Raw genomic sequence first — 71,742 nt, 5'->3', positions numbered from 1 at the left:
TCGCCTCCAAAAAAGTCGCCTCAAAAGACGCGCCTGCCGTTATTAGCCGTAGGGAGAGAAATAACCCCCCCGATTCCTTTCAGGCAAAGGAACTGGGCACCGAGCCCGCTACGGTCCAGGGGTTCGAAGGCTGGGCCCTTAGGGGTTTCGACAGCCGCCCCAGGGCAAAAGAGTCAGGGGCGACTACGGGCGAGCCTATACGAGGCCGAGGCCCAAGCAAGCGAAACGCTTGGGACGCCCTGTGTCGTGTCCGAGACCGGTAGGGAGGTCTCCGAATGGGATCCCACCGTAGGGAGGCACCGAGCCACTGAGGCCCAGCGAACGGCCTCGGCACCCACTAGAGAAACCCTCTGGTACTCTTGGAGCACGTCTCCGGACCGCTAGCCGACCCCCAGTGAACGGGGTACGGGCCTCCACTCGGACTTACCCAATAACAGCTCACCGGAAATGCCATCGCTCGCGCCCACCGAGGGTAGCGTGGCACATTCCACCCCTCCTTCCGAGCGAAAAGGAAGCGCGAGGGTCGAGTAAAAAGTCAGGAGAATCCCTGATGGCCCTCTTGCTCCGCGCTGAGGCTAAGGGACTCTTCCTGCAAAAACATTACCGAGGCCCAGCGACTTAGGCTCGCACACGAGGGGGCTCGGCAAAATAAACCCTCCTTCCGAGCGAAAAGGAAGCGCGAGGGTCGTTCAAAAAGCCAGAAGAGCTCCTGACGGCCCTCTTGCTCCGTGCAGAGGCTAGGGAGCTCCTTCTGCAAAAGACGCCGAGACTCCGTGACCTAGGCTCGCACCCAAGGGGGGCTCGACAGACAGACCCTCACACGTGAGGGGCGAACCAAAAAGCCAGGGGGACCTCTGATCGCTCTCTCGCTCCACGCGAGAGACTCGGGGGCTCCTCCTGCAACTTTGCTGAGACCCAGCGGCTCAAGCTCGCACACGAGTGGGCTCGGCAAACAGCCCCCCCGTCCGAGCGAAAAGGACGTGCGGGGGACGGACAAAAAAGTCGGGAGGACCCCTGACCGCCCTCTCGCTCCGTGCAGAGGCTCAGGGGCTCTTCCTGCACCCAAGATAAAGACAAAGCGACCCAAGCCCGTTACGGTCCAGGGGTTTGAAGGCTGGGCCCCTAGGGGTTTCGACAGCTGCCCCAGGGCAAAAGAGTCAGGGACGACTATGGGCGAGCCTGTACGGGCGCGCCCTGTGTTGTGTCCGAGACCGGCAGGGAGGTCTCCGAATGGGATCCCACCGTAGGGAGGCACCGAGCCACCGAGGCCCAGCGAATGGCCTCGGCACCCACTAGAGAAACCCGCCGGTACTCTTGGAGCGCGTCTCCGGACCGCAAGCCGACCCCCAGCGAACGAGGTACGGGCCTCCACTCGGACTTACCCGATAACAGCTCACCAGAAATGCCGATGCTCGCGCCCACCGAGGGTAGCATGGCATCTTCCACCCCTCCTTCCGAGCGAAAAGGAAGCACGGGGGTCGTACAAAAAGCCAGGGGAACCCCTGACGGCCCTCTCGCTCCAGGCGGAGGCTGAGGGGCTTTTTCCGCAGCATCGTCAAGGCCCTGCGATCCGAACTCGCACCCATGGGCCCGGCAAACACCCCTCACTCGAAAGAGAAAAAAGCCCCTGAAGAAGCGAAATCACTCCTCCAGGGCCTCGGGGGCTACACCCGGCGGGTGCGCTCGCGCGCACCCACCGAAACCTCGAGTACAAAACACCATCCCAACGGGAACTGTCGAGAGCCAATCCTCGTCAGAACCTCAGGGGGAGTGCCTCCACTCCCCCCAAGGCTCGGGGGCTACTGTCGGATACCGTGAGAAGGGGTACCCTAAACAAAACCCAAAAAACGACTGCTTAGACTTCGTAAAGATCGAAACTAGCTAAACATCGCTGGCCTCGGCCGATTCTCTGACTCGCCCGAGGCCCCCTCACCGCTGGCCTCGGCCGATTCTCCGACTCGCCCGAGGCCCCCTCACCACTGACCTCGAGCGACTCCCCGCCAAAGGCCTCGGCCGGGCCACCGACCCTCCGTCTCGCGCGAGGTGGGCTCGGCAGCACTCCGCTGCCTCTTCCTTCTCCCGTCCCTCTGACAAAACATCGTGTCGCATTAACTCAGCCAACTGCTGCCCCTGACATCGGCCGCATGCTCGGCACAGTACAGCGGAATGGCCGACGGGACAAGAGGCAGGACGGGGCAGGGGTTACCCGCCACTGTGCTAACCACTATGCACATGGTTGACGCCCATGCCTCACTGAGCTGCCAACTCCTGCTCCAAGGACAACGCAGCATGGGGAGCCACGTCTGGGCTACTGTGGCCTCAGAATCAGTACCCAGGACCAATAATTCCCTCCAAGGCCTCGGCAGTTTGCTTCAGGGGCTCGGCAGCCTGACGACCCATGTCCGCCGGGGCCCCCCGCAATGGCTTGGCCTCGGCACCTGCAGAGCCACAGCTCCCCACGACGTCATCACACGATGACCTGCACGTCGCCCGGACTGGGCAGGGGTTACCCGCCACTGTACTAACCACCATGCACATGGTGGACGCCCATGCCTCACTGTGCTGCCGACTCCTGCTCCGAGGACAACACAGCGTGGGGAGCCACGTCTGGGCTACTGTGGCCTTGGAATCAGTACCCAGGTCCAATAACTCCCCCTAAGGCCTCGGCAGTTTGCTTCAGGGGCTCGGCAGCCTGAGGATCCATGTCCGCCGAGCCCCCCACGATGGCTCGGCCTCGGCATCTGCAGGGCTGCTGCTCCCTACGACGTCATTACACGGTGACCAGCATGTCGCCCACCATGTCCTGCATCAAGCTGTACTGGAGCCCCACGACGCACAAATCGAGTATGACCGGCGCGTCACTTCTGCACGACAAGGACGGGGCCACTCCATCGACCATACCATAACAGTGGCTGGCTACAGGGCTCGGACACGCCACCCCATTTACAGAAGCGCTATGTAGCAACCTATGTACGGTCCCAGTTCTCCCTTAGAGTATAAAAGGGAGAGACCGGGGCCATTTCTAGGGGGAGGCAGAAAGACGAACACACCGCTAGAACTACGCACTCCTACGCTGCTTGGGAACAACGCCTCAAGTAGCCCGCACCACCCACGCCGAGACCTGGGGCTAGATCCCTCTCTCACCTAGCTTGTAACCCCCTACTACGAGCACTCCGGTGCAAGGAATACAAGATCGATCTCTCGGACTGGACGTAGGGCCTCGATTGCCTGAACCAGTATAAACCTTGTGTCTCTTTGCATCACCATCCGGGATTAGGGGCATGCAGCACAAATTCACTCGTTGGTTGAGGGACCCCTGGTTCCAAAGCACCGACATAAGGGTTCTAAGAGCAACTCTAACCAAGCCCTTGAGGCCTTATCTCATTTTGAGAGCTCAAACACATGAAACCCTTTCCAACTGAGCCCCTATTCAGCCCCCCATAAATGAGGGACTCTCATTTCTCTCTCCTAAACCCTCGGACATAGAAGCCACTCATCCTTCCCCCTATTCCTCTTTTCTCTCTTCCCATAAAGCTGACAAGTAGGACCAATGAACAGGGCCAATGACAATACAATGTAAAGTGGAAAAATTTAGAAGATCGGTTGGAGTGCGTTGAGAAGTAATATAAGGGATGAAATATGAACGAGGGACTCTAACTTGAAGGAATAGGGAGCAAAATTTAAGGGCTTGGTCGGAGTTGCTCTAATAGGAGCCATGCTGGATGTCGTTTTCTACCTTGAGCCTTCATGGCTTAAGTAGAGGTTTCGCTGGAGTTGCTTTTATTCACTAGGTGGTGCATCGTGGGTTGCTAACATCAGCACCAAAAAGAGGCATGGGTAGCCTTTGCATGAGTGGATTTAGATAGGTTTAAACAGAGTTTTGATCCACCCAATGGATCTTGGTGCGATCGATATGTATGAGAGAGATGACCCATAGATGTAACGGATGTAACCCAATTCAGTTCAGCCTATTAATTAATCTTTCTTGTTGATTAGATTGAGTTTGAAATGGGCGGGGGGGGGCCTAGGATGGGTCAATCGTGATCGTGATTTTTAATTTTTAGACCCTGTTTATTTGGACTTCCTAGAAGCTTTTGGACCTCAACTTTTGAACCTTTTAGAAGCCAAAAAGCTCCGAAAGCTAAAAGCCACATGCCCACTATAATGAAGCACATTGATGTCCGCCACCATTTCATAAGAGATCACCAACAAAAAGGGAACATTTGTATTGAGAGTGTAGGCACCGAAGATCAACTTGCCGATATATTCACCAAGCCATTGGATGAGAAAAGGTTTTGCAAGCTAAGGAATGAGTTGAACATATTGGATTTCTCAAATATGTGTTGAAGCACCCCCCACTCATATGACATGCCTCTCCTTCGAGCAATCCAAGGTAAAAGTTGATTGGCATGACATACATCTTTGCTAAGGACATGATTAGTGCATCTAGTCACATTTTCAATTTTATTAGGACCTTTTCAAGTGGTTCTATTTGATTAGGCTCATTCATGAAAATCAAATGAATTTGATATTTATATGATATCACTATTGCTTCTATGCTTGATTTGATCTAGTGATAGCATATAAAATGTTTGTGGGCTTGTAAACCTAGTGTTTAATCTAGAAAACTCAACATGGTACAAGATAACCCTTATTTGGAGGTGTGAAGAAGCTTGTCCTTGGATCAAACCGAGTTAAATATCTTTGGCAAATGATCTAGATTAGACCAAATTTTGAAAAATGATCCTCACCCCATTGATTGACATTGATAATCTCGACCCTACAAGTAATACTATCTACATTTAGAACCTTTGTGGTCATTGATGACAAAGGGGGAGAGAAACAAAGATAGTAGTAAAAATAGTGAAAAAGGGGGAGAAATATCATAAAGGGAGTGAAACATAAAGATATCTTGATATATGACATAAGGGGAGAGATATGACAAAGGAAAGGGATCAACTAAAATTTTTTAGCACACAAGTAGGGGGAGCAAGCTCATGAACTTGTATGGTGCATTTGAATGTGCATTTCATATGTTTGCTTGCATGGCACAAGTATTAAATTTAAACATCCATGCTTGTGTGATGAAGGTTAGTTGTAAGATTGAATGATGAAATAAAATCACTAGATAACTTTCATTCCCAAGTAAGTCTTTATAAGTGGTATCTTTCCAAAGTATATTTTCAAGTGATATTAAGCTAACCATGGTGCTAAGGAAGGTATAATGGTGCACTCCGATTGGTATCACGCTTCAAAGGTCCATCTTTTATACCTTAGCATCTTGTGGTAGACATTGACTCCTATATTTCCTATCTAAGCATATGTGCAAGCTACAATCTAAACTCTTAGCACATATGTAGGCGGAGCAATTGCTACCATTTGGGGTTCATAAAACTTGTCCATATTCTTTTACACATGGTAAATATGCTTGGGCAAGCAATATGGATTCAATTGAATTTTATTTCATATCTTTGTATAAGGGTTGTCATCAATTACCAAAAAGGGGAAGATTGAAAGCTTTAGTTTAGTTTTGGTGAATTGATGAAACCCTACGTGCTAACCTAGTTTATCAAGTGATCATGAGATAGGTAGCACACTTCAAGTGGAGAAGCTAATGAAGATCATAGCATGGCAATGGTGATGGCATGGTGATGATCAAGGGCTTAAACTTGAATGGAAGAATGAGAAAAACAAAAAGCTCAAGGCAAAGGTATAAACCATATGAGCTATTTTGTTTTGGTGATCAAGACACTTAGAGAGTGTGATCACATTTAGGTTTGATAGCCATACTATTAAGAGGGGTGAAACTCATATTGGAATGTGGTTATCAAAGTGCCACTAGATGCTCTAACTCATTGCATATGCATTTAGGATCTAGTGAAATGCTAACACCCTTGAAAATGTTTGTGAAAATATGCTAACACATGTGCACAAGGTGATACGCTTGGTGGTTAGCACATTTGAGCAAGGGTGGAGAAGTTAGAAGTGAAAAGGAGTTCGTCGCGAAGACGCTGGCGTCGGTCAACTGACCAGACGCTGGGTCTAAAAGCACCGGACGCTGGCTGCTTGCATCCGGTCAAACTGGTAAGATGTCACAGTGCCTAGGGTTAACCATCGGACGCTGGACTGTGTTTGGTCGAGGTGGACCAGACATGTCCGGTCGAAGAAATATGCCTCGGGGAGCTTACTAGAAATGACCAGACGCTGGGGCTTCAGCGTCCAGTCAGTTTTACCGGAGCGTCCGGTCAGTTTTACCGGAGCGTCCGGTCAGCTTCGTAGCTGTTAAAATCTAACGAACAACGTTTGAAGCTGGTGACGCGTGGCGTCCATCGGGCGACCGGACGCTGAGGGCTAGCGTCCGGTCAGTCTGACCGGAGCGTCCGGTCACCCCGTGTTGTGCCCAGTGAAGGGGTACAACGGCTCTATTTCGTGGGGGCTTCTATTTAAGCCCCATGACCGGCTATGGCTCATATCTTTGGCCATTTTTATTGACATAGCAACCTTGTGAGCCTAGCCAAAGTCCTCCCACTCATCTTCATCATTGATTCATCATCATAGTGAGATTGGGAGTGATCCAAGTGCATTGCTTGAGTGATTGCATCTAGAGGCACTTGGTATTCGTGTTTCGCTGCGGATTTCGCTTGTTACTCTTGGTGGTTGCCGCCACCTAGACGGCTTGGAGCGGCGAGGATCATTGAGCGGAGGTGGTGATTGTCTCCGGCTCCGATCATGGTGATTGTGAGGGGTTCTTGACTTTTCCCCGACGGAGCGCCAAAAGGTACTCTAGTGGATTGCTCGTGGCTTGTGTGATCCTCATCTTGTGTTGGTTGTGCGGCACCCTATTGAGGGTTTGGCGTGTGATGCCAATTAGCGCGTGAACCTCTAAGTGAGTGAATCGCCACAACGAGGACTAGCTTGCCGGCAAGCAAGTGAACCTCGGTAAAAATCATTGTGTTCATCATTGATTCTGAGGTGATTGGTCTTCATTGTTATTCATCTTTGTGATTGATTGGTTTTTCATCTACACGGCGGTATAACTTTCTTAATCACTCTTTTTACTTTACCGCAAACTAGTTGACAAGCTCTTTATAGTAGCTAATTGTGAGAGCTTGCTTGCTTAGTTGGTGTGGCTCTTTAGTTAGCTTTTGAGAGCACACTAACATAGGGTAGTGTCATAGCTATTGTGTGAATAGACACTATCTAAACTAGAATTATGGTAGGTGGCTTGCATTTTGAGTAGGCTAGTGCAACACTTGCTTCGCCTTATAATTGTCTAACCATTTTGTTAAGTGTTGTTGTAGAAATTTTATTAGGCTATTCACCCCCCCCCTCTAGCCATTAGGACCTTTCACAAGTGAACGGTCGACACAACAGGGACTAGCTTGGTGGCAACCAAGTGAACCTTAGGAGAAAAATCACCGTGTCAACCTTGTCATCATCTTCTCGGTGGTTTGCTCTTTACATACATGAGCTCTTTACTTAGTTCATATACTTTGTGCTTGTGTAGTTGCTCTAGTAACTAGTTTAGTTTTAGTAACTTGCTAGTTATCTTCTTTGCTTGTGTAGCTTAGAAGTAGATCCCTTGCGTAACTAGTTGGCTTGTGTAGCCTTGCTAGTTACATTGCTTAGTTTGTGTAGCTAAGTAATTTGAGCTCTCTAGTTTGGCTTGTGTAGCCTCGCTATTGAGCATTGCTACTGAGCTTAGGCTTTGTGCGCTTTGCTTTATTAGTTTGTGTAGGAGCTCCCCGGTGTGCTTAAAGTACTAGTTGCTTAGGTTTATATGACCTTGCAACCTAGACTTGTTTAGGTGAGCTTCCTAGCCCGGCACCTTAGTAGCATAATTAGTTCATTGTTTAGGTGCTTGAAGTAATAGGTAGAGAGGTGTAGTCTTGGCTAGACCGATAAGTTTAATTCCGCATTTGTTTCGGTTAGTCGGCACGATTAATTTTAGAAAGGACTATTCACCCCCCCCCCCTCTAGTCCGCTATCTCAACCCTACAAGTGGTATCAGAGCTAGGTCTCTTATTTGTGGTCTTCACCGACCTGAGAGGATGGCGAGGTATGGGCTAGATGTTGAGTGTCCATACACTTTTGATGGCACACACTTTACACGGTGGAAAAATTGGATGATTTGCAATTTTAAGTTCATTTGCCCTCAAATGTGGTGGATCGTAGATGTGGGCTTTTCTCATGCGATTGATAGAAATAATGCAACTCAAGCGCAAAAGAAATGCCTACATCTCGATTACCAAGCTACTAACATTTTCTATCAATCTATGAAAGATAACATATTTGGTGAGATCATGGACATGACGAGCGCTCATGAGATATGGGTTTATCTCAATGAGAAATATGGGGTGATCTCTGATGATGTTGATGAAGAGCCCAAGGAGGAGACACATGAGGATGTTGAGCATATCCACAGCACCGTGATTGTGGAGGATTGCTCCACCTAGTCAAGTGATGGTGATGATGATGGTCACTCTACCACAAGATCACTTGACAAGATTGTTGATGAAGGCCCAAGCTCAAGTGATGCAATTGATGTTTCTACTTCAAGCACACTTGATGATGATGATGATGATTCATGCTCGGGCTATGAGAGTGATGTCTCTACAAGCTCTCCTACTACACCACATTGCTTCACGTCACACAGTGACGCTAAGGTATCAATTGATAATGTGGTTGTTGATTGTGATGATCCAAATTTTGAGCTTGTTTGTAGACTCACCAAGGCTTTAGAAAAAGAGATGGACAAAACAAAGAAATTGAAAAGTGAAATCTTGTTTCTAAAGGATACATGTGAACAACAAAAACATCTACTTCATGTTACTACTTGTTCACATGAGGAGCTAAAATTGGCTCATGAGGAACTTAGTGTTGCTAATGATACTTGGTAAAAGACCATGCTTTTCTCACTAACAAGCTTTCTAATGGAGAGATTAAACTAGTGAGAGCTCATCATTTGGGTCAAATGATCAATCATATAATGTTGCTAACCCTTGTGATGTAGGCAAGAAGCATGTATCCACCTCTTGTGATGATTTATTAGATATGCCATGTTCTTCACAAATAGACTTGTTCTACTTCTATGTCTTGTGAGACTAACATTTTGAAGGAGAACAATGAGCTCAAAAATGAAGTGAAGAATTTGAGCAACAAATTAGAGAGGTGCTACAACACCAAAGTCACATTTGAGCATATGATGAAGAATCAAAGAAGCTATGGTGACAAGAGTGGCATTGGTTTCAACAAGAGCAAAATCAAAGGCAAGAGATGGGGAAAGAGAAGATATGAAAAAGAGATGAAGAAGCAAGAAAAAGAAAAGTTATCTCATTTCATGTGCTACCGGTGCCATGAAATGTGACATCTTGCAAATGCTTGCCCCAACATAGAAAAGCTCAAGTTGAAGAAAGAAGAAGAGATGCTCAAGCATGTCAAGTGCTACAAATGCCGCACTAAAGGTCACCTTACCTCTATGTGCCCAACCAAGCAATTGGTGAAGCAATAAGATGAGCCTCAACCAAAGCCACAAGTTGAGCAAGAAATAAAGCCCCAAGATCAAATTCAAGTCAACCATGAAAATGGTGGTGACATGGGGAATAAGTTGAAGAAGACAAGAAGAGGAAGAAAAGCAAGGCATCCAATGCTTATTCAAGATGCCAAGATGATGAGCAAGAACAAAGAAGAGAGGATGAAAAAGTTTGCTCACATCAAGTGCCATGCATGTGAAGATATGGGACACTTTGCCTCGGAGTGCCCCAAAAAGCTTGAGAAGAAGATTCAAGCAAAAGAGAAGAGGCAAGGCAATGAGAAGCACAACATGAGCAAGGAAGAGAAGGCTCAATCAAAGAGAGTGTGCTACTTATGCCGGAAAAGGGGACACATGGCAAATTCATATCCCCTAGCTAACACTTCTAAGCCTATTTCAATTGTTGATAATCATGTGCTTAGAAAGGATGGTAATGGTACCTCTATGATTGCTATTGCAAAACATCCCATTACTCATACTAAGACAATGCCTAAGTATATTGCTCCTAACTTGAGAGGACCCAAACTAGTTTGGGTACCATCAAAAAGTGGATGAATGTGTATAGGTACCATGGCATTAGAGGCTTGATTCAAATGATATTCATATTTTTCATTATATGATTGAGTCAAGTATTGATGTGATAATCTTACCCCAATGCCAAGTCAAATAAGTGAAGTCCAAATGCTACAACATACAAGTGTCATATTCAAGTTGTGGTGATTAATTGGATATGTTAGATGGCTTGCAAAATATTGAGTTGAAGCTTGCTAATGGATGGTCATAAGCTACAAAGGTATATATCAAGTTGATCAAAAGTTTATTTGGGTGCATATGAATTGATTGAATTGGATATATATAACTACTATCCTGTAGCTGGCTATAGAATAACTTATTCTGTAGCCACTTTGAGTTACGATAATTACTATGTTATTTTACGAGATTATAGTAACTCCTTACTAAGTGGTTTAATATAACATTATGGTAAATATCCCCATGTGTTATAGTAACCCAACTATCGTAAATATGTATTTATATTATGGTAAATTAGTATATAAAATTATAGTAAATGGAGGTGGCTACAGAATAACTTATTTTGTAGCCGGCTACTGAATAGCCTCTCCCTATATATATATATATATATATATATATATATATATATATATATGTTGCTTGCTATAAGATGATTGAATGGATATAATGCTTAGCAATCAAGTTTGAGTTGGTTTGAATGGATATGTTCATGAGACTACCTTTAGTAAGTGGATTGAATGGATTTATGTCTTGTGAAAGTATTCAAACAAATTAAGTTCAAGTTTGGTTCAATTTGAAGTAGTATAGCTCAAGTGTTGAAATCTGTCCAATATTTAAAATCTGAGCTAGCAGTGATCATAGCCACATTTGAATGATCAAATCTTATTGGATTGGCTTGAAATTTGGTATACATGCTCTACACTTATGGTATTAGATTCAATAAAAATTTTATGATCATTGGATAAGTGATACTTCGGTTTTGGAGTGGATTTTGTCAACACAAGTGCAGCAGTTTTCAGCATGTACCTATATGAGAAGATGTGAAATCTGGTAGCTATCTAGAATTCAAATGAAGCTCAAGTTTTTACAGCTTCTAGAAGACTTAGTGAAGCACATCTTCACCAAATTTAGTGGTTATTGGATATGTACTTTGGAAGATATGATTTATTCTTTGAAGAGCACAGAATCTGTCAGAAAAGTGACAATTATTGATTGAAAGGTCCTCAAGTTGAAATTTAGTGATCAAGAGTCACTTTGATTGAAAGGTCCTCAAGTTGAAATCTTATTTATAAGTGGTTGAGGCACCTATGTTTGGTTTTGGAATGAGCTACAAGCATGACAAGTGATGAGTACAAGGCCATTTGATTGTGGAGTATATTTGGTACTCAAATTGAAGATTAAGACCAAGCTCAAGATGAAGATCAAGTTTAAGTTCTAGTGACAATTAAATATCATTTGATAGAAAGAAAAGGACTTAAACAAGTAGAAAGAAAATGACTTAAAGAAGGATTCAAGGTTACTCACTAAGTTAAGTCCAACATATAGATCAATCAAACAAAGTCATTTCAAGTGAGCATCAACATTTGGAGAAGATTGAATGTAATGCGCAAGGCAAAGGTATAACCTAGGGCATTTCATTTCACCGGTCATAGGTGTGTAGAGAAGCTTATGACCAGGTTTAGGATAGATGGCCGTACTATCAAGATGGGCAAACTTGTTTGCATATCGGTCATCTAGTGCCACTTGAGCGATCTAACATTGCGATATGCTAGGATCGAGTGGCGTGGTGAGAACAAGTGAAAACCCTTTGAAAAATGTTTGTGAAAATGCTAACTCACTTACACATATGGTGGTACACTTGTGGAGTTGGCACATTTGCAAAGGGGTTAAAGAAATGGTGAAGAGGTGCTCACTGTGGAGCACCGAACGTAGTGACCAGACACTGGCCCTGTGGGACCAGACGCGTCCGGTGGCAAACCATAGGAGAAGGGCTTCACTACCGTTGCGACCGGACGCTGCCCTTGGGTGCGACCGGATGTGACTCTGCTCAGCTGGGTGAGTAGCTCAGAGGCGACCGGACGCTAGGTGAGTCCGGTCGATGAAAATCATCTTTGGAACCTCTTTGAGTTGGACCGGACGCTGAGGCGTTGCGAGTATGATCAAGTGACCGGACACGTCTAGTGTGAGTACTGTGCGCCCACACGCAAAGACGCCATTGCACGTCAACGGTAACTTTCAAATGGTCGGGACACGTGTCAACGGGCGATACACCGGACGCTGGTGACCGGACACGTTCGGTGCACCTGCAACGCGTCCGGTGCAACATTAACAGCGCGTGAGCTGAGGTAGTCGTTGGAGATGAACGGCTATGGTTGAACATGAGAGACACGTGGCAACATCTGGTGGACCGGACGCTGCGCGACCGGACGCGGCGCGTCCGGTTGTTGCACAGAAAGCCCAGTAAAGGGGTATAACGGCTCTATTCTTTTGTGGGCTATAAATCCAAGCATAAGCCGGCCTTGGGCTGGTTGCTGAGCACCCTTGAGCCTTGGTGGCTTGTGTAGGTGTGCTTGAGAGCTCTCTAACTCACTTGTGCTTGCAAAAGTGTGAATCGATTGTAAGTGAGTGCGATTCTAGTGCGTTGCTTTGTGAGATAGCATCGAATGGCACTAGGTGTTCGTGTTGCAAGCCGGTGGTGCTTGTTACTCTTAGAGGTTGCCACCTCCTAGATGGCTTGGTGGCTTGTGGCTCCGTCGAAGCACGCAAGAAGATTGTGCGTGGCTCCGGAAAAGGCTTGTGAGGGGCATTGTGCTCGCCCCGCGGGGATCGCGAAGAGCAACTCTAGTAGAACGTGTCATTGAGCTACCTTCACTTATGGCACCCTATTGTGGGCTAGGTTCTTGCGGCGCCCAGTGTGGGCTAGGTTTGTGGGAACACCTATTAGCCGTCAAACCCCAAAGTGAACGGTCGACACAACGGAGACTAACTTGGTGGCCACCAAGTGAACCTCGGGAGAAAAATCACCATGTCAAGCTTGTCATCATCTTCTCGGTGGTTTGCTCTTTACATACATGAGCTCTTTACTTAATTCATATACTTTGTGCTTGTGTAGTTGCTCTAGTAACTAGTTTAGTTTTAGTAACTTGCTAGTTATCTTCTTTGCTTGTGTAGCTTAGAAGTAGACCCCTTGCGTAACTAGTTGGCTTGTGTAGCCTTGCTAGTTACATTGCTTAGTTTGTATAGCTAAGTAATTTGAGCACTCTAGTTTGGCTTGTGTAGCCTTGCTATTGAGCATTGCTAGTGAGCTTAGGCTTTGTGCGCTTTGCTTTATTAATTTGTGTAGGAGCTCCCCGGTGTGCTTAAAGTACTAGTTGCTTAGGTTTATGTGACCTTGCAACCTAGACTTGTTTAGGTGAGCTTCCTAGCCCGACACCTTAGTAGCATAATTAGTTCATTGTTTAGGTGCTTGAAGTAATAGGTAGAGGGGTGTAGTCTTGGCTAGACCGATAAGTTTAATTCCGTATTTGTTTTGGTTAGCCAGTGCGATTAATTTTAGAAAGGACTATTCACCCCCTCTAGTCCGCTATCTCGACCCTACAACTAGCCTATCAGTATTCTCTCTCCGACTTGTACCTTGGCGGATCTAGGCTCTACTTGATGCCTGCATTCAAGACAACTCTGGTAATTGACTTCTGATTCAAAGTAAGTATTGTTTTCTGGTGTTCATTAGGATCATGACTCGTTTGAGTGCTTTAATCCTTGTAGCTCTTGGATTAAAGTATTAATCGTTAGTGTGAGCGTGGTGCTTAGACTTTCAGTTACTCGTGGATGCACCCTGCATTCCGGAATAGTGGTAGATCGTGGGAGTGACAGTCTCGTTGATCCTCTGTAGTCCACTTCCCGTCTATAGGGCTAGTAGGACGTGTGTTGAGAAGGAGGAAGTATATTTTTGCTACACTCTTCCTTAGTAATGTCCCCAAGTGAACACTAGAATACAAACACTTTCTTATAAGTTAGAAGTTAAGACCCTTAGAAGTTCTTTCTACACTCTTGTTGTCCTTAACCTTGTTGCCCTCCCAGGTTAAGTTAGTTCATAGTTAATCTCACACGTTTCCCTGTCGATACGATACTCTTGAATACTCTTGGGTGAAAAGCTACAATCGATATCCGTGCGCTTGTGGATTATTCTACGTGCCCTTATAGATACCAACAATTCCAAGGTTAGAGAGATGAATTTGGCCATTCATGGCATTGCTTGCAAAATTCCATAGAAACTCATTAGAGAAAATTGGGAGAATCTCATGGAGAGATTGAGCAAGGGTTGGTCTTGAGCTTACCCTTGAGATGGTGGAGAGATCACCAAGCCTCATGCTCTAACATGCATGAAGAGATTGAGAGTTAGGGTTTGAGAGAGAATTTCAAGGGAAATCATCATGAGAGCTCTTGAGCTAACCATGGGTGAACATGGAGAGGGAGGTGCTCTTGGGGTTGATGAATTGCTGATCTTGCTGCACTTGAATCCTTCCCTTCCTCTCCTTCTTGCTCCAATCCACTTCCTCTCTCTAGTTCTTCCCTTGTTCTTCTTCCTTGAGAGAGAGTGGGAGGGTGAGGAATGGAAGAGTGAGTGAGGAATGGAGCTGCATCTAGTGAGACTTAGCTACATTTTGTGCATATGATAGGTGGGTCCCACCAGAGAGTGGAAAACAACTCACTTTCCACTCACTGCTGCTGGTCCAGTGATCTGGCCGACAGTCCGTCAGGCGAAACATTCCGTCAATCCACTGCCTTTGAGAATTGATTTAGAAATTGGGATTTCTTAGCATTGGGGCCAAATCTTGGTGTCCAAGAGATAACCAACCATCTATGGAGAGATTAATAGTATTGATTAGCATCTTCCGGAGAACATTCTTCTAATGTTGATTTCTAATTGACCATGGTCAACTCCAATTTGACTTCAGTTGACTGCAGAGAAATAGAGAGATTGATTTATGAATTTAGAGTCCTTGTCCTAGTGAAGAACACAAGGGATCCATTTGAGAGAGGGATAGGGGGGTCTCCAGGGGTTTGAAGGGCTCAACATGGTGATCAAGGAGACTATTATCAAAGTTTTAATTTAGAACGACTTTGGGTCGTTGCATCCTCCACCTTGCAGCTGTCAGTGACTCTAGCCGCCGCCACCGCTTCAGGAGAGCCGTGCCATGCCACCGTCTCTAGTCTTTCGCTGCCTTCGAGGTTCCGGGGACTAGGCACAGCAGAAGCAGCAGCCGCCGCCACCCCTTTTCTATGGAGAGAAGAGTGGGATAGAGACGAGTGGGTAAGAAGTGTCTAGGGTTACACAGTTCGGAAGATGAGACTATTTGGGTGGTCAGCCGGCCATTATCTAAGGCCGTTGATGCTTTAGCTGTCGTTAAATGAAGACCCATTTTAGCGGTTATCTCTAGTTAAACATAGCTATTATTAGCGCTTATGATTGTTTAGCGCCGAAAGTTAATTCTCCTAGTTGTACTCTTTAAGTTAGGGGGTGTTTGATCCCCAGGGCTAAAGTTTAACCCTGTCACATCGGATGTTTGGACACTAATTTGGTGTATTAAACATAGATTAATTACAAAACTAATTACACAGATTGAGACTAATTTGTGAGACGAATCTATTAAGTCTAATTAGTCCATAATTTGACAATGTTGTGCTACAGTAAACATGTGCTAATGATGGATTAATTAGGCTTAATAGATTCGTCTCGCTAATTAGTCTACTCATGTGCAATTAGTTTTATAATTAGCTCATGTTTAGTCCTCCTAGTTAGCATCCAATAAACTTTAGTCCCTGGATCCAAACACCCCCTCAGTGTAACTAGGAATTCGGGTGTGGGAAGGAATATTTCGCCTGATTTTTCTAGGTGGAATTGGTATGACTAAAAACACATGTGTGGTGAAGGAATATTTCATCTGATTTTTCTAGGTGTCATGTAACTAAAAATCCAGATGTCATGTAGGAATATTTCACCCCATTCTTACCAACACTTTTAATTCGAGTGTGGAACTTCCTTCCACGAACTTGAATTTTATATTATTAAATGCTCGTAAAATTCGAGTGTAGGAAGGAAAATTTTCACCTAGCAAAACCAGTTTATTATTTAGGAGACAAGTCCTATTTAATTCGGAAGGAATAATTGCTTCGGTAAACTGATTTTTGCAAGGACCTTTGCCAGTCAACGGCAATGTGTCGATGTCTTCTACCGGTCGCCATGGCCGTAGCCCGTAGGCAGGAAACCTCTGAGCTCTGCGCCTCTGCCTGAAGAGGAAACAGCGGGCTTCTCTTGCCGTCCATGTCCTTTGGCGTGCAGTGCTCTCGATGCAGAGGCAATGAGGCTCATGGAGTCATGTTTCTAATTATTTTACGACTATACAGATAAGCCTCTGGGTTGCTGAGGAATACTAGTCAAGAAACAGAGTGGATCGTCGGAGATGAAGCTGAAGCATGCCTGGGACGTATGGGGGGAGTGGGAGATCCGCGTGCTGGTCCTCTCCAGCCTCGCCCTGCAGGTCTTCCTCCTCTTCGCCGGCGGCCTGCGCAAGCGCGTCGCCGAGTGGTGGCTGCGCATGCCGCTCTGGCTGGCATACCTGCTCGCCGACTACGTCGCCATCTACGCGCTAGGCAACCTATCCCAGAACCAGAAGCTCTGCGACGGGTCCCGGGACGCCGAGATGCACGTGCTCGTCTTCTGGGCCCCGTTCCTCATCCTCCACCTCGGCGGCCAGGACACCATCACCGCGTTCGCCGTCGAGGACAACGAGCTCTGGCTGCGCCACTTGCTCAGCCTCGTGTCGCAGGTCGTCCTCGCCGGGTACGTCTACTGGAAGTCGCGCCCGGGCGTCCGGCTCATGGTCCCGGCGATCGTCATGTTCGTGGCCGGCGTGACCAAGTACGGCGAGCGGACGCTGGCGCTCCGGGCGGCGAGCATGGGCAGCCTGCGCAGCTCCATGCTGACGCCGCCGGACCCGGGCCCCAACTACGCCAAGTTCGTGGAGGAGTGCCAGTCGAGGAGGGACGCCGGGCTGGTGGCCAAGATCGTCATCGTGCCGGAGAGGCCTCCCGACGACGACGCCCGCGTCGAGGTGAAGCGGGTGGCGTACAGCGACCTGGTGTACAGCGCGCACCGGCTCTTCCACACCTTCCGCCGCCTCTTCGTAGACCTCATCCTCAGCTTCCAGGACCGCATCGACAGCCTCGCCTTCTTCCGGAAGCTGGAGATGGAGCAGGCGTTCAAGGTCGTGGAGATCGAGCTGGTGCTCATGTACGAGTCCCTCCACTCCAAGGCCCCCGTGATCCACGGCTGGCTCGGCCGGGGCCTGCGCGTCTTCACCCTGGCCGCGCCCGTCGTGTCGCTCGTGCTCTTCGCGCGCGCCGCCGCCGAGATGCGAGGCTACGGCTACGCGAGCGTCGACGTCGACATCTCCTACGTGCTCCTGGGCGGCGCCGTCTTCCTGGAGACCTACGCCATCCTCCTGATGGTCATCTCCCCCTGGACGTACGCCGACCTGCGGGCCAGCGAGCGGCTCCGGCCGGCGGCGAAGGTGGTGTTCTGGCTCATCGAGTTCTTCCAGCCGGAGACGAGGCCGAGGTAGTCGGACCAGATGTCGCAGTACAACCTCCTCAGCTACTGCCTCAGGGACGAGCGCCGCTGGTACAAGGCGCTCATGGAGTGGCTGGAGTGGAGGTGGAACATCCGCGTGAAGACCATGTGGGACAGCTGGAGGTACACGAAGAAGATCGCCGTGTCGGAGCCGCTGAAGCGCCTCGTCTTCGAGCAGCTCAAGAGCAAGGCCAGCAGCACCATGGACCCCAAGAGCTACCGGAAGCTCGGCGAGCACCGCGGCCAGTGGGCGCTCCAGCGCAAGGGCCTGTACCAGCAGCTGGGCTGGAGCGTCGACTGCGAGTTCGACGAGAGCATCCTCCTCTGGCACATCGCCACCGACCTCTGCTTCTACGCGAGCCAAGACGGTATCGGCAGCGGCGGTGACGCTCTGCCGGCGCTGAGCAGGGAGATATCCAGCTACATGCTGTTCCTCCTGGTGATGCGCCCGTTCATGATGACGGCGAGCATCGGGCAGATCCGGTTCGGGGACACCTGCGCGGAGGCCAAGAGCTTCTTCCGGCGAGCCGACGAGGCCAGCGACGAGGCGGGGTGCGCGGCCAGGCTCCGGGCCGTGGACACGTCCATCGCCGAGCCGCGGGACGTGAAGGGGGACCGGAGCAAGTCGGTGCTGTTCCAGGCGTGCAAGCTCGCGAGGCAGCTGCTGGAGCTGGAGGGCGCCACGGAGGCCAAGCGCTGGCGGCTCGTCGCCAGCGTGTGGGTGGAGATGCTCTGCTACGCCGCGGGCAAGTGCGGCGGGAGCGCCCACGCCCGGCAGCTCAGCCAGGGCGGCGAGCTGCTCACCGTGGTGTGGCTGCTCATGGCGCACTTCGGCGTCGGCGACCAGTACAGGGTGGAGTCCGGCCACGCCAGGGCCAAGCTCGTCGTTGACACGTAATGTAAACCACGTACTGAAGCATACTGTGCCGCAAACCACCGGCAGCAACGCATGACCGTTTTTTGAAGCGTTCGGAGCTGGAGAGAACCGGATGCCGGCGGTTTGCATGCCTTCACTGATGCAGCGTTCAGACATGCAAGTTACGGAGTCCAGGGTTCTCATGTTTTGTAGTACAAGAAATCAGTTTGAAAACTGCAACTTGTTTTTTTCCAAACATTGAGGTTTACTATAAATATAATTCCAAGTTCTTTGTTTTCCGATCATTGAGGTACGTATAATACAGGATAAATATAACGAGAAAGCTAGATATTGCTCTAGTGTTTCTCTCTTGCGCCGCGCTCGATTTCGGCCCCGTTCGCTTCAAGGAATTTTGAAGGAATCTGGATGAATCTAGAGGAATTTGTGAGAGAAAAATACTAATTCAGATAAAAAACGGATCATCAAATTTAAGGGCACGCGAACGGGACCTTGGTGGACGTCGGATCTGATCTGATCTGTGCGCCTGCAGTCCCCTCGATTTCCATCGGTAGACAAGAGAACAGAGCCCCAAGACCACATCCATCCACCTCGGCCCTTGTGCCTAGGGTTTTATTGTGCTATGATATGATAGAGCCTATTTTGTAGGGTTTCTTTCGACTGTGACTCCATGCTACAATAAGTGGATGAGCCGGAGCATGTAAAGCATGTTTCTCTGATTTCACTGACTTCTAGTTTATTTTCGGAACAAAGTAAAAAAAATATAGTTCCTTACTATGATGTATAAGATATATTTCTTTGAAGCCAAAGCTGTTTGCGAGAAGAAACCAAATGAAATGAGGCTTAACTCACTGCTGGCCACAACTCCTACTGAGCCCTCTCCCAAGTCCCAACCTTTGTCATCTATGAAATAAAGGAGCAATGCACAAATATTGGCATTCAAAATATCGCTTGCATGGTACTCCGTCTATCCATTCTAAATTATAGTTTACTTTAATTTTACCCTAATCAAACTTTTCAACTTCGACAAGCTATATAGAAAAATACACCAATATCTTAAAAATCAAATTAGTCTCATTAAAATTCTACCTAACATATGTTTTCAATTTTGCTAAAGCATTTGTTTGAGCTTGCAGATATTAATATAGTTTTTAAAAGGTTGATCAAATTTGAATAAGTTCGAATTGAGAAGCCTAAGTAAACTATAATTTATAACAAATGGAGTATAGAAAATAGAAATAGAAATAGAAATAGACATCCAAACTCAAACGTCGGTCGATCTAAGAAATAGAAATAGACACCTAAACTCAAACCTTGGCCAATTTGAGAAGTAGTATTTACAATACCGGATCAAGAATTTTGTGAGATCAAGGCAATATAGTCCTGTAAAAAACCATACAAACCTAATTTAAATTTAATATTTTCAAGACAACATAATTTAATTTTTGAGGTAGGAGCGTTATTTTGGTTATTTGAATCAGCATGGCTAGCGCCCGGACGTCCGGACACCCGCGCAGCCCGCCCCAGTCCACCATCGTCCGGCTTAGCCCCACCCCACACGTGCACTCCGTCCTCGTATCTGCGCCCGCTAGTCATTCCACAAACCCGCTCCTCTCTCTCTCTCCCTCTCCGCGTGGGTGGCACCCCGACCGGAGCACCCGTCTGCAGCCCCCCCCCCCCCCCCCCCCCGCTCTACGCGAGGACCGTCCGCCTACCACCCGGCTCGCCCCTAACCGAACAACATAAAACACTTGCAACATAAATTTTTTAATGCAACATACGTCTAAAAACAGATGAAACACTTAGAACATACACTTGCAACATGTATATAGAACACATAAAACATCCAAAAAATAACACTTGCAACTTGCAACATGAAACACTTGCTGCAACATAAGACTGAAACAACTAAAACATTTTGGAACATATTGTTGCAACATATGTGTGAAACATATGCAACATCCAGATCAAAAACGATTGCAACATACATATGGGAACAGATGAAACATTTTGAACAAACGCTTGCAACATGCATCTGAAACAATTGCAACATATGCAACATGTGCAACATCCCCCGATATATTTTGCAACATCAAAATGGAACAATTGCTACATACATCTATAATGTCTGAAACAATTGAAACATACATAGCAACTAGGGGAGGGGAAGGCTAGGGACTATCGATTCCAGTCGTCGGGGTCGGAGCTGACAGCGAGCGGCGGCGCGCGAGCACCACCGCCACCAGCAGTGGCTTGGCTCGGTCGGACAGGAGCACTAGCACTAGCGAGCACGCGTGCGCACCACTGCCACCGGCATCGATCTTGGCTCGGCCGGGCGAGCAACGCACGTGACGGGTGGAGCGAGAACCACTAGCATCAGCGCGCGCGACGGGAGGGGGCAAGAAGCGCTCGTGATGGGGGCGAGCGAGCAGCGCCGGATGGAGCGCACGGCAGCAGCGAGGCAGAGTGACATCCGTGTTCGGGACGACACGGACGAGTGGCAGCCGCAAGGCGAGGTGGTGGAGAGGAGATAGCGGAAGGGATAAGAAGTTTTTTTTCTTTTTTCTTAGAACGGTTGGCGGCGAGGGCAAGTAGATGAGCGGTCATTGGCCTACGTTGCAGCCCACCATCAACACTGTTCGGGCCGACAGACGCTCTATACCTAGCATTACTGTATTTAAATATGGCCCACGACTTGACATCATTTAATAATATGCCTATTGAAATACTTATTCAGAAAATGAAAAAAACATCTCAGTGATGGAGTCAAAAGTAGACTTTTTCTTCTTATAAAAGGTATCTATGCTCGTTTTTTTCCTGTGAATTGAAGGGCCACGAACCAACCTCCTAGTTGCCAAACCAAGTGGACCGCTAGAATCCAAGATATGGAACGCTAGTTTGGGTGTTCCTCATTTGTTTTTAGTGTCTGGATAGGAGGTACGTCGAGCCTGTCATTGTTAACAGTACTTCCTTCGTCCAATTTTCGGTTTTTTAAGTCTAATCATTTAAACTTTGACTAAATTTATATAAAAAAATACTAATATTTATAATATAAAATAAATATGACTAGCAAATATATCGGTACCTTACAACGGAAGCTTATTGTATGATCACTTAGACCACCTATAGCTAGAAGATTTATTTCAACGATCGCATCATGTGTTTGTATTCACTTTGAAATCGGACTTTGTACTGTGTGCTACTCTAACTTGTATGGTGATAGACTATGAAAACACTCCGTAATTTAAATCATTTTTTTAGAATTACACAGTACAACTAGGCGTACAACTAGGCGTCCACAATACGCATGCACACTCATCTTTATAAACACACACATAAACTCTACCTCTATGAATATTTTTGAAGGACTGAGCTGACAGATCTCGAGATTTACAAAGTCACCACAGGCGCCTCTTGTCGACGGGGACGTCGCCTAACACCGAAAGCAAAGCGCCGTTAAATCCTAGAATAAATCCAGGAAAATGTGAGTACCCGTACAAAGTTGAGGACTTAAGCCCGAGTGGATAGGTTTCACCATAGGAACCCAACCAACTGATCTATGATCTGTTCGCGTAATCTAATTCATTTTGGAACGGGAGTCAGTACTATGTTTGAACATGTCACTCTAACTCGTATATTCATGAGATATTTGATCCGTCAGATCCCTATAGATGGCTGTGAGCAATGTCAGGCAAGAAATATCCTCCTTTAATATTACAAAGGTAAATGTATTTATGCGTTGCAGTGGAATCATTCAGCTTTTCTTTTAATTTGTACCTCAAACACGCCATCGATTATCAAATTGCACCAAAGTACTCGCTTCCTAAAAAAAACATTATTAAATATAATATATGCAATATCACATTTTCAAAGTTTTATTTATTCACTTTTTTGTCATGCCAACCATAAGAGTGTTTTAATTCTAATATATGCAATACCACATTTTCATAGTTCTATTTATTTATTTACTTTGTCTTGCCAACCATAAGTGTGGTTTTTATAATGTAAAAAGTCTGAAGGTGTTACGAACGTAAATACATTTAATTTAAAACTTCATCCAACATCACATGAGCTTGTAGTTGTATGGTGTGGTGGTAAGCACTTGATACTTGGTCCGTGAAGATCAGGTAAGCTATCCAAACGTCCCGTTATTATTAAGCTTGTGGTGTCTTTACTGTCGCGCTAGCTGCAAATACAAACCCAGGTCACATATTCAGCCTCAAGATATCCTTCCGAAAGATCCAACTTCTCTAGCCGCATGCGGCACCTTGACCGTGTAATATCTGTTCTAGATCAATATGGATGTCTTGTTTGTCGTAAAAAACTTGTGAAGATGTTTCATCAGGAGGGCATCATTCTATTCTATAACCTGGGGTTTAGGACGCCTAGTCCGCCTTTGTCCTTTGGCTTTAGCACCAAAGACATTGTTTCCGAGCTCTGTCAATGTTGTCAATGGGGAGCTTCAGGGTGCAGATGGTACATCTGACGATGGGTGTGATCACTGAGTTTATCATCTCCAATCTTCCCGAGCAAGAGAGCAGCGAGGAACAGGAGGTAAGCCTGCGCTCAATTCTGTCCATCATCGGTGTGAAGTCATCCATTCGAGGCTTGGTCGTTCCCATGGCCAAACCTAGATAGGTACTCCGTAAAGGGCATAGAGCCTATCTGACATGTACGTGCTAAAATCTGCATTTTATCTGCTGTGACATTGACTGGCAGCATGAATGATTTGTAATTTGTTGCAGTTGACTCTTAAACCTGTGGACTCACTCGACTCATCAGTGAAGGAGTTCAATAGGACTTTGAGGCAAGAAGAAGAAGAAGAAGAAGAAGAAGAAGAAGAAGCTGCCTAGCATCAGCTTGCATCACTAGGAGCGTGTTGTCTGCGTATTGTTGGGTGATGGGGAAGTTTCGAGTGTAGTAGGAAGGAAAATTTTCACCTAGCAGAACTAATTTATTATTTAGGAGACATATATCCTATTTAAATCAGAAGGAATGATTGCTTTGGTAAACTGATTTTAACAGGACCTGTGCCAGTCAACGGCAATGTGTCGATGTCTTTTACCGGTCGCCATGGCCGTAGCCCGTAGGCAGGAAACCTCTGAGCTCTGCGCCTCTGCCTGAAGAGGAAACAGCGTGCTTCTCTTGCCGTCCATGTCCTTTGGCGTGCAGCTGCAGTGCTCTGGATGCAGAGGCTCACATCACATAGAGTCATGGATCTAATTATTTTACGACTGTACAGAGAAGCCTCTGAGTTGCTGGAACAGAGTGGATCGTCGGAGATGAAGCTGAAGCATGCCTGGGACGTATGGGGGGAGTGGGAGATCCGCGTGCTGGTCCTCTCCAGCCTCGCCCTACAGGTCTTCCTCCTCTTCGCCGGCGGCCTGCGCAAGTGCGTCGCCGAGTGGTGGCTGCGCATGCCGCTCTGGCTCGCCTACCTCCTCGCCGACTACGTCGCCATCTACGCGCTGGGCAACCTGTCCCAGAACCAGAAGCTCTGCGACGGGTCCCGGGACGCCGAGATGCACGTGCTCGTCTTCTGGGCGCCGTTCCTCATCCTCCAGCAGCTCGGCGCCCAGGACACCATCACCGCGTTCGCCGTCGAGGACAACGAGCTCTGGCTGCGCCATTTGCTCAGCCTCGTCTCGCAGGTCGTCCTCGCCGGGTACGTCTACTGGAAGTCGCGCCCTGGCGTCCGGCTCATGGTCCCGGCGGTCGTCATGTTCGTGGCCGGCGTGACCAAGTACGGCGAGCGGACGCTGGCGCTCCGGGCGGCGAGCATGGGCAGCCTGCGCAGCTCCATGCTGACGCCGCCGGACCCGGGCACCATGGACCCCAAGAGCTACCGGAAGCTCGGCGAGCACCGCGGCCAGTGGGCGCTCCAGCGCAAGGGCCTGTACCAGCAGCTGGGGTGGAGCGTCGACTGCGAGTTCGACGAGAGCATCCTCCTCTGGCACATCGCCACCGACCTCTGTTTCTACGCCGACCCTGCGAACGCCAGCGGTGGTCCGGAACGCCACCAGGACGCTCTGCCGGCGTTGAGCAGGGAGATATCCAGCTACATGCTGTTCCTCCTGGTGATGCGCCCGTTCATGATGACGGCGAGCATCGGGCAGATCCGGTTCGGGGACACCTGTGCGGAGGCCAAGAGCTTCTTCCGGCGAGCCGACGAGGCCGGCGACGAGGCGGGGTGCGCGGACAGGCTCCGGGGACGTGAAGGGGGACCGGAGCAAGTCGGTGCTGTTCCAGGCGTGCAAGCTCGCGAGGCAGCTGCTGGAGCTGGAGGGCGCCACGGAGGCCAAGCGCTGGCGGCTCGTTGCCAGCGTGTGGGTGGAGATGCTCTGCTACGCCGCGGGCAAGTGTGGCGGGGGCGCCCACGCCTGGCAGCTCAGCCAGGGCGGCGAGCTGCTCACCGTTCGGCGACCAGTACAGGGTGGAGTCTGGCCACGCCAGGGCCAAGCTCGTCGTTGACACGTAATGTAAACCACGGACTGAAGCATACAAACGACCGCAGCAATAAACATGGCCTTTACGGCCCGGGGCATGACTTTGGGAGTTTAGCGACGGGGTCGGGGAAGCGACACGCGCAGGCCAGCTGGAGAGAATCGGAGGGCTGTTTGCGTGCCTTCACTGATGCAGCGAAAAGTCTCATCAGAGTACAGACATGCAATTCAGGGTTCTAATGTTTTGTAGTACAAGAAATCAGTAATTGAATACTGCAACTTGTTTTCCCACACAGCGAGGTTTAATATAAATATATAATTCCAAGGTCTTTGTTTTCTTGTTTTCACTTTTTTGTTTTTTTATTTGAAAAAATAGTTCTTTGTTTTCCAATCATTGAGGTATAATATAATATATAAATATAATTCCATGCTCTTCAATGTATTCTTTTATGCAAAACTAGGCAAATTTTAACACCCAGAGAAGCCGAGTAACCATAATTCTTACAGCAGAAAACTAGCTACAGAAAACATTTTGAGACTTTGACTAAGAGGCATCCCATTATTCTGAAAGTGAATGCGACGCGAAAACGAAAGAAAGCAGACACACATAATTACAGACAGCACACTTACATGACTTTGTAGTCAAAGCACATCGAGTGTCGGGTTTGCAACTGACTTGCTACTAACACTACGGTGTTGTTACAAGATCCGTCCATCTTTTTCTTCGATGGATTTCGATGGATGTCAAGGAACCTTCTTTCCTAGCCACCTTCACTTTAGTAACCACTAAGAATCAGATCACGGAAACATGCCTTCGAGGTACTCCTCGAAGCCTTCGTCATTATTCCCTGAACTCCTTGAAGAAGCTCCACTCCGGTCTGCAGAATTGTTTGCAAGGGTGAGTTTCTGGCTACCAGAATTTATTGCATCCTCAAATCCCAAAGGAAAAAAAAAAAACACAAGTATACATAGCATGGAATAATCGACAAAGCTCAATGACATCACAGGTTCTAGTGAGCCTAATGCCAGCCATATCTATGTTCTCTCCAGATATGTGGCACCTTGTTGCTGCCCCGATGGGCGCCAGGCACCACAACCACACCATCTTTTTATCATTTTAATTTTCTGACTTCTTTTTCCCTACCATATTCTATACAGTTCATTTTCAGTGCCAGAAGGGTTCACCCACTGCTCCAAAATTATCAGTCTACCAATCTACCATATAGCTGGTTAGGCCACAGGGATGTTATAAAAAGCATGTTCGCGGGTTTATCAGCCTGAGTTTTTTAATTTGGGGCCAAACAAGCCCTTAATTAAGCATAATATGCCTGCCCCAAAATGCATCATAGTTCATAACCACACAAAAAGGTTTCGGCAATCATGGATACCTTTTTTCTTTCTTCTATATTTCTCGTCCTCGTCCTCCGAGGTATCGTCATTTTGCTCATGTTTTCTGCAGTTTGAAAAGCGAAATTAAAGAATATAGGGTAAAAAAACATAATGGGGGCGGAGAAGAACTAGAAGTACCTCTTTCTCTTGTCGCTGTCTTTCAATTCAATTTCCTTTTCACCAGAGAGCTCATTTTCCTTCTCTTTCTCCTTTTGCCTCTTATAAGCAAGCTTTTCTGCACATCTTTCATAATGTACTACAATCAGGCTAAATAACCAATTGAATGCTTGCTTGAACAAAAAGAAGGAAGGAAAGACAGAGTAGGACTCAGTGGTCCATGGAAAAGCTTAATTAAAGAAATATCATAACAAGAAAGTACAGCAAAGATAGTTAAAAACTGTTCCAAACAAATCCTATCACGGAACAATGGGCTCACTAACCTTTTGCAAGCTACCAACTTCACCAGTGCTTGTTTCTGTTCCCCTGCTTCAACATAAGAAAAATTGACCTGAACATGAGATAAAGAAAAAAGAAAGGTAAGGGCTACAAATACAGCTAAAACAGTTCTTTGGGAAAAAAATGCATTGTACACATTTTAGTATCAACAAGAAGATATTAGCAAATGGCATACCTCATAACTACCTAGACCATATTTTTCATCACAATGCCTATTACCACAGATAAATTGTCCTGCATAAGAGCATATTCTGGTTATTACTGAAATATTATTTATATTGATCAACAAAAAGCAGATCCTGTTTGCAAGAATATATATTTCTGATCTCTCGGAGAACTTTCTACGTTCTTGTTACAGATAAGTATATAAGCATAATAATATAAGAAAACTACAACGATGGCTTTCAAAAACAAGAATTCAGTTCAGATCTATTTTGGAGTTTGAGGTTGTTCGATGCAAGAAACCCCCACCTGTACTTTGCTAAGTGTAACAAGCAACCCTTTAAGCTCGGTAACATTGATAGTTTGATATAGTTCCTTTAAATACCCTTTTAAGTTCTAGACTTCCATTTTAAAGGTCTGTTACTAGCAACAGAATACTCATACGATCCAAGTTCAGACATAGTTTTCCGGTAAACCATTTTACATGGAATTTAACTGACAGGATTACTGAATAATACCCTTGCCAGATATCACCTCCTTTTCTGTTCTCCATCTCAATCCAATCTGCAGCAGAAAATGCCCTTACAACATGCAATTCACATCCAAAACTACAGATCATTTCAGAAACAAAAAATGTAGTTTGACACTCATTCATCATCCTATCACGAGTATGAATGACTGTCATATGCTTACTACTTGTTTTCACTTCTGATAACCAGTGTTTGTGCATGCCTGCCATATCATAAACATTAAAAACGGGTGTGGCAAGCATGCTTATTGCGATATGCACATTGACACAAATCCAAAACCAAGGAGAACAGCTATTACTGCCCATTTATTAATTTATGAAATATGAAATCAAGTTGAAAGAGTATCACAATTGGCATGATATAATTCTTGCAATCTTGCCCGTACATCGAAAACACTCTCTAAAAGTACATAATGGTCCCTCTAAAAGTCATGCTACAAACATTATTTCTGTTCCATTGCATTCAAGAGTGAAGGAAAAACTAAGTGTTTACATCAAGAATAGTATGACACAGGGTTAAAGGAACACACCTTGCCTTTTTTTGTAATGCGTCATGTCAGCACTCAGCAATGCAATACCTGCCTCATGTTAAGGACCCTAAGCACAACAGAGTTAAACCTTACAAAAATTACAAGGAATAATACAACCCATAAAATATAACTCCCATGTAGACAAGCATCAATCAATCCTAGCTGACAGAATGCATAAGTTCATGAGGTGAAAGTACGAATTATGAAGTGCTTAACACAGAAGAATGTGGCAATGCAGAGGTCACCAACAGATACATGTCCTTCATATGATAACATTCACATGACTTATGCCTATTTATATCACCAAACTATTAAATATCTTCGTTTAACAACATTAGCTTCAGCATATATGAACATGTTACTTCACAAACTTATCTGAAAAATATGTCATGTACTGACATGTCCTTCCAGAAAAAAACAAAACAATATCAAATATACCAAAAAAAAAGGATACTCCTTAAAAAGCTTGTCATAGTAACGTTTGACCAGCCTCTTCTCCCAAGTTGAATCCATGTCATCTTCCTCGGAAAGAATGAACCTTTTACATGATAGAAGTAAAGTGAGGCACTTACAAGTTTCCCAAAACCACAGGGCACATGCATATGTTGTACCATGAACATTTAACAGACATCAGTCTGACCTGTATCCTTCTCTCAGTGTATCTTTATCAGTTTTGATGGGCAAACTACTATCCACATTTTTCTCATGGCCATAAAACTTAACTGTTTAAAGACAAAACACATATCAATGGCAATACACAGATACATCATACAGGAAAGGAAGGATAGATGTGATCTATACTAATATAATAATAGGGTTCTAAAAAACTGTAAGGTTGAGTGTCTGATCTCCAACTCTTTCTACACTACAACGAAGGGGTAATTCTTTCACACCACTATTCTTGAAGACTGGGATACATAAAATAAGAGTTTTTGAAACCTAAAATACATTCTCCTAGTTTTGAATTCATGCATCAGAGATTGCTCATACATATATGATATATCCATGTAGTACTCAAGTACTGCACTATTAGAAGTATGCCAACCAAACCAGTTGCTAAAGAAATCAATTAAAATCCAAGCAATCCCACTTAAGATTAGACTTGGCATGCTTTTCAAAGGTTCATACTTCTCCTAGATGTACATGTAGTCAGGTATCAGTATATCAGCAGACTGGGAATTGGGATAACAGGACATCATATTGATTCCTTTGTGAAGAAAATAATCCAGATTTGAATATGTTTTGTATTCAACTAGGGGGTGGTAAGTTACAGATAGAAGTATATGACCAATGTATGGATGAAGGTAGACCCCAATTCTTTCTACAATAGAGAGGACTGTTCATCATCCATCCTATTTCTTTTGGAAACCAAGAGTAAGCAAATAAAAAGCTTGTTACATGCCACTATCTCAGTTTCCTTCTCACAATGAAAGGTCCATTCTGTGATCTATCCATGGGATGGCATTGGGCAAAAAAGTAAGGTAAGGTTGCACCAGGTTCGAGACCAGGACACAAAACCAATGTAAACAAAAATACACATTAGAATGTTTTTTTGTATTAAACTAGCTGACAAATCATATTTAGAAATACATAATCCATGTATGGATGAAGGTAGCCCCCAAATATTTCTAAACTAGAGGGGACTGTTCATCATTCAGTTTATTTTGGAAACCAAGGCTAAGCAAATAATTAACTCATTATGTGCCACTGCCCCCAGTTTCCTTTTCACCATGAAAGAGCAAATTAATCATCTATCCAGACATTTGCCGTGGGACAATGTACCAATATATCAACCCCAAATTTAAAGCTACGCCTAAAGTAGGCACACCAGCACGTTGAATGATTGTGATCAGAAGCCGAAGCCTATAAAGGAATTCAATAAGATTTTTAGTGTGTTGGTTGCTCATCAGATCCTTACATAGTTCAGCATTTGAGGACTGAGGTAATTAGTAATATCAGAAGTGCAAGCAGCTTGTGGCATATACTCTAGAGCATCATGAGTATGTTGTATGTGCTGGTTCCTACAGTAACATAAGAATTGCAAGTTGCAAATGTTCCCTGTTTCTTTTTACATAGAGAACACCATCAGTTTACAAGGTATAATTTGGTTAACATAGCTTATTATTCCATTACCATGCTATATTCTATTCTGGAACCATTTATTTCAACAACAGATCAGTGGGGCTGTGGGTTTCGCCACAACATGTTAAACCCCCTACGTAAGACATGTTAATTAACTTGCAATTAATCAATCTTGTGTATATCTATGTAAAGCTTGGTCCCACAGGGTTTGGACCCTGGATCCGCCACTGCAACAGATAATACCTTAACCTATACAATTCCCAAATGAATCAACGAAAAATTGCTGGGAAAGACAAGGTTGGCATGCTTTTGCCAGAAAAGATTGCAGAAAAAAGATCGTACCATAGTCCTTCATGAACTTCTTATGGCGATCATAGGCGTTTAGCCCGCGGATGTGCGATTGGTACTGCCTGCATCGATCAAACCCCCATTCAGATTAATGAGACCACAATTCAGCACAAACACCGCAAGAGTACTGAAGTAAGAGCTTGTGATTCGTCTCGTTCGATTACTGCACTAATAACAACATACACTAACTAGTAACTACTGCAAAGCAATTAGGAACAAATAAGTAAACTATTAGGGTTCGTGGACCCAGTAATAATTTTACATTTCCCAATGGTGAAGGCCCAAAGAATACTGAACATAATGTATAATATTGCTCTTCAACAGCTATAACAGCAAGAAACTTATAAAAGGCTAGGGTTTCTATGTCCAGTTTGAGCCGCAGGAATCTATCTAAGAAACGAAGGGCACCAAAACAACGCCCACATCGAATCGAAGAAGGTAAAGAGAGGCACGGGAACGACATGGGGATTGGCAGATTGCCGCACGAGAGGCTTACATCTTCCTCTCCTCCCTATCGAAGATGGCAGACTTGAGCCGCCCCAGCGACGCCATCGCACTCGCCCGCCCGCCCGCCCGCGCCGCGTCAGCCTCGCCTCACCCCCTAGGCCGCCGCACCGCTAGGATCCGCGCCGGGGTTTGGGCTTGGGGGCGGCTGGGAAGGGGAAGCGAGCTCCTGGTGCGGCGGCGTCGCTCCGGAGTCGTGGCGTACCTTCCGGGCCCAGGCCTCACTGCCTCAGGCCTGAGCGTAGTATGAGTGGTTGCGGAGGAAGGAGGGCGGGGCGAGGTGGGCCGTGGGCCGTGGGCTGGAGCGCTCGTGTTACCATCCTGCCGCGTGCGATGTGGCCCATCTTGGCCCACTCGAGGCTGGAACCCGGCTGCAGCTGCTACATTGCCTGGTTGAGATTTGAGAGAGTTTGCAGCTGCCTCTGCTGTAGCTGCAACGAACGTTTGGAGAGCGTTTGGTATCGCGTGGTTTTGCCATATGTATGCTTTCAATGACAATGAATTTTGCCATACGTTTTCAAGTCCTCTTGCAAAAAAAAAAAAACTTAATTAGATTCAACGACAGTTTCGACAGACATGGTTAGCATTTTGGCTAACCAAAACTTAACTTGACTATGTACGGTAAGTTGAAGATGCAGCCAAACGTTGTCCCTACCTTTCTGCGCGGTGGACGGAGGAAGTTGGGACCCATAGCGCTCTCATTGCACGAAAGCAATGCAGACGCCACGCTTGGCAGGCATCAAGGAACGTGATGTGCGTTTTGTTTGGGACTACAACTTGGCTGAACTGTGGTGCTAGCATGACATGGAAATGTACCTAAGACTAAGACACATGCGTGGTACATGACAACAAGTGTGCATTGTTTAATGCGTCTCCGTTGATATGGGGCTGTTCTTATAATTTGATCTCAACGCTATGCTCCATTAGCAGTGATTATGAGTTACATGTACACTTTTTTTTTTACTTTTCGGGGTTTTACCATCAAATTGATAGAGCTGGAGTCCATGCTTGTGCTTGGGGGAAAAGAAATACTCCTATGCCTAAAGTGGTCGGTAACTGAAAGCATCTAGGCCCCTAGTTTGGTTTCGGTGATTAATGACGACACAAGATTACTATGACTAATGTGTGTGTTTGCAGATGCAACTTGAGTTAGGTCATGGTAATGGTGATTGATTGGGCAATTATGGTTTTCATGCCCTTGTCGATGGAAACCGTTTCAGTTTTCAAAGGATGGACGATAAGGTTAAGGATGGGCTAGTTCTAAGTGTCGTTTAACGTTGGAGAGACACTTAGAGTAGTTTAGGATTTTGTTTTTTCTTTGGCCGCACTATTAAGGGGGAAATGAACTAGTAGCTTGACTTAGGTGAGTCTAATGGTTTAGGTGTGGTCCACACTTGTCAAACTTAGCACTAGGTAGCTCAAGGACAGCCCATAGATCAGTTGAAGTCGATGTCGATCACAAAGTTGGTAGAATTTGAGGTGAATGGAGACTTGGATGATGATCGAACGCCGGATCGGACGCATAGGTGTCGTGTCCGGTCAGCGTTAGCTCACGCAGCTAGGGCTTGCTCATCGACCAGATGCTGGCTCCCAGTCAGGATTGGACGTGCATGTGTGCACAACTGTAGAGCGAGCAGCACTCACCAAGGACCGGACGCTGTGACCTGACGCACTAGAGGCCGCGTCCGGTCAACAACAGTAAGCATCTAGAGAAGGAAATTGCTGATCGGACGTGTCAGATGGGACAGATGGGTGGCGATCAGACGCTGGTCAGAGTCCGATCTCTTATGACTGTGCTAGCATCATGTAGCCGTTGGCTACTGACCGGACGCATCCGGTCACTTTGACCTAAGCGTCCGGTCACTCCGAAATGTGCTAAGTTGGACCACAACGGGTATGTTTTGAAGTGGAGAGTATAAATACTTCTCCCACTCGTCCAACTTAGAACTCTTGCCATTTGCTCAGCTGAGAAACACATTTGGAGTGCAAGGGAGAGCAAGAGCCTAGTAGGATGATTAAGATTTGATAATCCAAGATTAAGGACCTCATTAGTGTATAGGGAGTAGCAAGTGTGCGTCCACCTTTCTCATTAGGCTTGTCTTGGTCAAGTGAGAGTTTGTGCTTGTTACTCTTGGTGATCGCCATCACCTAGACGGCTCGGTGGTGATTGGAAACTTGGTGATCATCCACCGGAGCTTGTGGATGACCCAAGTCATGGTGTGAGCGATTATGAGCGATTCACCGCGATGGAGTGTCAAAGAATCAGCCCGTAGAGAGCACTTGATCATCTTCCTCTCTTTACTTTGAGAATTTACATTTGAGAAATTCAATTTATGTCTTTATATTCTTAGAAGTGCCATGCTAGAGTAGAATTGGAACCTAGGGTGCAAAACTCTTTGTGCAATAGAATAATAGAAACACTTCTAGGCACAAGGGGTTGAAATGGGCTAAGTGTAGGGCTTAATTATTGCAAGAAAATTAGAATTAGCTCAATTCACCCCCCTCTTGGGCATCTTGATCCTTTCAATTGGTATCGAAGCCTCGTGCTCCTTGAATTAGGCTTAACCGCCTATAGCAAGATGTCCCACGGGGATGGACCCCCTCTCATCTTTGAGGGAGATGTCTTTTCTTATTGAAAAAATCGCATGGAGGCATACCTAGAGGCTTTAGATGTTGGAGTGCTTAGAGCCGCCTCACAAGGTTTCCCAACACCTAGGGATCCCGCTAACCTTCAAGGTGATGAGATTCACTACGAGAAGTGGAATGAAAAGGCTAAAAACACTCTTTTTATAGGCCTTTGCAAGGATGTCTTTAACCATGTACGGAACCACAAAGACACCCATCAACTATGGTCGGACATTTGTGCGCTCCATAAGGGAACCAAGAGTGAGCGTGAGGAACGCTATCACCTCATGATGAAGAAGCTTAATTCATTTAAAATGCTTTCTAGTGAAAAGTGCTAATAAAATATATTCACGCTTGAATGTTCTTGTAGAGGAGGTCAATGGGCTTGGACTCACTCAAATGCAACCATCCGCTGTTGTGAGAAAGATCTTGAGTGTCCTCCCCATTGACAAGTATGGGCATATTGTGACGGTGCTTCATCAAAATGATCTTTCCACCGCTACGCCAACTCAAATATTAGGGAAGATCAATGCACATGAGATGTACATGCACATCACTCCTCAAGATGGCTCTTCTTCCACCAAGAAGAAAGATTTGGCTTTCAAGGCTAGCCAAGAGAAAAGGGGCAAAACAAAAATTAATCATGATAGCTCAAGTGATGAGGAGATTGATAATGCAAGCCTTGCTCTTATGGTGAGAAGAACCGCCAAGATGCTCAAGAAGCTTAACAAGAATGGTGTCAAGTTTGATGGCAAGAAGAAGAAATTTTTCACCAGTAGTAGAAGGAAGCCCATCTCCGAAATGGATTGCTACAATTGTGGGGATCTTGGTTATCTAGCTCATCAATTTCCTAAACCCAAGAAAGACAAGTACAAGAAGAAGTACAAGGATAAAAAAGATGATTCAAGTGATGATGGTGATGAGAAAAAGAAAAACAAGCCATACAAAAAGAAGGATGGCAAGAAGAAGGAATTTCACAAGAAGAAGAATGACAAGGCCTATATTGTTGGTGATTGGCTCACAGACATTGAATCATCAAGTGGCTCATCCGATGATGAAAGTGAAAATGAGAAGGAGAAGGTGGCCGCTCTTGTGATTGGTTCTTCACTACCTTCACCGACATCGCCATCATCATCTTCTACACACCTATGCCTCATGGCCAAGGGTGAAGGAAAGGTACAAAATGATGATGATAGTGGTGGTGATGACAATGCTAGTGATGATGAGAATGGTAGTGATAGTGATGAAAAATTTGAATCACCTTCTTATGATGATCTTGTCAAATTGTTAAACCAATACACTAAAATCATTAGAAAGCCAAGAGCTAAAAATGAGAAGGTAGAACTTGTGAATGACTCACTCTTAGCACAGTATGACATAGCCGAAAAAGCTAATGATGAGTTGTGGCAGAACTGCCAGAAATAACACACCTTCGAAGGCGCTCGTCTTCCACCAGACACTAAGCACCCCAAAAGCAAGCTACACCGAACGGTTCCATTGAGCACACCCCAAGGGAGAACTCAAACCATCCACGTTTTTCCTCTAGGATCCAATAATGAGAACGAGTTTATAATACTTAGTGTAACACCTCTGGTGTTTTGACCTAGAACTAAAACTTGACATGTCATCATGTGCATTACAAAGCATTCATAAAGTAGAAAATTTTGAATGCATTCACTAAATAAGCTTTATTTCATAAGTTGTTATTTCATGTGATGTGATTCAACACTTTAAATAAAGATCATGACCACAAGGGTCAAATTTCATGTGATCATGTGAGGACATGTGTCATTTGACTCAAATAACCCTAATGGGCCATGCTACTGGTCAAAAATCAAAGTTAAAGTAAAAAGGTAAACAAATCCAATTTGAATTCAAATTCAAATCATAAAAGTCCTTTTTGCCCCTTTTGTCTAATTCAAAATCCATTTGGAATTTGGGGTTGTGACAAAAAGCAAAGTTGAAGACTATCTTATAAGGATCAACTTTGGTATTCAAAGTTTTTTAAGTTTACATATAAAATTTGGAGTAATTTTGAAATGATTCAAATGCTCAAATGCACCCCAAATTCAAATTTCAAAATGGAGGCAGAATTTGAAAATATTTGTTGAAGCAAAGTTGTAGAGTTTGAAAAGTTAAGCAACTTTCATTTTTGGAGATTTTCAACTTCTTTAGAAAAATTGTGAGTAATTTGCAAAATTAACACAGTGGCAATTCTGTAAATAATTCAAAATTTTCGTTGACAGCCGAGCGCCACCTCCCTGCTTGCCGTCGGCGCCACGCAGCTGTCGTCGCCGATCGTTTTGTGCTGCTTTCTCGCGCGTTGACACGCAGCAAGCTCCGTGGCGAGCTCGTGCATGAGCTGTCGACGCCGGGCGCGTTCTCCCTGGCTATAAGTAGGAGCACCGCCGACGTCGCCCTCCGTTTTTCCCCTTTGCTCTGCTCCGCCACCGAACAGCTCCGCCGCTCGCCATAGCCACCGTCGAACCACGTCCGTCGTGCCCAGCTACACCAACGTGATCGCCTCGACCTTGCGCTCCTCTTCGGCTTGCTCGCGTCGCTTGGGTTGGCCAGAATCGCCTGGCGCAACGTGTTCTTCCCCGTGACTGGCCGGAGCTCCGCCACCATCGACCTCGCCATGGCCAGGACGTTCTAGCCCGTCTCCGTCTTCACCAAGCACACCGGTGTGATCGTGGTGAGCTCCTGAGCATGATGCTCGCTCCACTTTAGCCTCTACCGCACCGTGGTCGGGGTTGTGCTGTGCGCCGTCGCGCCCGCGCCGCCATGGCCAGCGAAAAGCTCACTCCGGTGCGCTTGCTGCTATTTTGAGGGTCGGGGAATGTTCACAGGGTTGTGTAGGTCATGTGGGTGCGGTCTGCCTCACCGGAGCATCACCGCCGGTGCGTTTTGGCCGACCGGTGACGGCAGCGCCGCCGTATTCCTGTTCTGTGTCACTGACGAGCGGGGCCTGGCTGTCAGTGAGAGAGAGAGAGAACAGTGAGGTTTTGATATTTTCTGATTTTTAAATAGTGCAGCAAGTTTGGAAATTTATAGGAAATTAATTACAGCTCTAAAAATTCTGAAAATTTTTGTGTAGCTTCTGTACATGTTCTATTATGGTTTAAAAATTTGAAACATGAAATTTGAATAAATTTTTAATGTTCAAAAATTCAGTCCATTAATTGATAAATGCAATTTCCATAATTTTTGTAAGCCACTGTATAATTCCAAAAATTATGAAATTTGTTTTGGTACACTAATTTGTCATGAGAAAGCTTACATAAAATTTTGAGGTTATTTGGAACAAGTTCATTTTTGGGCTTATTTCCAAATTAATTCAAAAATAAATAAAAGCAAACCCTAAGTGTTAGATTAGTGTTTGATCTTGTTTTGATCATGTTTTGTAACTAGTAGAGTTTCAAGATCAGTTTGGTCAAGTCAGATGTGTGGTTCTTGACGGTAGAATTGCAAGTTGGTTTTGTTGACTTGCAACTGTACCGTGAAAAACGGTTGTATTCGAAGTGTTGTTATATTTCATGTGCCATGACAGCATCATGTTTACATTATCATCATGTTAAAGCTTATGTTATCATTTCATGTAGAACTCGAGAGTGAAACAATTCTAGTTGAGCAAGTTCTGGAAGGATCCCCGGTTGTCACGGGATTCGATAATTGTGGTACTGATCAGGAACCTGAGATCGTCAACGAAGGCAAGCCCCGATTTATGCATTAAACCCTTACCTTGTTTACTTTGAAAAGTTTATCACCTATGTTACTTATTGCATTAAGTTGTTTTATTCAAAAGATTCCTATTTGATGCATTGCCTACCTTGATAATTGTTTACCATCCTTGAAGATGTTTTCATTTACAAAGGCGTAGAATGCTTAGTATGCTTTATGATAGGCTTTTAAAGTAAACGTTTTGATACAATCAAAGATGGCATACTGGCCAAAGAAAGAAAGAAGGTTGAATGAACTAGAGACTAGTCGGTGACTTATCTTGAATGTTGGGTAATGTTGCCGACTATGTCGCTTAAAGGCCACTCATTGTGGATCTTCTGAACGAGACACTTTATAGTACTGGTCATATACTCCGGTAAGCCTACTTCGGCTAATCCGATACTAAGACGAATGCCCACGCACTGGGAGTGGAGAGATGGTGGGAGTAGTGTGTACCCTCGTGGCTGGAATGTGGCCGGATTTGAGGTGTGATGTGCTCTCGGGTGGTGTGGAGACGGCTTAGTATAGGAGGATCCGGTAGCGAGGTTGATATATGCAAGATTAAGTTCTACATATGTCGTGTGATAAGGAATCCACAGCTGGGACTTGAATCAATTCGAATTGCCGGTGCTCCGCGGATATGGAGACTCGATTCATTACAGAAGCAATATAGGACTGGTGAATTACTAAAACATGAGAAAAGAATGAATTGAAAAGGATTGGAATTTGGGAAAGGTACATTTAGTTTGAGATAATAAATTTAAAGGACTTAGGGGTAAAACCTGAAAATAGGTTCAAGAATAGTAAGCTTTTGGCAAAGAACTTTTGAATCTTGCTACATCCTTACCTTGCCCCAACTCCTACATCTCTAAAGTCTTTCACCCCCTTTACGTCGGGTCAGTCTTGTTGAGTACCTTTGTACTCAGGGTTTGTTAACCCTTGTTGCAGGTGAGTCGCATGCGCAGGCTTGTTTTGGTCCCTGCTGCATATCCGTGTTTGAAGTCAATGACGATGAGGAGTGATGAATGGCCTTTGGACAAGGCACTAGTTTGTATGATAAATAAAGTTAATGTAATATTATCCCGCTACTATGGTTGTATGACACTTATGGTATTGTAAGTTTGAAAACAACTGGTTTATAAACTATGTTATCTTAAGACTTCCGCTATCTTTTACTCTGATGTATATATTTGAATAAACTGTTGTAATCTGCAATGACTGTGATTGGGATCCTGTTCGAAAAAGATTCGTGGATGATTCGGGTTTCCCGAGGACACCCGACAGACCTTTTAAGTTGTTGGGAACTCGTGTACGCTATCAAAGGTCTGTTGAGACAATGATAGATGCACGTGGGCCTGATTTCTCAGGAGGTTCTGCCACACTTAGTCCATTTCATACAAAAAGAGTTCTCAGAAATACATTATTACAATACCAAGTTCAGAGTGCGGAATTTAAACAGTAGAATTAAAATAAACATCTAACGATAAGATACAAGGATCTGTTTGTGCCCACCAGAAAAATCCTCCACACAATAGCTACTCCTCAAGCTGCACCTACAACATGGATAAATAAACCCTGAGTACACAATGTACTCGCAAGACTTACCCAACTAGTGGGAATAATTTCCCAACTCCAAATGATACGATAGGCTTTATGGTTTGCTGGGTTTTCTTTTTATAAAAAGCCTTACTAGTAGTGAATCCTTATGTATGTTCCTTATTAGCAGTCCTAATTAGTTCATTAGCTAATCATTCTATGTAAGCACATGTTCTACTTTCAAGCAAGAGTGGAGCAATCAGATCCATTTCACCATCTTTCATCTTCTAGTTCTTACTATGGTGCTAGATCGTAGACAAGTCATATTGTATTACACGGCAATTGCAGGACCAACCCACCACTCTCCTGTCAAGGGGTCTAGGTCTCCGTTCAAACTTGGACTCCAAGTCCCCACACCTGAGTCCCGGACTCAGTGTGGTGCTTAGACCTCCACCATCCCCGCCTCTAATCAGTCAGTCTAGAAAGAGTCAGAACCCATGACAAGAGAGCAACGAGCCTTCCCGCTCCCATAAGCAAGTATGTGCTCAGGATAGTAAGTCTGTGACCTGACTAGAATCCAATGCAACGGTCGGTCCTTAACCGACCCGGACAGGGAAAACAGTGTAATCAAGCTATGCCCCGTTGGCCACGGGACACAACCTCTTACACCCACCAATACCTATACCATATCCCTGCTCGGTCTCTATTTCCTTTCACCATTTTATCATGAGAGTAATATTAATAATCACCTATTGTGAGTAATGGCAGGTTACTCACACTACCAAAAAACCTAAGCATAGCAGCTACACGACCTAAGCTAGTAGGACTCATAACTAGGTATATCTATGCATGTAGTTTCAACAATAAGCATATAACGTAAATGAACATCACATATATATATCTAGTGATTATTTAAAATAAGGGTTATGCACCGGGGCTTGGCTTGGTAGGTGGGGTGTCAGCTCAGTTAGTCAGTGACGATTCTAGGACCTCCTCCTACATGACAATCTCCTCCTCATACTCCTCGATGATTAACTCAAACTCGTGATCTCCGATGGTCACAATCTCTGCTAACTCGTTCTCTACATGTATGCGATGATGATGCAACACCTAGCATTTTGGCAACAACAACTCTTAAAATAAAAATACACATGCTAAGCTACTAAGCTAGCTCTAATAACTAAGATACTAAGCTAATCATTATCTCTATCAAATAGATTCCAACCTCACCCTACAAGTGCTTAATTTTTTATAACCAACATCATGCCATTATTCATTTAGCCATAATAGGTATTTAGCTACCATTTTAAATTGTCTATTTTAGGGCTACAAAAATTACAGTGAACACAAACTAATATAATGAAGTTACTGTAGAAATTTTAGGGTTTTTGCTATCACCAATCTACCACAAAAATTCCTACATTATTTAACCTAATAATATTATGCACTCTCAAATGATTTAATAGCTCCTGGTATCAACAAGCACAAATATGAAATAAATACACTAACATATAGAGCACAATTTTAGGAACTTAACAAAATTGGTTTCATAATTTTTGGATACCTACATGATTTTGTATTAATTACCAAAGTTTAGCTCAGAATTAAAATAAAATTCTATTTCTATTATCCACAAAAAAGCTAAACTAATTTCGGCCTAATGCGGCCCACGCGGCGCAACGCGCACGCGCGCACGAGCGCACGATGGCCCGCGGTGCGGCCCACATGGCATCGGCCAACGCATGCGAGGCGGCCCGCGGTGAGGAAGCCTGCGCACGCCAGCACTCTTACAAAAACGCCCTCGCGTTATCAGAAAATAGCACGGACACTACACGTACTATTTCTATAGACAACGACTTTGCAACGGAACCCTCGGATCTTTCTCCTCTTTACAACGGCAAGGCCCTTGGCCCTCCCCGTGTGCTTCGGCATGGCGAGCGGTGGTACTGGCGCTTGCGCCGGCCACACAGGACCCACGCTGACCTATCTACGAGGCCGACGCTCATCTAGGGTTCGATGTGAGACGATGGGCGGTGGTTGCATGAGCCGGGACGCCGTAGAAGGACCTCTCCACGATGGTGGGCACCCTGCGGCAATGACGACGGCTTTTTGGTGAGCCACAACAACAACAAGGTGGTTGGGGTAGCGGGTGAGCAACGACAACTCACCAGTGACCTTACTAAGAAGCCAAGTCGGCTAGAGACGACCCGAGCGAGGCTGGCCACGTGCGCGCTGCGAGGTGAACGGTGGACCGCAAAGGCACGGCTGCGTCAGTGGTGAGAAGGTGGCACTAGAGCTACGACTAGCATGCGCATGACGAAGAGGGAGCCAAGGCGAGCTAGTGGTGCAGAGGGATTGGCACGGGGTGAAGTGGTGGAGACTGGCCATGACACGGGCGGTGATGGGCCTTAACGGCACGGTGGCAGGCAAAGCTCCAAAATTAGAGCATGGTGTGATGTGAGTCAAGGTGGGGTGGGGTCGGCTGAAGAGGGGGGTGTGAAGGTAGAGACATGAGCTTAAGGAATTGTTGAGAGGTGCTTCACCATGACGTGACACGATGGCGGCAGAAAATAGAGGGAGAAATAGGGAAAGAGAGAGACAGCGTGGCAGGTGGGCTCGGCTCATCCACTCCTTGGTGGGACGTGAGCAGCGGGCTCACAAGGCCCATGCGCTGGTGCTATGGACAATGTGTGCATGCCCCCGACCGGCGTGGCCCGTGCGCTGTAGTGCCACAAATGGCATGGCAATGGTGGCTCGCCCACGTGCGTGCGGTAGAGGCAACACGCACAGGGGCAGCAATAGCGTAGAGGTGCAGCAGACCAGTGCGGATGCGACGGTAGTGGTAGCATCACATCGTGAGGAGCGTCGGCAGTGCAGACGTGATGGCAGTGCAGCGTGGCCACGGCGGCACCCAAGACGATAGCGCGAGGTAGAGCAGCAGGGCACGGTGCCAGCGGCTCGCTGTGGCCAGCCTTGGCCAAGACTAGGCTGCTCGACCAGCCAAGCATGGCGGCATGGTTGACCTTGTAGGATGTGGCCATGTGCATGGCGTGAGAAGGCCGCACGGTGACTGCGCACCTAGCGCCAACCAACCCGAGACTGTGACACATACGAATTTTAAAGCGTTCAGCATGACCAAACAGTTGCTTTAGAACCTAAACCATCTTCACCATGCTCAATATGACACAAGAGACTACCAAATCAAGCTATAACACTACACCACTCCTTAACCCAATCTCTCATAATAAATTGCTAAACATAGCAGTGTCTAACTGTTGGCAGACTTGAAAATTTTTAAGTTTTTAAGCTAAATTTGATTTCCATTTGCGATTTCTAAGCTAGTGGAAATATTAGCTAGTAATATCATTTTTCGACCACAAGTATTTCATTGTCATCTACAAAGTTTATACTTCAAACTTTATTTAAGTATCACATATATGTTCTATAGCATTTTTGCTTAATAAAAATTGGTTTTCAACCTTAAGTGATATAACATGACTATTGAATCAACTTTCATTTCACATTTTTGTTGATCGTTTTGAGTTACGGAAATTGATCTACACACTTTATTACATGCATTAACACATAAACATGATGCTCATGACATGTTTTAGTAAATGATTTATGGTGTAACACTGAGGGTGTTACATGAGCTTAGAGAAGAGAACAAAATTGTGTCATCCAAACTCAAGGAACTTAAAACCTCTAAAAGGGAGCTTAGAGAAAAATATGATAAACTTGAGGGGATACACAATGAGCTCACCACTAGTTACAATTTGCAAAAAGAAGAGTACACTAATCTCAAAGTTAATCATAATAATCTTGTTCTTTCTCATGAGTTATTGCCAAATGAGCCACATGATGCTACTAACAATGTTGTTAAGATTGATATAGCCACTTCATGTGATGACTTGATTGTTGAGAGCATTGAGCAAGGTTCTAGTAGCAAAGGCAAGAAAGTGGTTGAGTCCGACAACTATGATGATTATGTCAAGCTCAAAAATGAAAATGAAAAGCTCAAGAAGGATCTTGAAAAACTATCGACGACAAACACAATTGTGATAGAGAATCTTAACAATGATCATGATATGGCTTTTGAGAATGAGATGCTTAGAGAAGAGAACAAGAGACTTAAGATGGAGAAGAATCATGATAAACTTAGAGAAGAAAACAAGAAACTCAAGTTGGAGAAAGAACATCTCAAGACCGGTTTAAGCAAGTTCACAAGAGGCCAATATCTCCAAAGTGAGCTACTTATGAACACCGTGATGAAAATGGATAGAAGTGGTATTGGGTTCTTGGCAAATCAAGAGAAGAAAGCTCAAGCTCAACATCAACAACAATACAAGTCAAAGCCTAAGCCAAAGAGATGCTTTGAGTGTGGACAAGGTCACTTTGCTCATGAGTGTAAAACTCCACCACCACAACCCTTGCCCAAGCATGCTAGACCCTTTACCTTCAATGCTCACTACATGCTTAGAAAAGATTCTAGTGAAAAGATGAAAGGCATGTTCTTAGGTCCACCCAACAAGAATAGGCCTAAGCAAATTTGGGTTGTTAAGTCACTAGTTGAGAAAGTCAAGGGCCCTCATCAAGTTTGGGTCCCTAAACAACAAGCTTGATCTCTTGTGTGTGTAGGTGAACTACAAGACCGGTGGAAGTCATTGGGTTATTGATAGTGGTTGCACTCAATATATGACTGGTGATCCTCGTATGTTCACCTCACTAGATAAAGAAGTAGATGGTCAAGAAAGAATTATATTTGGTGATAATTCAAAGGGCAAAGTACAAGGATTGGGCAAAGTTGTAATATCAAATGATCACTCAATATCAAATGTGCTATATGTTGCTTCATTGAGCTTCAACTTGTTATCCGTAGGTTAATTGTGTGATCTTAGCTTTCAATGTTTGTTCACCAAGAAGGAAGTGGTTGTGTCAAAGAGAGATGATGATCAAGTTATATTCAAGGGCTTTAGATACAATAACCTATATCTAGTGGATTTCACCTCCGAAGATGCAAACTTGAAGACATGCTATCGGGTTCATAAACCGGGGTCCCTCATGGACCGGCCTCCCAGCAAAGACTCAGCCCAGCAGACAACGTTGTAAAACCAACGCACAACTCTTGGGTCGGCCCAAGTACCTAAAACAACAGGCTAGAAGGGCGATCCAATCTCTGACCAGAAGGCCTGGCCGAGGAGAAACGACACCTGCTTCCGACTCCGACCCGCCTCTTTAACCGGAGCACTCGCTTCGGTCTCCAGCCTGCCTCCAGATGGCCTCTCCAACTGAGAATGCGCCGAACCTCTACTAATAGCTCCTCTCCGACTGGCGCAATCAGAGCTGACTGGGACCAACTGACCGGGGACGCCCGCTCGGTAAGGACCAGGAAACGGACATAGAAAGTAAGGCAGGGCGCACAAGTCAAAACTGCAATACCAGGGACCGTACCCTATGCACCTACCAAACAATACCCTGAGACCCTCCTGGCATGATAGAACCGAAGCAGTGTTGTGGGCGCCGACATTTTCCCCTATAGTGTTGTGGGCGCCATCAACTCCCATACCAGACAAATACGGTAAGGCTCCCCCATGTGCCTCTGAGGCATCGACAGTGTTGTGGACACCGGCATTTACCGTACCAAGCGAACATGGTAAACCCCCTTGCATGCCTCTGAGTATCAATAGTGTGGCAGGCACCAACGTCTACCATACCTGAAGAAGACGATGCAACCTCCCACGTGAATCTAACATTAAACAATATTATGGGTGCCTACCATCATCTTGTACCCATCGGCATGGGCAACAAGACTTAGTAGCATATGAACTCTCTCCCTCCCACTTGTAAGGCCATCCCCTTCATCTATAAAAGGGGATGTGCTCTCTCCCAAAAGACAGTTGATTCAGATCAATCAAGTTCACTAGTACACAACAATAGAACCACCAGTTCAAACCACAAGCACACGCTCAAACACTTAGCACATAGCGGGGCTCCCGTCACTCTTGGCCCTTCAGACCGGAGTCCGACCGGACCCCTTGTACCCCCTATCTTTCTCCCTTTTGTTTGTAACCCCACTACAAACTTCGAGCACCTAGGCTCAGGAATAAAGTCACCGACCGACTTAAACTAGACGTAGGGCACATTGCCTGAACTAGTATAAACCATGTGTCATTGAGTGCTAGGCCACCTCCATTCACAACGTACAGTAAAACTACAAATATTTATGTGTTGGTCACTTTCTGCACCGACACATGCTTATTCACCAAAACATCACTTTGATGGCTTTAGCATAAAAGACTTGCACATATTGGGATGAGCTCACTCAAGAAGCTAATAAAGAATGAATTGGTAAGAGGTTTGAATGATGTGAAATTTGAGAAGGACAAGATTTGTAGTGCATATGAAGCCAGCAAGCAAGTTGCAAACACTTATCCCACCAAAGCTTACATGTCAACAATGAGAGTACTAGAGTTCCTCCACATGGATCTATTTAGACCAGCAACTTACAAGAGTTTGGGAGGCAACCTCTATTATCTTGTGATAGTTGATGATTACTCTAGATACACTTGGGTATTCTTCCTTCATGACAAGACCGAAGTGGCTGTATGTTTCAAGAAGTTTGCCAAAAGAGAACAAAATGAATTTGAAGTAAAGCTCAAGAAGATAAGAAGCGACAATGGGAAATAATTTGACAACACAAACATTAAAGCATATTATGATGAAGTTGGGATCAAGCATGAGGTCTCCGCAACCTACACTCCTCAACAAAATATAGTAGAGAGAAAGAACCTGACACTAATCACCCTTGCAAGAACAATACTTGATAAGTACAATACACCTCAAGATCTTTGGGTGGAAGCTATCCACACCGTATGCTATGCATCCAACCACCTATATCTCCAAAAGTTTCTTGGCAAGACCCCTTATGAGTTGCTCAATGGAAAGAAGCCGTACGTCTTATTCTTCAGGGTGTTTAGTTGCAAATGCTACATCTATAAGAAGCGGCAACACCTAGGGAAGTTTCAAAGACATTGTGATATTGGTTTTCTTGTTGTTTACTCATCAAAGTCCAAAGCATATCGAGTATTTATTCATGTCATCGGCTTGGTTGAAGAAACATATGATGTGGAATTTGATAAATCTAACGGCTTCCAAGGAGCACATGAGAACCTTGATGATGTAGGTGATGAACCATTTAGGGAGGCAATGAAGAACATTCCGGTTGGAGACATCAAGCCCAAAGATGATGAAGATGATGTACAAGTGATTGATCCACCCTCTTCATCAAATGTGCCACAAGATGATGATAAATATGGAAGCGTAGAAAATGAAGATACTCATGTCTCCCTTGACCAAATGGTGGCACAAGCCCAAGATGTTGATGCTCCACAACCTCCTCCTCAAGTGGTTGATAAAAGAAATTCACCCCTACTACAAGCATATCCACAAGATCTCATCATAGGAAGTCCTTCAAAGGGTGTAATGACTCGCTCTCAAAAACTTGCTTCATTTATTGAACATCACTCATTTGTTTCTTGTATTGAGCCTAAGAATGTAGAAGATGCTCTTCAAGATCTAGATTGGATAAATGCCATGCATGAAGAATTGAACAACTTCACCCGCAATAAAGTTTGGACACTTGAAGAGCGACCATAAGAAGCAAGAGTCATTGGAATAAAGTGAGTGTTTCGCAACAAGCAAGATGAACAAGGCATCATTGTGAGGAACAAGGCAAGGCTAGTTACAAAGGGGTTCTCTCAAGTTCAATGGTTGGATTTTAGAGATACCTTTGCACCAGTTGCAAGACTTGAAGCCATTCGTATCCTTCTTGCATATGCATCTCATTATAAAATGAAATTATATCAAATGGATGTTAAAAGTATATTTTTAAATGGCTTCATAAATGAACTAGTCTATGTTGATCAACCTCCCAAGTTCAAATTCCCTAGATATCCTAATCATGTTTATAGGTTGTTCAAGGTGCTATATGGGCTAAAGCAAGCCCTAAGAGCTTGGTATGAGCGCCTTTAGGATTTTCTCATTGAGAAGGGTTTCACCATTAGGAAGGTCGACATCACACTATTCATTAAGAAGCTTAATGAAGAGATCTTTATTTGTCAAGTATATGTTGATGATATCATATTTGGCTCATCAAATGAAGACTATTGCAAAGAGTTTGGTGAATTGATGTCGAAGGAGTTCGAGATGTCTATGATTGGAGAGCTTACATTCTTTCTTGGTTTCCAAGTCAAGCAAATGAGAGAAGGAATCTTCATCTCTCAAGAAAAATATACCAAAGATCTTCTCAAGAGGTTTAAAATGGATTAATGTAAGCTAATCAAGACACCAATGCCATCTAATGGACATCTTGACCTAGACGAGGGAGGTAAATTGGTTAATAAAACTCTCTACCGTTCTATAATTGATAGCTTGTTATACTTGACCGCATCTAGGCCCAACATCATGTTTAGTGTGTATATGTGTGCTAGATTTGAAGCTAATCCTAAGGAGGCTCACATGGTTGCCGTTAAAAGAAACCTTAGGTACCTTAAGCACACACCAAGCATTGGTCTTTGGTATCCCAAAGGAGCTAGATTCCAACTAGTTGGCTATTTCGATTCGGATTATGCCGGTTACAAAATTGATAGAAAAAGCACATCCAGAGGGTGCCATTTGCTTGGTAGATCACTAGTGTCTTTGACCTCTAAGATAGCAAAATAGTGTGGCCTTGTCCACTGCCGAAGCGGAGTACATTACCACGGGTGCTTGTTGTGCACAAATTCTTTACATGAAGCAAACTCTTATAGACTATGGTGTAGTTTTAGAAAGAGTACCTCTCTTGTGTGACATTGAAAGCGTGGTAAAACTTGCTAATAACCCGGTTCAATACTCTCGCACCAAGCACATTGATATCCGTCATCACTTTCTTAGAGATCATGTTGTTAAAAATGATATATCACTAGAAGGTGTAAGGACCGATGATCAATTGGCAGATATCTTTACAAAACCGCTAGATGAGGCTATGTTTTGTCGGTTGAGGAATGAGCTCAAAGTGCTTGATCTAAGTAACTTCATGAAAAAATGAGCTTATGTTGTCCCTTGCATTGCATTGTAATAAAAAACAAGTTTAATTTTTAGTAATGCACTTAGGGCTTGTCTAACATGGTTAAGATAATCGCCGAAAAGCATGTGAAGAAGCTTAACCTTGGATCAAACTTGACAAGCAATTAGACTTTCTTTCAAGTATTGCATTGCATATGCATGTGTGTAGTTTGTTGTTTCTTTTTGGTTATCTTTTGAGCATCCAATGTGTTCATCAACAAATAGGGAGAGCATTTGAAGCTCCTATTGGTTATAAACCCTATTGAGTTGCCACATGTTGCTCTTCGACTCTCTTGTTGCCTATTTTTCTAGAAAGACCTATAGTCGAAGGCAAATTATTTTTTAAAAATTGAGGGTTTGAGAGAGGTCTCTTATATCTGTCCCAATTGGTGTTTATTTTGGTCTTATCGAAATTTGGGACTTGATTGGGAGAAAGCATCGCGGAGAAAGAAGGTGGAACAGCTGCGAAACAAGGACCGGACATCGGATCGGACTCATTGTGTGCCGCGTCTGGTCACTCTGCTTGTCGTGTTCGATTGTTCAGCGATCATGTGAACTAACGTGTGAACAACATCTCTTCTGTGTCCGGTCTGTAACTCGGTGCTGCATCTGATCGTTAAGTGCTTCTCGGAAACTGATCGGACTCAGCTGGTGCATCTGGTCGTGAGTGATTAGACACGTTGGGTCACGTCAAGAGTGTTTTTGGAGCTCTATGTTCCTGATCAGACTCATGAGATGCAGCATCCGGTCATATACAAAGGCGCGTCCGGTCACAACGGTGCTCGCGTGATCTATTTCAAACTCTGGCAATCACATGGGGCCCACACCAACTCCTCCATTCGGCAACCGTCGGTGCTCGCATCCCTAACCTACCACCATGCCTCTCTCTCACTGACATGCCTGCACCTCCCTCACCTGCGCCCGCACCCGTTGTGCCTCCATCGCTATGCCATTGCCGGCCATAGCATCTCCCTCGTCTGCGCCCATGCCTGTCGTGCTTCCCTCGTTGTGCCACCGCTAGCCACGGCGTCTTCCTTGCCACGCTCGTGCCTCTCTAGCCACGCCTATGCCACTATCGGCCGTCACGCCACCAAGCCCGTGCAGCTAGGGTTTCCTTGGTGGGCACCTCCGCTGTCTTGCATGTGTTAAACAAATTGCCGCAAATGACTCCCTTTGCCAATTTGCTTACTCTCTTCTATCAATTCTTGCTGTAGTGATGCATCGGCCCCCGTAACTACTTATCTCTGCTGATTTACAGATGATTCATCATTAGTTGAAAGGTAGCAAAGCCCTTTTTTGTTCTAATTCTTATCCAACTTGATTTGCTTCACTTAGATATTCTCATCTCTAGCAATACATTGCTTATATATTCCTTGCTATATCCATTATTGCAGCAGTGTCAGTGGTTGAGGTGATTTTGTTAGTGGAAGTTGAGCAGTGATAGATAAACTTGGGGCCAAGCCCGTGAGTAGGGATTGAGGCCAAGCCTCAGCAAGTGTCAGTTGGGCAGTGATTCTCAATGCTAGGGGGAGTCTGTGACAATTGTCTTTTGTTAGTGGCAGTGGTCCTTTGCTAGTCAGTTGAGTTCTTTGTAGTGTCAGTTATGGCTCATCGCAAGGATGTCGGGGGTGGCCCCGGCGATGATGAGAGGCGTCCACCTCGCTTGATAGAGCAGGAAGAGGGAAAGGGGCCAAAGAAGACAATTACAAAGAAGTGCAAGAGTGGTGACATAGAGGCAGAGAGAGCAGCAGTAGTGGCCGCCGCCACAGAGTGTGCTGAGAGAGGTGGCAGAGGTAGTGGTATTTGCATTGGCAATTAGTTATCACCAGCTCAGAGGACCGCAGTCGAGGAGCTTGAGGCTAGGCATGGTAGTCCATGTGGTACTCTCATGCTTGGAGGTTAGCGTGTACCTCTGGAGGATGCACTAGAGGGCACCCATGTTGAGGAGATTGAGCCCTAGGAGGAGACTAAGCAGCACCAGGAGGAGGCAAAGCAGCAACAGCAGCAGTGACTATGACGCTCAGGTCATACTCATGCTCAGGTGACACCCAGGCCAGAGAGGCAGAGGCATGGTTCTCGGCCACCTCCTAGACCACGAGGCCCGCTGCCAGTAGAGCACTTGGACTTGAGGGCTACCACAACTCGGCAGGTGCAGCAGCTTCACTTTGTGGAGGTTGAGTAGTGGTTCCCACCTCAGTGTGACAAGAGGGCTTCTACACTATGCTTTAGGAGGATTTCTACAATACATATCTGAATAGTGGTGTAGCCTTCAGATCTCATAGGGTGTGTCTGTTAGAGGCTATAGTGGCAGCTGGAGGAGAGTAGGTTCATCCCCACCTCACTTTCCTGCTTGGATTGGTAGATCTCTTGGGGTGGACTGGTAGGTATGTTGCTAGTTGGGTCAGAGAGTTCTACGCCTCTCTGTGGATTGACCCCGATCATAGGTTCATTCACTTCACCTTTAGAGGACATGACCGTAGGTTGTACAGCAACAGGGTCTGAGAGATACTGAGGATTCTAGAGTCAGCAACCATGATTCACCAGATTTGCTATGGATAGACTCAGCCACCGAGACGTCCTCACGGTGGAGCAGTGCCACCCACCGACCTAGTCAGGGCCTTCTTTCGAGAGCCATTCAATGAGGGTTTGAGATGAACTCCGGGTGCCCTTACACCTATGGCTCATCTTTTAGATGTCGTTATGAGGAGGACCTTGCTTCCAAGAGGTGGCTACCACAAGGGTTTGACTCATATTCAGCTTTGGCTAGTCCACCACCTGATCTCTCAAACGTCGTTTGATATTTAGGACTTGCTACTTTTAGAGATGGAGGACACTCTTGCAGAGGGATTCAAGGGCCACGGTCACCTACCATATGCCCATTGGATCTATTTTCTTATACTCAGGCCTGTTCACATATACCTCCTGAGGTAGTGTCTGAGTTGACTGGCATTACTACTGAGTTCCCTAAGTACGACATGCACCAACTAATGGGTTCTAGTACTGGGAGTAGGACACTGATGTCGAGCCATCGCTAGAGGCCAGAGGTGCAAGAGACTATAGCTGAGCAGTATGAGGTCATCAGGGCCATTGCCAAGACCAAGCTCAAGCAACTAGAGGTGCAATAGGAGGACATGGTTGAGAGTGACCTGATTGGTAGCTTAGATGAGGACTACCAGCCTATTCCACGGATGCCCCCATGGGCTCACGACAGCGAGGCCAGTGGCTCCAGCTCAGCTCCACCCTAGCCACCGCCGATAGACCTTGCTTTGATAGCCATACTTGATAGGATGCAATAGGAGCAGACTCACTAGGCACAGGCCACAGCTGCCGCTCTCGCTCAGCTGTAGACTCATCAAGATTAGTTCCAGCAGCAGCTTCTTGGTTTTATGCAACATGTCTTTTTGGCTACAGGGATAGCTCCTCACCAGCCCACGTTGCAGCTCGGTCAGCCTGCTACTACTACCCTAGTGACTCCAGCTATATAGCCCAATGGAGGTTGATCAACATAGACTAGTTCATTAATAAAGCCATTTAAAAATGCACTTTTCACATCCATTTGATATAGTTTAATGTCATGATGTGATGCATATGCAAGGAGGATACAAATGGCTTCTAGTCTTACAACCGATACAAAGGTCTCTCCAAAATCCAAACCTTCAACTTGAGAGAACCCCTTTGCAACTAGTCTTGCCTTGTTCCTCACAACAACGTCTTGATCATCTTGCTTGTTGCGGAACACCCACTTTGTTCTAATGACTCTTGCACCTTGTGGTCGCTCTTTAAGAGTCCACACTTCATTGCTGGTGAAGTTATTCAACTCTTCATGCATGATGTTTATCCAATCCAAATCTTGAAGAGCTTCTTCTACCTTAGTAGGCTCAAAGCAAGAGATAAAAGAGTGATGTTTAATAAACGAAGCAAGCTTTTGAGAGTGAGTCATTACTCCCTTTGATGGACTCCCTATGATGAGATCTTGTGGATGAGCTTGTAATAGAGGTAAATTTCTTCTATCAACCACTTGAGAGGGAGGTTGTGGAGCATCAACATCATGTGCTTGTGTCACCATTTGCTCATGGGAGACATGAGTGTCTTCATTTTCTACTCTCCTATCTTTATCACCATCTTATGGCACATTTGATGAAGAAGGTGGATTGATCACTTGTACATCATCTTCATCATCATTAGGCTTGATGTCTCCAACCAGAATATTCTTCATGGCCTCCCTCAATGGTTCATCACCTACATCATCAAGATTCTCATGTGCTCCTTGGGAGCCATTAGATTCATCAAATTCCACATCATATGTTTATTCAACCAAGCCAGTGGCATGATTAAATACTCTATATGCTTTGAACTTTGATGAGTAACCAACAAGAAAACTAATATCACAATATCTTTGAAACTTCCCTAGGTGTTGCCGCTTCTTGTAGATGTAGCATTTGCAACCAAACACCCTAAAGGAGACGTCCGGCTTCTTCCCATTGAGCAACTCATAAGGTGTCTTGCCAAGAAACTTTTGAAGGAATAGGCGGTTGGATGCATAGCATGCGGTGTTGATAGCTTCCATCCATAGAGCTTTAGGAGTGTTGTACTCATCATGCATTGTTCTTGCTAGTGTGATCAATATCCGGTTCTTTCTCTCAACTACACCATTTTGTTGAGGAGTATATGTTGCGGAGATCTCGTGCTTGATCCCAACTTCATCACAAGGCTTCAATGTTTGTGTTGTCAAATTCTTTACCGTTATCACTTCTAATCTTCTTGAGCTTCACTTCAAACTTATTTTATGCTCTCTTGGCAAATTTCTTGAAGTATGATGCAACTTTGGATTTGTCATGAAGGAGGAATACCCATGTGTATCTTGAATAGTCATCATCAATTACAAGACAATAAAGATTTCCTCCCAAACTCTTCTATGTTGTTGGTCCAAATAAGTCCATGTGAAGGAGCTCTAGCACTCTTGTGGTTGACATGAAAGCTTTTGTAGGATGAGTGTTTGCAACTTGTTTGCTGGCTTGACATGTACAACAAAGCTTGTCCTTCTCAAACTTCATATCCTTCAACCCTCTCACCAAATCATTTTTCATTAGCTTCTTAAGTGAGCTCATCCCAACATGAGCAAGTCTTCTATGCCATAGCCACCCAAGTGTTGTTTTGGTGAATAGACAAGTCTTCAAATTAGCATCTTCGGAGGTGAAGTCCACTAGATATAGGTTGTTGTATCTAAATCCCTTGAATATCACTTGACCATCATCTTTCTTGGATACAACCACTTCCTTCTTGGTAAATAGGCATTGAAAGCTAAGATCACACAATTGTCCAACGGATAGCAAGTTGAAGCTCAATGAAGCAACATATAGCATATTTGAGATTGAATGATCTTTTGATATTGTCACTTTGCCCAATCCTTTAACCTTGCCCTTTGAATTATCTCTAAATGTGATTCTTTCTTGTCCATCTACTTCTTTATCTAGTGAGGTGAACATACGAGGATCACTGGTCATATGTTGTGTGCAACCACTATCAATTACCCAATGACTTTCACCGGTCTTGTAGTTCACATACACACAAGAGATCAAGCTTTAGGAACCCAAACTTGTTGAGGGTCCTTCACCTTCTCAACAAATGACTTTGCTACCCAAATTTTCTTTGGCCTATTCTTGTTGGGAGGTCCTAAGAACATAACTTTCATCTTTCCACTAGAGTCCTTTCTAAGCATGTAATGAGCATTGAAAGCAAAGGGTCTAGCATGCTTGGGCAAGGGTTGTGGTGGTGGAGTTTGACACTCATGGGCAAAGTGGCCTTATTGTCCACACTCAAAACATCTATTTGGCTTTGGCTTTGACTTGTGTAGTTATTGTTGAGCTTGAGCCTTCTTCTCTTGATTTGTCAAATACCCAATGCCACTTCTATCCATCTTTATGACGGTGTTCATTAGTAGCTCACTTTGAAGATGCTTGCCTCTTGTGAACTTGCTCAATCTAATCTTGAGATGCTCTTTCTCCAACTTGAGCTTCTTGTTCTCTTCCTTGAGTGCATCATTATTTTTCTCTTCCTTGAGTTTCTTGTTCTCTTCTTTGAGCTTCTCATTCTCAAGAATCAAATCACCATCATGATCAAGAGTTTCTAGCACAATAGTGTTGTGGGTTTTATTCTCTTCAAGATCTTTCTTGAGCTTTTCATTATCACTCTTGAGCTTGACATAATCATCATAATTATCGGTCTTAATCACTTGCTTGCCCTTGCTACTAAAACTTTGCTCAATGCTCTCAATGATCAAATCATCACATGATGTAGCTACATCAATCTTAACAACATCATTAGTAGCATCATGTGGCTCATTGGATAAAAATTCTTGAGCAATGACAAGATTATCATGATTAATCTTGAGAGTTGTATATTCACCTTTTAGCATATTATGGTTAGTGATGAGCTCATTATGTATCCTCTCAAGTTTATCATATTTTTCTTTAAGCTCTTTCTTAGAAGATTTGAGCTCATTGAGTTTGGATGACATAGCTTCATTTGCTTCTCTAAGCTCAACACTAGCCTTTTTGGCTATATCACATTTGGCTAAAAGAGAATCATTCTTAGCTTCTAGCTTGTCATTCTTAGCTCTAGTCTTTCTAATGATCTTAGTATATTGATTTAGCAATTTAACAAGATCATCATAAAAAAGGTGGTTCATATTCATCATCACCACTATCACTATCATCATTGTTAGCATGATCATCACCACTACTATCATCATCATTTGATACCTTACGTTCACCTTTGGCCATAAGGCATAGGTGTATAGAGGATGATGTCAGTGGTGTCGGTGAAGATGATGAAGAGTCAATCACAATGGCGTCCACCTTCTCATTATCACTATCATTATCGGATGAGCAACTTGATGAATCAATGTCCGTGAGCCAATCACTGACGAGTGATATATGCCTTGCCATTCTTCTTTTTCTTGTGGAAGTCCTTCTTGCCATCCTTCTTCTTGTATGGCTTGTTTTTCTTCTTCTCATCTTCTTCTTCATTACTTGAGTCATCTTTGTTGCCCTTGTACTTGTTCTTGTACTTGTCTTTCTTGGGTTTTGTGCATTGGTGTGCTAGATGACCAAGTTCTCCACAATTGTAGCAATCCATCTCCGAGATTGGCTTCCTTCTAGAGCTGGTGAAGAATTTCTTTTTCTTGCCATCAAACTTGATGCCACTCTTGTTAAGCTTCTTTAGCATCTTGGTGGTTCTTCTCACCATGAGAGCAAGACTTGCAGCATTAATTTCATCATCACTTGAGCTCTCATACTCAAGTCTTGCCTTGCCCTTCTCTTAGCTAGCTTTGAATGCTAAGTCCTTGTCTTTCTTCTTAGTAGAGGATGAACCATCTTGTAGTGTGATGTGCATTGATCTTTCCCAAGATTTGTGTTGGTGTAGCGGTGGAAAGATCACCTTGATGAAGCACGATCACAATATGCCCATATTTGTCAATGGGAAAGACACTTAAGATTTTTCTTACAACGTCGGATGGTTGCATTTGAGTAAGTCCAAGCCCATTGACTTCCTCAACAAGAACATTCAAGCGTGAGTACATTTCATTAGCACTCTCTTTAGGAAGCATCTCAAAAGAATTTAGCTTTTTCATGACAAGATGATAGTGTTCCTCATGCTCGCTCTTTGTTCCCTCATGGAGCGCACACATGTCTGATCATAGTGCATGGGCGTCTTTATGGTTCCTCACCCGATTAAACACATCTTTGCAAAGGCCTCTAAAGATGGTGTTTCGAGCTTTTGCATTCTATTTTTCATAATTTACTTCATCACCTTGAAGGTGCGTGGGATCCCAAGGTTTTGGGAATCCTTGTAAGGCGGCTCTAAATATTCCAACATCTAAAGCTTCTAAATACGTCTCCATGCAGATTTTCCAATAAGGAAAATCATCCCCCTCAAATATAGGAGGATGGCCATCCCCGTGAGACATCTTTCTCTAAATGGTTAAGTCTAATTTCGTGAGCACGAGGTTCTGATACCAATTGAAAGGATCAAGATGCCCAAGAAGAGGGGGTGAATTGGGCTAATTCTAAATTTCTTTGCAATAATTAAACCCTATGGTTAGCCCACTTCACCCCTTGTGCCTAGAAAGTGTTTCTAATGTTCTACCGCACAAAAAGTCTTGCAACCTAAGTTCCAATCCTACTCTAGAATGGTAATTCTATGAATGTAAAGACAAGAATTGAATTGCTCAAAGTAAATGCTCAAAGTAAAGAGAGAAGGAGGAACGCTGTGATATTTTGCTGAGGTATCGGAGAGTCGCCACTCCCCACTAGTCCTCGTTGGAGCACCCGCGCAAGAGTGTAGCTCCCCCTTGATCCGTGCAAGGATCAAGTGCTCTCTACGGGTTGATTCTTTGACACTCCGTCGTGGTGAATCACCCACAACAGCTCACAACTTGAGTTGGGTCATCCACAAGCTCCACCGGATGATCACCAAGCTCCCAATCACCACCAAGCTATCTAGGTGATGGCGATCACTAAGAGTAACAAGCACGAACTCTCACTTGACCACGACAAGCCTAATGAGAAGGGTGGATGCACACTTTGCTACTCTTGCTTTCACTAATGAGGGCTATCTCTTGGATTCTCAAATCTCAATCACCTCAATAGGACCTTGCTCTTTTTAGCACTCTCAAGGGTGTTTCTCAGCTGTTGGAATGAGCAAAAGTGATCCCTTGAGTGAATAGAGGAAGTATTTATAACCCCTCATTCAAAATAAACCGTTATGTGCCTCTACGGGGTGACTGGACGTCCAATCAAGTTGACTAGACGCTCCGATCAGTTCTCCCCGAAACTGAGTGATTAAGTTGTGACCGGACGTAGGACAATGTCCGATCAGCACTGACTGGACGCGTCCAGTCACGATTTTCCCTCTCTGGAACCTTACTGGAGTCGACCGGACGCTGGCACCCAGCGTTCGGTCACTCACCTCTCAGCGTCCGTTCGCACCAGACGACTTCACCTTGATCAAATGAACTGATCAGACTCTACGCCAGCGTCCGGTCACACCGGAACCAGCGTCCGGTCAGTATATGACCCTCCATTCACTTTCAACTCGTAATCATATGTGAATGAAGTTTGCTCCAATTGATCTAAGGGCTATTTTGGAGCTAGCTAGTGCTAGTTTAGACAAGTGTGCACCACACCTAACCCACTAGACTCACCTAGGTCAAGCTAGCCGTCCATACCCCCCTTAATAGTATGGCCAAAAGGGAAAACAAAGTCCTAAACTACTCTAAGTGTCTCTTCAACCCAAACGACACTTAGAACTAGTCCATCCTTAATCTTGTGGTCCATCCTTTGAAAACCAAAACGATTTCCATCGTAGGGGCATGACAACCATGATTGCCCAATCAATTTCTATTGCCGTGACCTAACTTAATTACCTCTACAAAACACACGTTAGTCACAGTAATCACGTATTGTTATTAATCACTGAAACCCAACTAGGGGCCTAGATGCTTTTAATGATGACATAAGATTACTGTGACTAATATGTGTTTTGTAGAGGCAACTTAAGTTTGGTCATGGTAATGGTGATTGGTTAGGCAATTATGGTTTTCATGCCCCTGTCGATGGAAATTGTTTCGGTTTTCAATGGATGAACGACAAGGTTAAGGACGGACTAGTTCTAAGTGTCGTTTGACATTGGAGAGACTCTTAGAGTAGTTTACGACTTTGTTTTTCTTTTGGCCGTACTATTAAGGGGGTATGAACTAGTAGCTTGCCTAGGTGACTCTAATGGTTTAGGTGTGGTACACACTTGTCAAACTTAGCACTAGGTAGCTCAAGGACAGCCCATATATCAGTTGAAGTCAATGCCGTTCACAAAGTTGGTAGAATTTGAGGTGAATGGAGACTTGGACGCTGGACCGGACGCACAGGTGCCGTGTCCGATCAGCGTTAGCTCGTGCAGCTAGGGCTTGCTCATCGATCGGACGCTGGCTCCCAATCAGGATTGGACGCGCAGGACTAGACGCTGTGACCTGACGCACTAGAGGCCACATACGGTCAACAACAGTAAGCATCCAGAGAAGGAAATTACTGATCGGACGCATCAGATGGGTGGCGATCTGACGCTGGTTAGAATCCGGTCTCTAATGACTGTGCTAGCATCATGTAGCCGTTGGCTACTGACCGGACGCGTCCGATCACTTTGACCTGAGCGTCCGGTCACTCTAAAATGTGCTGAGTTGGACCACAACAGGTATGTTTTGAAGTGGGGAGTATAAATACTTCTCCCACTCGTCCAACTTAGAACTCTTGCCCATTTATTCAGCTGAGAAACACCTTTAGAGTGCAAGAGAGAGCAAGACCTAGTGGGGTGATTGGGATTTGATAATCCAAGATTAAGGACCTCATTAGTGCATAGGGAGTAGCAAGTGTGCATCCATCTTTCTCATTAGGCTTATCTTGGTCAAGTGAGAGTTTGTACTTGTTACTTTTGGTGATCGCCATCACCTAGACGGCTCGGTGGTGATTGAAAACTTGGTGATCATCCGACGGAACTTGTGGATGACCCAAGTCATGATGTGAGCGGTCGTAGGCGATTCACCGCGACGGAGTGTCAAATAATCAGCCCGTAGAGAGCACTTGATCCTTGCGCGGATCAAGGGGCAGCTACACTCTTGCGCGGGTGCTCCAACGAGGACTAGTGGGGAGTGGCGACTCTCTGATACCTTGAAAAAACATTGACGCATTCCTCTCTCTTTACTTTGAGCATTTGGATTTGAGAAATTCAATTTATGTCTTTACATTCTTAGAATTATCATGCTAGAGTAGGATTGGAACCTAGGGTGCAAAACTCTTTGTGTGATAGAACAATAGAAACACTTCTAGGCAAAGGAGGTGAAATAGGCTAAGTGTAGGGCTTAATTATTACAAGAAATTTAGAATTAGCTCAATTCACCCCCTCTTGAACATCTCGATCCTTTCCGTAACAACGGTATACCTTTTGAAGACCAAAGCTGCTAAGGATATATTTGACTCTTAGCGATCGGCCGTCTCACATAACAGAGCGAGATATAAGATGAAGAGGTTGTTTATTAGGTGGAATCGTTTTGCGGCCTATGTTAAGCCTTTTGCTTTACTTTCATAGAAGAGTCATTTTGGCTTGTCTGGCCTAGCAAGGCAAGCCTCGCTTGCATGAGCAAAACAACTTGATCTAACCCTGCAACCAAGTGCGCCCTGGACGTACTCTGGAGCCCTCGACTTCAACTACCATGACAAATAGCACACCACACACCACAATCGGATTGGAACACTTGAAATACTTAAATAACTGATTATATAAAATATTTGAGAAATTTCTGGGGATTACCACTACAAAGGGTGGTGTCGAGGCGAGACTATCAAAAGTAAGTGAGGATAAAAAAAGTAGTAATAAACATTATTATAGTTTAGATTACATAAGAAACGTGAAACCATCGGGTAAAATGAAAGCATTCATGGTTGGAGATATCGAGACGCTATTCTGGAAGAGTCCTGATAAAGAAAAAGAAAAAGAAATAAATCTTGCGGATAAAGACCCTGTTCGTTTTGCTGAAAAGCTATGGCTGAAAGTATTATTCACTGATTTATTATGAGAAAAAAAACAATATTTGTTCATTAAAATAGTACGACTCATAAGACTAGCGAATAGGGCGAAAGAACAAAAAAAAAAAAAGAATCTTACGGGACAAGAAAAAGAAATTGAAAAAGAACAATCAAATGCATAAGATTCTCTTGACTTGGAGAATTCAAATCATACCACAAAGCCGCATAAGAATGTTTATGCTTATTAGATTCGAGGTTAAACATTTGTAGAAAAAAGAATTACACGAGCAACAAAGGCAATGAAATTCCATAAAACAATGTAAAACACCTTGATCCAAAAGAAACAAAAACCGAAAACGTACTAGAAAATAGCACCTGTCAGTATATGTCCCATTTTTCAGACCAAATCCAATGCAGCCACCGCCTTCATAATAAAAATCTAACAAAAATTAAAGACGATCGAATGCGACTTCAAAAAATTATACTGGTTATACTGGTCATGCTGTTTTTACTGTTTTTACTGATTTTTTTTAGAAAAAAATCATATTCCGCCTGAAAAAAAAAACATCAAGCCAGTCAAATCTGGCCAGCCGAACACAGGCTCATTGTACTCACCAGCTAAAAAATAACAAAGGAATAGAGTAAATAATTCTTCATTCCACGTGCGACACCCAACTGGGCCGTGCCACTGGCCCACCCATCATTTCTCTATCACCATCCCCTCTCCTATAAACACCAACCAAGCAGAAAAAAAGCTGCTAAAAAATACCCAAAAAAAAAATCAATTTTTCATAAAAACACTTCTCGGCCACCTCAATTTTTCAATTCTTCATTCCACGTGCGACACCCAACGGGGAGCTTCGCGTGCGGCGTGGAGGATGGCGCGCGCGCCGTGCTGGCCGCCGGCGCTGTGGAGCACCTCACTCGGCTCCTCGCTCACCCCGACGAGAAGGTAGGGTCTGCTCCCCTTCACTTGCTCGTTAGCTTGTGTCTGCGGGAATCTGATTGGTTTTGGTAATAGAAAAGTAGGTTTCTTGCCTAATTGGGAAAAGATCTGTTGCGACCAGCAGAGTCGACGGAAGCTAGCAGCAACAACTGCTTGCCTTGTTTCTTGGTGTAGATTTGGGATACGTTAGCAATTATGCTTGAAATTGAGCCTGAATTGGGTACAAATGGTGTCCATTTCATTAGTTTTATGAGAACTATTGATTGGATTGGTGAAGAATTTTGACCTTACTTTCTGCAATTGGGAATTTGGGATGAGGTGTGTGTGGCAGCTGGCAACCACAGCATTCCATTTGCTGTTAACATGTTCTATAGTATAAGGGTTTTGATGTAGTTAAAATTTGAAATAAATTGGGGTAATTTTGATGGCAAATAACTACGGATTGGTTGAAAAAAAGTAAACAACTCTGCATTGGGGAATTATGATTGGTGGTTTGTGCTTAAAGCCTTGGAATGAGGCCAATTATTTGAGCTAAACTGTTGGAGAATATGTTAGTTTAGTTAAGGTGAGAACTAGTGTGGTGGTTGGCATTTCCTTTTCTCTTCTTTTCTATGCCCGTTCCTTTTTATGCTATTCTCATCATTTGGTTGAAGTAGTGTAATTATTGTTCATTTGTGCTTGAAATCAGGAGAGTTTGGTAGCGGGTCAATGGTTAGGTTTGGTGATGGTGGGGGAGGATGTGCTGCTGGAAAGTTGTCTTTTTTATTTTGGATTCCTGTAGAGATCGTCTATATTCATCGATTACAATTTTCTTCCTCTTTTGAACACAATCTAAAAAATATGTGGTAAATTGCTTCTGTTAGTTATGGTAAAACTGGAGCTCATGATTTATGCTTGAACTTAGAACTTGTTTGTTTTCTGATGTCAGAGTAGTAGCACTCAGCCAGGGATTGCAGTTTGAAAACCCCACATGCATTAGTCAGAATTTTGCCTCCCCAAAAATTTCAACCAATATATAATCGCTCACATGATCTATAAACTGGTGATGCAATGGATATATGAGCTTGAATGAATTATGGAGGTAGTCTGCAAGTGAACTAACTGTTTAGTTTGGTGAACTCTGCTGTTCATTATTCTACTATGAGGCCAACGGTCACTCCTTTGTGGTTGTGGTACAGAATGACTATCAAAGGGGGAATATAACACGGTAGCTGGGTAAGAAAACAAAAAAAGGAGATGAAATGATTACTTTGGTATTTCTCTATTGTCACATCTCAACATCCTTTTCAGAACCACCGCTTTCGACCTTAATTATATAGGGATTGTTATAAAAGGATAAGCATGCCCATTTTTCTGACATAATGATGTGGCAGTTGCTGGTTTTCTCCCTTTTTCTAGTTTGGGACAAGGTAATTTCTGATATTTATATTTGAAAATGGTTCTTGTGCATATTCATTATATAAACATGGCTCTGTTCAGCGAATTTTGCTAATGCCTTTACCTGCTACATTCTGATCAACAAGCTTTCGCCTGATTGTCTTACTTCACAATTCTCTTTCAGAAAATGAAACTAATTATGACAGAAAACTTCAAAATCTCCATTATGTTTCATGACTGAGTAATTCATTGTTATCTCTCTGAAATCTTAAGTTTTCATTATTGCTTAAATTCAACAATTATTTTATTGTGTTTTTTGTAAGCTGTAGCACATGTACAATTGTAAGAAGGGGAACCTAAGAAAATCTTCTTTGTTGAACACATGTTTTTATATTGTGCTTATGAGCCAATTTTGGTTAATGATTATTCATATTGTTTTGTATGATATGGTTGTAGATAATGATGCTGCATATGTTTTATTTAATGTTGTTCTCTTGATTAACATCAAACTTTGGAGTTGTTGTTGTTGTTGTGTTCTCTTGATTACAGGTTGTGGATGCAAGTGCACGTGCTCTCAGAATGATATATCAATCAAGATTAGCTCCAAAGTTTGATGTTAATAGTGGGAAAAACATGGATTTTGTTCTTTCGCTTTTGGATAGTGAGAACGAGAATGTCACAGAGCTGGCTGCTGCTATTATATCTCACTCTTGTGAGAGTAGTGCAGAACAATTGTCACTATGCAGTGCTGGAGTTCCACAAAAACTTGTTAGCCTTTTTGGAGGATCTATGAATATACGGGATGCTTGTTTAGGTTCCGTCACTGCAGTCATTCGAGATAACAGAGACGTTGCTTCAAGATTTGCATCAACGGACCATGGAAAAGGTTTTCGTTCAGTAGTTGGTTTAATACATGATCGGAGTCCACGCACAAGACTACTTGCTTGCCTCTGCTTGATTGCACTTGGGCATGCTTCTCCCTGTCATTTTCAGGACAAACAGATTAAGACCAAGTTGATTATGGTTTTGCTTGAGCTAATTGAAGAACCTGGTCACGTAGGAGATGAAGCTCCCTTGGCATTAACCACCCTGATTAAAGACAGCTTCGAACTGCAGAAACAAGCTCTTACAACGAATGCAGTTGAGAAGCTCAGCAACCATCTGCTAGCAAATCCATTGGAGACAAGGCGAGCAGTGACCATATTGCTTGCGTTATCTGAACTTTGCTCAAAACTTGAAGAGTCAAGATCTCAACTGATGTCGGTTGAGGTATGTCATGTGTGAAGTTCCGAAGTTGTCAATTCTAGTTCAGTACTCTGTAGAGTCCTTCTATTGTTATTGTTAATTTCAGTTAGGTTGGTAACTCAATCAACTGTCTCAATGTCAGCTCCCAACATTTAAGTTTTTAGTAGTGGATGCATACGGTTGTCCATTGACAAATAACTTATGACTATTAACACAATCTCTTAAAATAGGTATCAACCTTACTCCTTGAGGCATTGAAACATGATTGGGCTGATATCCGCGTTGCAGCATGTTCATGTCTGAAGAATATCTCCAGGTCACCAAAGGTAAGATGCATGCATCTTTCCATCTTGACTTTTGTTGTTCATCCCAGATGATTCAATTGATGTGTTTAATCTCCAGGTACTCAGTGGAGGTCGATTATCCTGCGATACAGTTATTGGTCCCCTAGTCCAGCTTTTAAATGACTCGTCTACTTCGGTCCAGGTATGTGAATCCTGCCAAATGTACAGTAACAGTCCTGAGATAGTGTGTGTTTTTTTTTTCTGGAAGGTGCAGTGCAGGTGCTTCCATGTACCTTTTCTTCTTCCAATGGTCTAGTTAAGTTATGAACATGTGGTATTCTAAAAGGAAATAGAGTTTCAGTGCATGGCATGGCAACTTATGTATTTGCCCACCCATCATGTAGCATTTTTTTTGAAAGAAAAGGCAGGAGCTCTGCCGCTCGCTCAATTAAGTATAGAAAAGAGAGTGTTTTATGTACACATGGCACCCATTGGGCCAATCACACCGGTCCTAGGACCAAAGTAGATACACCCCTCCCATCGTCAGTTTTTTCACCCCGCAAAGGAAAAAGCCCTGCGCCTTTGCACAGTGTCCTCTTTGGTCAAGGAGGCAACCTGCTGAGCCGTCTTGAACTCGTTCTAAAAAATGCTCCTATTCCTCTCCTTCCACAAGTTCCACACAATATATATTAGTACTCCATTGAAACGTCTGTGTTCCTGTTTTGGGATCTTGCTTGCTGCATCTTCCCACCATTCGGCAATGCAGGCGTGGTCCTGCTGCGGCAGCTGCACCATGAGATTTTCCCAAGATAACACTTGGCCCCAAACGGCCTTTGCAAAGGGACAAAGCAAAGAGAGATGAAGCCCTCTCCAAAGGTCCATTACACAAAACACAATGTTCCTGATGAGGCGATCCCCTCTTTTGCAGGTTTTTCATTAGGACTTTGTTGTGCATTAGGATCCAAGCGTGCACTTTGCATTTGTTTTCTGCTTGCGCCTTCCAGATGAGTTCGTGCTTGAATTTTCGATGGGATCCTCTGAATTGAATCATGTAGCATGTTAGCTGACTTCTGAATTTAAAACTACAAGGCAGCTTACCCCTTTGTGGCCTAGTGTGGTTGCAGTTTTACAACAACAACAACAACAACAACAACAAAGCCTTTAAGTCCTAAATAAGTTGGGGTAGGCTAAAGTTGAAACCCAACAGAAGCCATCAAGGTTCAGGCACGTGAATAGCTGTTTTCCAAGCACTCCTATCTAAGGCTAAGTCTTTGGGTATATTCCATCCTTTCAAGTCTCCTTTTATTGCCTCTACCCAAGTCAACTTCGGTCTTCCTCTGCCTCTCTTCACGTTACTATCCTGGCTTAGGATTCCACTACGCACCGGTGCTTCTGGAGGTCTCCGTTGGACATGTCCAAACCATCTCAACCGGTGGTGGACAAGCTTTTCTTCAATTGGTGCTACCCCTAATCTATCACATATATCATCGTTCCGAACTCGATTCCTTCTTGTATGACCGCAAATCCAACGCAACATATGCATTTCCGCGACACTTATCTGTTGAATATGTCATCTTTTCGTATGCCAATATTCTGCACCATACAACATAGTAGGTCTAATCGTCGTCCTATAAAACTTGCCTTTTAGCTTCTGTTTTACCCTTTTGTCACATAGGACACCAGATGCTTGGCGCCACTTCATCCACCCTGCTTTGATTCTATGGCTAACATCTTCATCAATATCTCCGTCTCTCTGTAGCATTGATCCTAAATATCGAAAGGTATCCTTCCTAGGCACTACTTGACCTTCCAAACTAATATCTTTCTCCTCCCGAGTAGTAGTGCCGAAGTCACATCTCATATACTCAGTTTTAGTTCTACTGAGTCTAAGTCCTTTAGACTCCAAAGTCTCCCGCCATAACTCCAGTTTCTGATTCACTTCTGTCCGGCTTTCATCAACTAGCACTACATCGTCCGCGAAAAGCATACACCAAGGGATGTCCCCCTTGTATGTCCCTTGTGACCTCATCCATCACTAAGGCAAATAGATAAGGGCACAAAGCTGACCCTTGATGTAGTCCTATCCTAATCGGGAAGTCATCCGTGTTTCCATCACTTGTTCGAACACTAGTCACAACATTGTTGTACATGTCCTTAATGAGCCCGACGTACTTCGTTGGGACTTTATGTTTGTCCAAAGCCCACCACATAACATTCCTTGGTATTTTATCATAAGTCTTCTCCAAGGCAATAAAAACCATGTGGTCCTTCTTCTTCCTATACCGCTCCATAACTTTCTTATTCGGAAAATGGCTTCCATGGTTTGACCTTCCGGGCATGAAACCAAATTGGTTCATAGAGACCCGCGTTATTGCTCTCAAGCGATGCTCGATAACTCTCTCCCATAGCTTCATAGTATGGCTCATGAACTTAATTCCCCGGTAATTAGTACAACTTTGAATATCCCCTTTATTCTTATAGATCGGTACCAATATACTTCTCCTCCACTCGTCAGGCATCTTCATTCCTTGGTTGCAGTTTTACCTACTCTTTTTTTTTTTGGAATCCAGTTTCTGTAAAGTGCCCTACAGAATTTATAGTTTTGTTGTCGAAATATAAATTTGTGCATCAACATATAGTTGCACAAAAGGGACCTAAAAGCTAGCAGGTGAACTTGTACCACTGCTAGGGTTTTGTTATTGAAGCAACCTTGTTACATAAGCCATGCTAAATTCAGTACTCCCTCCATTTCAAGATATAGCGCATTGGAATCTAGAAAAGTCAACATTATTAGTTTGACCAACAGTTTATGAAATTATATAAATGTTTAAGGCATAAAAGATATTTCATTGGATTCATATTTCAAGTATCTTTCAATACGATTTGGTTTTATTGAATTCATAATATATTATATGTGATGTGGCTAGTTGGCTCATTAGCTGGGAATGGAAGGGTAGATGGTGAGATGGTGTACTCACCCTCACAAGGAGGCTCTGAGCAGGCTCTTCAGATGGAATTAAGTTTAAAACAGACTCTGAACTAACTGAACCGAACAAACCCTGAGTGAACTGAAACAACTCCTGAACAAACTCTATCCTAGCTACTTGTGGACGATGTGGTTCCTTCTTCCTGTGACGCTCATATATTTTCCTGATGAATGTGTCAACAACAATAAGAGATTGGTCAAATTATATCTCAAAAGACTTTTGCAAATCCTAACATGCCTTATAAAAAGAAATGGAGGGAGTATTAATTAGGCAACTAGCTAGTGAGGCATCACTACATTAGGTCTTTAGACATTAGGATTTGATTAGAATCTACATACCAATGTACAGTAGCAAAGTAATGATTTGAAAGCTAGCAGGTACACTTCCTTATTTGGCTACTGGTAGCTTGGGCACCGTTTCATTGCTTTATGGGTGGAGGAACCTTTCTGGCACTATGATGTGCTAAATTTGGTGTCGATTAGGCAATTAGCTGTATTTTCAGACGTCAGTAATCAAGCCTTTAAGCCATTATCTTATCAACGCAAAGTTGCACAACAATAATTGAAAGCTAGTGCCAAACTTTCTCTTCTGGTAATCTGCACCCTGGCTACCAATTCTCAGGTTTATTGTTCCAGCAACCTTTTTGTCATTGAAGTTACTAAAGTCAGTATGAATTTGGCAATTAGCTGTACTTTGAAACATGACTATTTAGGTCTTTAATCCATTATGACTCAATAAAAGTTTCCTAATTTATCTCTCACTTATTGATTTGAAGCAGGTTGCCGCCCTTGGTGCCATTTGCAATATTGCTGTTAATTTGACACCCAGGAAATCAGTTCTTCTTCACTCTGGGGTCGTCTCACAACTTGTTCATTTGTCAAAGTCCATGGATCCAATGTTGAGGCTAAAATCTGTATGGGCTCTCAGGAATATTATGTTCCTTCTTAGTCCCAAGGATAAAGACTTCATTGTTAAGGAGTTGACCTTATCTACTCTTTCAAGCCTCATATGTGGTAAGTCTAATGCCTAAATATGATTATGAGGGAACTGCCATAGTATGTTGACTGCTAATTGTGGAATGTCATGCAGATTCTGAACATTTTGTTCAAGAACAGACCTTGGCACTCGTGCACAATCTTGTTGATGGATATGTGGACTCTGCTAATTATGTCATTGGCGAAGATGGAATGGTTATGGATGCTATTGCAAGACAACTGAACAATGCATCTGCCCCGGGAGTGTGCATTCAGGTCAGTTTTCTTCAAAAGTATAGTCTATTTATTTACTTATTTTGAAGATTTGAAATAATATAACCGTATGTCAATTCATATGCATATGCATTTTTTAATTTTGAAGGGACAGCCAGACAGGAGAGGAGAGAAGCATCTATTCTAGTGAACTGCATAGTTTTTATCCCATTCTTTGATATTTTGGACATATGTGCTTCTCTATGACTTACCATTTTGCAGAAGAATGCAAAAACCATTGTGCGGCAAGTCACTGATCTTGCTATTCCCTCTCTTCAGGGTATGTATGTGCTTGCAAACATTGCGGCTGGAAACGAATTGAACAAGGAAGCTGTGATGAATGTTCTTCTTCCTCACGGAGTGGATCACATCAAACCATCATTTGTAGTGAACTTTCTGCAAAGCAAGGATAAACAGTTGCGGGTTGCCACCCTGTGGTGCCTTCTGAACTTGATTTACCCAAAATGTGAAGCCTCATCTGGTAGAGTTGTCAGACTACAAAATGCTGGAGTGATCCTACAAGTGAAAAGCATGATAAATGACCCCTTCTTGGATTGCAAGGTACTCGCCCCTCCTTAAACAATTTGATCCTATGATGACTAGCATCGTTGGTATCTAGTCTGTCCTAATTGACAGAAGTTCTCAAAATTAATCTCGCTGTGTGATAAACCTAATTTGCAAAATGTTGAATCTCTTCTTCAGCTTAGAGTTTGTATGGTGCTTGAACACTGCATGGACAATGCAGACGATTGTTTCATGTGAGCAACCAGTATTTGATCTTGGCAAACAAAGTTTATGGAACCATATTCAGATCAGGAAAGAGGAAATCAGTGTGCTTCAGATCCAATATATGCCCTGAACAGTGGAACATGGGCACCATATTCAGATCAGGAAAGAGGAAATCAGTGTGCTTTTGCTGATGTCTCCAGGTCGGCAAGAGCCAACTGTCATTTTTGCACCATGAGAACCTGACAACCGGTACCTGTTGTGCATATTGTCCATTACCTCCTTGTGACCGTGCTGTCTGGAGAACTTGAGCTGCCTGCTCGCAGACTGAAAGGCTTTAGGCGCTAGATCCAGAAATCCCATTTTCCCCAGTGCCTGCCGAACCTGGTGCATGGTTTTGCGATGTTGAGTGTATAATTGAGGGACTGCTGCCGCTGTTGTACAAAATTTGTATTTCTGTTGCAATAAGGCCTTTTTTACATGCACCTACGGGTTAGACGTTGTCCATGGATTCCCATGTTCCCTGAAAATAAAGAAGATGCAAGTGTCCATGCATGTTTTGAGTTGCAGATCAAAGTTTGCGCCTAGTATTTCATACTGGTTGCGGCTAGCTGATCTTGGGTCCATTAATGTGATGTCAAGCCAACTGGCAAAATAGCATTGGCTCAAAGTTCATAATTCAGAAATTTTGAACTATTTTATTAGTGGGTTTGGCGGCTTGCCATCTCAGTTTGAAATTTTACTAGAATACCTTAGAATCAGCAGACCGAAAATCAGTGGTTGATGCTCTGATTGTTCTGAGCTCAGGGTGATTGCCGGTACCGAATTTAGCTGAACAAAGGTTCAGACCAATCTAATCTACTTGTACTGAACGAGTGATTAATTACTTTACATAATCATGTTACGGTCCACTACAAATTTTGACTATCATCTATGTATATGATATATGGATACACATATTGGAGAGAGATCATACATATGACGTACTCCCTCTGTCCCACAAAGAAAGAGCTATGGGATATGTGTAGGTCAATCTTTGTCAATCTTAATTAGGTTTGTAGAAAATACGTGTAACATTTATATCTCTAAATAAATTTATTATAAAAGTATATTCAACGATTATTTAATGATATTAATTATGTATTATAAATATTAATATTCTTATATATATAATTGGTTAAAATTAAAAAATATTGATTTCTCGGGAAGTAAGAATGTCTTCTACGGTCGTTCAACTCAGATATACAGTGACGTTGGGTGATGGCAGCGGCGTTGATAGTGACTAGCGAGGGGCACGAAAATACGAAGCAGACCGCCAGAGTTGGACGTTAGCGTGTAAACAAAAAAAGTGAGGTCTCCTTTCCAGGTTTCTTTTGCCACTTGAGTTCAATTGCTAATTGAGAACCTTTCAGATTAGGAGTGACTATTAATTTTTATGATAGACAAAAGAAAAAGATAGCCATATTGTGTATGAAACAGTTGAATTGTTCGGGAACAGAGAAAACCATCTATTTTAAATTGTAAGTTGTTCTGACTTTTCAAAATACATAGTTTTTATTATGCGCCTAATACGTACCAAAAGATACATCTCTAGAATCTAGAAAAGCGATAGGCAAGAGTCGCCCCCGACCCGAGCGGACACGGGATGGGAGAAGCCCTAGGCCCCCGACCTGACGGCCTCTCCCGCGCCGCCCCAACGCCGGCGCCCCTTCCCTCCCCCTCCACCTCCCTTACCCTCCCCACCCACACCGTCCTTGCAGGATCCAGCGCTGGAGCCAACTTGCGAGCTCCCTCCCCGTCCCCACCGCCGCCGCAGGGCACCATCGCGGCGGCCACCACCGCTGCTGTGGACGTGGGACCCAGCGTTGGAGCCAACTCGCGGGATCCCTCCACTTCCCCCTGCCGCCGCCGCCACCGCGGCCGCCACCGCCTCTATGGACGCCCCAGGGCTACTCGTGGACACCGGATCTGGCGTGCGCGCGCCGACCGCAATGCCATCGCCGCAGCGGCCGACGAGGTAGCCGTTGACGGCTGCGGAGGCCCCCTCGGCGCCTCGCCCGCTGCTGCTGCAGCAGCTGGCACCAGGAAGCCCCGGCGGGGACGGATCTCGAGCCACGTGGGCTGCTTCTGGGTCCGCGTCCTCTGAGGCCAACGGCTTGCCACGGTTGTAGGCGTAGACGGTCGCCCTTGATTTTGCCGCCGATCCCCTCAACGCCTTCCTCGTCGACCCGTCTAGGCCTCAGGATGATGAGCACAGGACCAACGTGGCGACAGCGGCCACCCTCTCGCCGTCGGCGGAGCCATTCTACCTAGGTTGCTCCTTGGGAGGGCGCACAAAGAGCCATCGGTGGGCGGACGAAGACAATGACGGCGACGACTCCGACGACGACCCCCAACAACCTATCTGGATGTTGTTCGTCGTCTGGCCAAGCCGGTAGCTGCTTCCCCGCCATGTGCCCAAACTCGTTCAGTCATGGTTCTGGCCTGTGGCGGAGTGGACGCGGAACGGCAGGGACCTTGGCGAAGGCAGAGGAAGCGCAGCCGGGCGCCCCAGCTGGTGTGTGGCCTGCTTGCTCGTCCCTACCCGCCAATGCCTCGGCCGTAGCGGTCGGGTCTCCGCCCCCAACGCCGATGGGTGGCAGGAGATCCTCCACCGATAGGAGACGCGACCTGTGGCCGCCTTGGCTGAAAAGCAACTTCCGTAGGTCCGAAAGATTCCCGCAGAGCTTTGATGGCAGATGTTTCAACTGCCTTTCCTACTCGCACCGAGTAGCGACTTGCCGGTTACCACGTCATTGTCTGCGCTACCATGGCTTCCGCCACCTCAGCAGGGACTCCAAGCGGCCTAGGCATGCTACGACATTGGCGGCAAGGGGTGGAACCGGCCATGTCACTCCACTCGTGGTGGCAACCCATGGGCCTCCCAGCACGTGCCACATAGCGGCTCGGACGAGACCGTGCAGGGTGCCGCGGGGGGCACCGACGGAACTCAACGACGACGATGGCGGCGCCGGAGTAAGCCAGCGGGGGACATCAGCTTGGGCGCACCTGCTGGCTGCGCCGATAATGCTATTACCATTGCTGCTGCAGTCTGCTTCCCCGAGCCAGACTTGTTGGTGTTGGAGCTGTGCGCAAGTGCAGGGACTCTCCCGTAGGGCGACCCTATGCTAGAGGAGCTCGTCACCTCGCTTGTCGTGAGTCGCCCAGCAGGAGCACAAGCGCCTGGGTGCCCGCCCACGTCGGTAGTGGCCTCTTAGGATGCAGACGCATCTCGGGTGGACACCCGCTCTCCAGCGAAGGCTGCCCAGTGGACGTCGGTCTCGCCTCCGATGTCGCTAGTCGGGGGCCGCCACAAGTC

At 44.7% G+C, this 71,742-nt stretch overlaps 2 protein-coding genes and 2 pseudogenes across 5 annotated transcripts; 3 read left to right on the top strand and 1 right to left on the bottom strand.

Moving 5' to 3' along the window:
* The first annotated feature begins 16,296 nt into the window (after positions 1-16,296).
* On the top strand, positions 16,297-18,714 carry LOC136482710 (uncharacterized; annotated as a pseudogene).
* A 4,805-nt stretch (positions 18,715-23,519) lies between these two features.
* Positions 23,520-25,048, top strand: LOC136480627 (uncharacterized; annotated as a pseudogene).
* A 405-nt stretch (positions 25,049-25,453) lies between these two features.
* On the bottom strand, positions 25,454-31,208 carry LOC136480625 (uncharacterized). Its single transcript, XM_066478115.1, has 12 exons — positions 31,006-31,208; positions 30,504-30,571; positions 28,720-28,801; positions 28,534-28,617; positions 28,113-28,127; positions 27,737-27,752; positions 27,539-27,584; positions 27,034-27,092; positions 26,843-26,910; positions 26,541-26,645; positions 26,402-26,466; positions 25,454-25,891 (listed from the first exon to the last, which is right to left on the bottom strand). Exons 1-12 carry the CDS (start codon positions 31,059-31,061, stop codon positions 25,812-25,814), a joined length of 744 nt encoding a protein of 247 aa, XP_066334212.1. The 5' UTR covers positions 31,062-31,208; the 3' UTR covers positions 25,454-25,811.
* Positions 31,209-60,392: 29,184 nt separating this feature from the next.
* LOC136484148 (uncharacterized protein C26H5.04-like) lies at positions 60,393-68,962 on the top strand. Of its 4 annotated transcripts, XM_066481345.1 has the most exons (9): positions 60,507-60,524; positions 61,697-61,927; positions 62,445-63,164; positions 63,371-63,466; positions 63,543-63,626; positions 67,190-67,424; positions 67,501-67,661; positions 67,938-68,219; positions 68,361-68,962. In XM_066481345.1, exons 2-9 carry the CDS (start codon positions 61,880-61,882, stop codon positions 68,418-68,420), a joined length of 1,686 nt encoding a protein of 561 aa, XP_066337442.1. In that variant the 5' UTR covers positions 60,507-60,524; positions 61,697-61,879; the 3' UTR covers positions 68,421-68,962. The 4 variants fall into 4 exon arrangements, with proteins under 4 accessions (XP_066337445.1, XP_066337444.1, XP_066337443.1 ...); XM_066481346.1 differs by lacking the exon at positions 61,697-61,927 and having other exon boundaries at positions 60,395-60,524; positions 68,361-68,961; XM_066481348.1 differs by lacking the exons at positions 67,938-68,219; positions 68,361-68,962 and adding an exon at positions 67,774-67,931 and having other exon boundaries at positions 60,393-61,927.
* Positions 68,963-71,742: the final 2,780 nt, after the last annotated feature.

This window comes from Miscanthus floridulus, chromosome 9 (genome assembly GCF_019320115.1).
Source record: "Miscanthus floridulus cultivar M001 chromosome 9, ASM1932011v1, whole genome shotgun sequence".
NCBI classification, from domain to species: domain Eukaryota; kingdom Viridiplantae; phylum Streptophyta; class Magnoliopsida; order Poales; family Poaceae; genus Miscanthus; species Miscanthus floridulus.
The sequence above is the reverse complement of the archived record's forward strand: the minus strand, read 5'-3'. Positions and strand labels throughout refer to the sequence as shown.

Excerpts from the sequence above, each read along its gene's own strand:
- LOC136480625 (XM_066478115.1), bottom strand. The coding sequence starts at position 31,061 with ATGGCGTCGCTGGGGCGGCTCAAGTCTGCCATCTTCGATAGGGAGGAG. Across the intron at positions 28,618-28,719 it reads ACACTGAGAGAAGGATACAG|GTTCATTCTTTCCGAGGAAG; the intron begins GTCAGACTGATG and ends ATCATGTAAAAG. Across the intron at positions 27,093-27,538 it reads GGAGGTGATATCTGGCAAGG|GACAATTTATCTGTGGTAAT; the intron begins GTATTATTCAGT and ends GCTCTTATGCAG.
- LOC136484148 (XM_066481345.1), top strand. The coding sequence starts at position 61,880 with ATGATGTGGCAGTTGCTGGTTTTCTCCCTTTTTCTAGTTTGGGACAAG. Across the intron at positions 63,627-67,189 it reads ACTCGTCTACTTCGGTCCAG|GTTGCCGCCCTTGGTGCCAT; the intron begins GTATGTGAATCC and ends GATTTGAAGCAG. Across the intron at positions 67,662-67,937 it reads CCCCGGGAGTGTGCATTCAG|GGTATGTATGTGCTTGCAAA; the intron begins GTCAGTTTTCTT and ends CCCTCTCTTCAG.